The sequence below is a fragment of the Chlorocebus sabaeus genome, chromosome 21 (assembly GCF_047675955.1).
Source record: "Chlorocebus sabaeus isolate Y175 chromosome 21, mChlSab1.0.hap1, whole genome shotgun sequence".
Lineage (NCBI taxonomy): Eukaryota > Metazoa > Chordata > Mammalia > Primates > Cercopithecidae > Chlorocebus > Chlorocebus sabaeus.
In genome coordinates, this window is record NC_132924.1 from 72,678,145 (window position 1) to 72,750,233 (window position 72,089).

Consider the following 72,089-nt stretch of genomic DNA (forward strand, 5'->3'; position numbering starts at 1 on the left):
GCCAGGCAGCTTAAAGGTTTGGCTGAAGTGTTCTCAGAGTTCAGTGGAGAAAGAAGCCTGGAGATTTCAGCCCAACCTACAATATACATCTGGTCACTGTACCCCCTATTTTCTGTGGGATAGCAACACTATCATCTGTGTTGATGGATCCCCATGCCAAAGGCCCTCAGTCATACTTTCTCCAGGAAATAAATCCCTTGTCCTCTGACCAGTGGGATAGCGGAGAAGTGGAACTAGAGATCAAACTGCTTTGCAAACAGTTTCCCTCGGTTTTCCATTTTAGCTTCTTGCCCTTCTCTACTAGCTCACAGACACATGATGTTACCTATTCTTGACTATTTTGAAGGTTCTCTGCTTTAAATCTAGGGGATTCTCAAATCTCTCCACTGCTGCCTGACTAGTTTTCTTTCTCAGCTCTGTTCAGCAAGTTACCTCGGTTCACCTGTTTTCCAGCTTCCATTGACTTTGTATATGTCACAAATTGCCAGGACAATCAATACCAGTTCCTTTATCCCAATTACACTGCTTAATATTTACATCTTTCCCTGGGATTCTCTCTTGGTTATTTGAGTTGACACTCCTAGAAGTGCATTCCTGATCTACTCAATTTGTATGCAGCACACAGTGATCTGCCATAAAAGGGTTCAAGATGTGACACAAAACACAAATCACTTAAATCCTCAGGGTGGGGCCTGGAATAGTCTCTAGAGTCTCAAGTCTTTCTTCCTTAGTGTGTCAGACAGTGGCACTTTTGAGTGCCATTTGACAGTGTGTCCAAAGTGTCTGCAAACAGTGAACTGGAGAAACATCCAGCACTTACTGCTCTACTATAAGGAAAGAAATACCCTATCAACTGGACATCCATATAGCAGCCATGGAACTGCTGGATGTGAGGTCCATGGAACTGCTGCATGGTGTATGTTCCATGTGCCCAAAGAGTGTGGGGTGCAGATCAAAGTTAAAGGCAAAATCGTCTGCGTGTGTATCTGAGGGTTCTGTCCATTTTGCAATTCAGATGCATTTTAGAGTCATCGAAACTAATAACTGCGTCATAGCCCTAACAATGTTATGTGTGTTCTACAAATGAAAGATTTACCATTATTTTGAAATTCTTCATTTCAAAAAGTTTAAATGGATTTCTCATCTATTATAATTATCACAAGAAATGCTATCATTAGGTTATTAATGAAAGAAGAATCTGTAGGATTCTTTCTATGTATATAACTTCAATAGTCCCTGCAGGGAGCCGAAGGCCCATGGGATGTGACCAACTCAGCAGTCTGCTGGGGGCTACATGATCAAACAGCAAACCGTTTATCATGAATGCAGGATGTGGGCAAACTCACACCACCCTGCCACCGAAAGGTTTGCTGAAGGACATCACATCCTGGCCTCGGGCTCCTTGAAGTTATCTACTGAGAAATCTAGCGCCTATTGTGCAAAGGATGGAGTCTTGCCTGCTGTGAACCAAAGGGCTGACTGACAATTGTCCGACAATCACACTCCCGCACCCCCACCTTCCCCTCCGCCATTTTCTCCCTATCTCTTTTGCCTAATAAATACGGAGGGCTGTGTAAAGCTCAGGGCCCTTGTCCACTAGAGGCAAGGTGCCCCCTGACTCCTTCTTCCAAATATACTCTTCTGTCTCTCGTCTTTGATTCCTGTTTTTGCCCCTCTTTGTTCAGTCCACCAGGTCCGTGCAGGTTACAAGTCCCAAATTTTTGAATCGTTGTAAAATGTGTTTAAATGATTTGTTCATGTCTGTATAAGCAGATTTTTCTTGATGGTGACTATTAAGAATTTGAAAATGTTGAAATTAAAAAGTCTTGATAAGGAGCTGTGTGTAGCCCTTTCAAGCATAAAACCCAATTTTTAAACAGATATAAGCTCAAGTTTCTCATTAAAGGTTTCAACAATTCTTTTTTGCAAATTTTATATATATTTCCTTCTAAACTTTGTGCTGTATTACCTTGCACATGAAAACTGTTTCAAATTTTCCCCAAGCTCCATATGAAAGCACTTGAATCCCTCCAGTTTATCTCAGTGTCTTAGACTGGATCTTCGAGAAACAGAGAATTCCAGGTAGAAGGTTTATTGGAGAATGCCCTCAGGAAATACACCTAAAGGAAGTGAGGATGGAGGCAAGACTGGACAGAGGGAGAAGCTGACTCACACTGCAGTTACAAGTGAGGCCTCAGCTCATCCTACTTGCAGCCCTAGAGCTGAATGAACTTCTAGAGTCGTTTTAAATTGAGGCGAGGGACTGAGCCTGTGTATTTATTCCCCCATGAGCCATTCATTATGCCTGCTGGCAGAGGGCATAACCTTGAGTGAGGCACACTTTGAAATGTCAGAAGTCTATTTCCGCAACAGCTTGGAGATGGGTAAGTCAGCCCTGGGCAGAACACCACAGAATCTGCAGCACGGACTGCATAGGAAGTGCTGCTGAGTTACCATAGGAATTGAATCAACATTCACGGGAATTGTTTACATCTGAAATACTCTGTACCTCCTGAGTATTGTTTGACACTGCGGGTAACACTGTATGCTTTCATAGCGTCTATTATCATATAATATCATAAATTAATTTATATGCTGTCACTTTTTTTGTGACTGTTATGATATAAAAATGTGAGGGGATGTTGACAGCGTAATTATTTTATCACCAGCATCTAGATCACTGACTGGCATATAGTAGCACTCAGTAAGTGTCTACTAAGTGAGTGATAAAATGAATGAATGAATGCACTATTTTTCTTTTTTCTTATTTTTTTTTTCTTTAAGCTGTCCTTCTCAGCGTCTTATTCTGCAATAAAATGTGTTTGAATGGAAATGCCACAAAGCCGCTCTCAATAACTCCCTTGGACCTCAAAGGAGTTCAGAGATTCGTGAAAGATGATCTGATGAGGTGTCCTGTCCAGGAATTTACTGTTCACATTTTATGGAAAGTTATTTCCTTAATTTAACCTAAAATCGCCTTAAATTTTTAAAAGTGCTTTCTAAAATTACTAGTCATCTTTTAGAATCGAATTGTCAGTTCTGTAGAAAATGAAGTTCCCCATATATGTACATTTTCAATGTACTGTACTCTTTTCAACAGTAATTGTTACCTACTAGAGTAAATTTAGAACTAAGGAACATAGACTCATATATATTTTCCACCTCTTATCTCTTTCAGGATGTTGTCTTACTCTGATAATTCTCTGATTCTCTTAGTAGAGTTATAAATTTCCCTTCTGAGTCTTGATAACTTATCTGAAAACTCTGTAGCACAAAATATATCTTCTGAGTGAACCTTCTGCTGACAGCCTGTTCAGAAATTATTCCATCTACTTCTGCCGTGTCACTAGGGAGAAATGGCCACAGCAGGGTTTCTCTTCTGAGTTGTCATCAGATTAGCAGAGCTAGCTTCTTTCTTAGGTTTTAAAATATGCCTCAATTTTTCCACTGATCTCTCCTAATCATCTGATTGGTTATTACTTTCAGATCTTTTTGTTTCTTTCATAGTCCATAATACATGCTGAGCTATGGGACTTGTGACACATTTTTTGAATAATTTTGAAATAATGTAGCTTTTAGACATTCCCAGTACAGAAAACATATTTCTTCAAATTGAAGATATTTTTGTTGGCAGTTGAGTTACTTTTTCTTCTTAATTTTTCTTTGAGCCTTAATCTTCTTGACTGTACATCTAAAATTATCACTTATGTATCATTCTCCTTGGCTCCTTTCAATGCAATTAATGATCTTTCATATGTACTCCTTTTGTTGCTATTATTTTCAGGGCCTTTTGTTTCAAAAATAATCAGCCACATTGCCACTGTTGAAACAGTTTAATTTAATCAAAGGTCCAGATAGTGGAGGACCATTTACAAGACTCCTTTACGGGACTTTTGGTGTTTTAATGTTGGTCTTTCTATAAATATATGAATAGAGTTCTCAGAAGGAGCAGCTAGGTTTGTCTCTGTCCTGATTTTAGTTAGATCTTCCCTTTCGTGTCTGGCAGCTCTTCTGTAATTTTTACATTCGACAATAGTAGTTTGCTTACTTCCAAATGTTAGGGAGAGTTTTCATTCTTAAAACTTGCTTAGTAATCATACTACGTAATAATTATTAACATTTATTACTACTGCATTTTGAGCATCATTCTTACTTTGTAAATCATTCCATTATTTCCTGTAGTCTTTCTTACATTCCTTACAAAACATTATTACTATCATTTTTACAAATGAGAAAACCAAAATTAGCCTGATTAAGCAATTGTCCATCATGAAACCACCAGTACATAAGGGAACTGGGCTTTTAAATCTTAGCTTATCTGTGATATTTCACTGTCTCATATACATGTCCTTTCTTAAAATGATGACTTCCTTCCTCCATTAAATCTCTTAAACCATAGTTACATTCATCTTGTAATTCTTATAACTCTGTTTAAATCCTTGAATAAGAAAATGAAGTGCAGTAATTGCTGGAATTTGCCAGTAACTTTAACCAGCACAAATCTTCTCTATGATGTGAGTGTGATTGGTGGGGGGGAGGGGTAGGAAGTGGTTCGGGAGAGAACATTCTAGGACAGAACGCTTTTTGAGAAATGTTCCTACATTACTTTTCCTGATTCCAAGCAAATTTCCCAAGGTAAATAGTTTATTCTTGAGGCTAAGATTACTGCAGTTTACTAATGTAAATTAACTTTTCAGTCAACCATCTTATGTTGTCTCTGCATGAGTTATCGATTCATTATTGCTACCACTATCACCACTGTGCTTCAAAAACAATTCTGTATTCAATGTCCATTTTCCAGCTTGCACGTATTCAAGAGTGACTCCCCCAGTGTCTTCCAAATGAAGAGATTAAGTTAACTTTTATTCATTCACAGTGTCCTGTGCAAAAAAAAAAACAAAAAAAACCTGTCAGTTCTGCTTTCAATACCCAATATTTTTGATAAAACAATGACTTCTTCGAAGTTTAAGATAAACATTAAATACAAGATTGATATAGTTTTTGTATTTGTCCCCACCCAGATCTCATGTTCTCACCCCAGTGTTGGAGGTGAGGCCTGGTGGGAGGTGATTGAATCATAGGAACAGATTTCTCATGAATAGTTTAACACCTTCTTCTTGTTACTGTCCTAGCGATAGTGAGCGAGTTCTCACAAGATCTGGTCGCCTAAAAGTGTGTGGTACCTTCCCCCTCTCTTTTTTGCTCTGTTCTTCTCTTACATGTGCTTGCCCCCGCTTCGCCTTCTGCCATGAGTAAAAGCTCCCTGAGGCCACCCCAGAAGCAGATGCCGCTATGCTTCCTATACAGCCTGCAGAACTGTGAGCCAACTAAACCTCTTTTCTTATAAGTTACCCAGTCTCAGGTATTTCTTTATAACAATGCAAGAATGGCCTAAGACAAAGGCAAAATAAATAAATCAAATGAAATGAAACAGAAAAGAAGGAGCATTGAGAATTTTGATTGGGAGTAAGGACTTTATTAGATTTATCTGGAAAATTAAATAAATGAGAATTGAAAATCATGTTAAAAAGTGAATTATGCTATCAGATAATCTACATTTATTTTAACATTATAAAATTAACACAATGTAGTGGTGGCTGAAGAATCTAGGGAAAGATAAGGGATAGCTCTGGAACCAATGTTAGAATCTTAATATAAGATTTAGAATATCATAAATTCATAGGAAAGGGTGTATTATTTCTAACAATGTGTTTGGAAAATTATTTATTTTGAAAAAATCCCAATTATCTGTTTCTGTTACATTCAAAATACATAGAAACTTGATGGAAAGCTTAAAAGTAACAACTGAAACTATAAAATACATATGAATATGTACTGTATGCAATTTGGAGATTTTCTAAGCATAAGATCATTGTAATACATCATGAAGATGATAGATTTGCCTACTACATAAAAATTTAAAATTTTTGTTTGTCAAACTCATTAATACTTTCTACACTATTTAAAAATTTATTTCCTTTTACATATAAAGAATATAAATCATTAAGCAAAATGGCCACATTTATAAATAAATATTTTATGGAAATTATATAAATAACTAATAAGCATATGGAAAAAATCCCACTCATGATATTTAGATAAATGCAAATAAAGGAATAGCAGCATGTCATAATAGCCTATAAATTGGCAGCAAAAATAGAGTATTGACTGTTGCCACTTCAAACATACAGTCCTCACAAGGTGGTAAGTATGATACCTGGCAAAAAAAATTACGCTTATGTATTTGCCAAAGAATAGTGAAAACAGGAGGAAGTAAGAACTTCTGGTTTATACAATTATTGAAGCTACATCTCCACTATTTCTTTGGATGGAACAAGGGCTCTTTCAAAATAGTTGAGTCCCATTTGTGACACAGAGAACCTGTATTCAAAATACCAAATATGAAACTTTGGAATATAGGTGGCAACAATTTACAGATACTATGTGCCTTATATATACACACACACACACACACACATACACATTTATACACATATATATGTATTATATATTTAAATATACATGTATAAAATATATAATTGATAAATCTAAAAGCAATGACTGCTTTTTAAAGATTCACTAATGTCTATGAGTGCTAATATTTCACAAAAGAATGCAAAGGTTAAAAATGTATAGTGTTGGTCAGAACTGACATAGTAAATATCTTTATTATTAGAATAAAAATTATTATACTTGAACTCATACATGATTTTTCTTTGCAATTATAATAGAAACATAATCCTACCTCATGAATTTAATTTTTCTTTCTTAGTGTCTTTTCACATTTTATTTGAGCCACAGTAATACAAAATGAATATTATGCATATATGTTTTAATTTATTATTTTCCCAGGTTGTATTTTCACTAGAATCTTTTGTTCCAAGTCATTTAATGAATTTCATAAGGATGAGTCTGTTCAAAATGAGATGTCTTGGATTATAAGCATAGTGTGCATGTGCTTGCGGAAAAAAAGAAAAAGAAGAAAGAAATATTTTTCAAAAAAACAGATGAGTAAGTTAGCATAGCCAAAGGGCAGCAACATCTGATGTGGTGACAGGCTTTGCAAGCTTCATGTATTAATGCAGTTTCCATAGCAGCCACCACCTCACATGATAGTTCAAAATAATTTGTAATTGCCAAGAACTTTTAAAGGGAAACACGCCCAACTCTGATATATTTTCAAAAATCAACTAAATGTTTCTGAATCTAGATCCTTGACACAGGTTGAACAATGAAATTTTATAGAAGACACAACCTCTAAATCTGTACTTCCTCATTTATGAAACAGGGGTAAAAACACATGCCGTGCCTGCCTCACAGGATCAGTGAGTGATGTATGTCAGCATGCTTTGGAAAGTGAAAAATGCCGTGCAAATGTAGAGTATAATTAACTTACAGAATCATCCACTATTATAACTAGAAGAAATGTTAGAGATCGCCAGGTCTCAGCCTCTCATTTCACAAATTAAGCAGAATTCATTAAATTTGTCCATAGGACCATGTCAGGAGAATGGCAAGGTCATTATGAGAGTTTGGGTCACGTATCTTTATGTCTAGGGCCCTTTGTCTCCTTCTCATTTCCCTTCCCTTCCCTTCCCTTCCCCTCCCCTCCCCTCCCCAATCCTCCCTTCCCCTCCCCTCCCCTTCCCTCCCCTTCCCTTTCTTTCCTTTCCTTTCCTTTTTCACAGTCTTGCTCTGTCACCCAGACTGGAGTACAGTGGTCCGATCTTGGCTCACTGTAACCTCCACCTCCCGGGTTCAAGTGATTCTCTTGCCTCAGTCTCCCGAGTAGCTGGGACTGCAGGCAGGTGCCACTACGCCTGGCTAATTTTTAATATTTTTTTAGTAGAGACAGGGTTTCACCACGTTAGCCAGGATGGTCTCGATCTCCTAAACTTGTGATCTGCCCGCCTCGGCCTCCCAAAGTGCTGGGATTGCAAGTGTGAGCCACCATGCCAGGCCCCTTTGTCTCCTTTCTATGCCTGTGGTCAGCTACTGTTCTGTGAGATCCACCACACCCTTTCCTCCGATCCACCACAATAGTACTCTGATTACTCCAGTCTTCAGAGGACACAGAAATGCGCCGATCAGACTCCCTATCGATGGGCCATATAGAACTTCAAGTTCATCTTTTTCACAGCTATGAGTCTTGCTATTAATCCCAAATTGGGTCCCAGGCATACTCTTCTTCTAAGCTCTCTCAGGCTTTTCCGTGTTTGAGAATAATCTCTGATATAACTAGAATTTTTAATAGGAATCTCAAGAGTCTAAAAGTGTCTAGGCATTATGTAAATCAAATAGGGGAGAAAATCTGTCTTCTGGAAGAGTTATTATCTGAGTACTCTTAATTGAAATAATGTCACATTATAGTCAATTTTAAATGTATACGGTATATTTGGGGAGGCTCTTTACTGTACAGATCTAACTTAATCATCAAATAAAGGTCTCTTCAGGGAGGCAGTGTCATCCCCATTTTGCTGATGAAAAGAACTGATTTTCAGAGATACTAATTAACCTTTCCATTGTGACATAAATATTGGAGCCAGAATTTGGAGTTAGGTCTTGTTTTTGCTCTTTTTAATTGGCTGTTTTTTCCATTATTCACTGATGTCTACACATCAGAAAGTGACTTTGATCAGTCTTGCTCACAGGTCTAGTGTCATGTGTGTATATGGACTAGAATGGAAGAATCCTGACACAGGGATTGAATTCTTAGAGATACTCCTGAGACTCATTGGAACCTGGCTTCTCTGCCCATTTCATCTGACTTTAATTGCTAACCTCAGTTCCTGTCTTCATCTTCTCTCCTAAATTTGACTCAGTTGCTTAACTCTTGGCTGTAACACTGATTCCTGGTGGCCATCTTGGTTTGATTCTACCAGTCCCTTGGACAGACCTCACCTAGCCTGTCCAGATCTGGTTGAATAAACGCCACTAAATCCCTGCCTCCAACAGCTCACCCTTGATCAAGCATTGTCTAATCCTAGTTAATAAATTCACCAAGAATAGAAGAGCCACTATAGAGTTTCTGTTATTTTTTTGTTTTTCTGGAGCCACCAGGACTTTTGAGGGAGAGACACAGATTATGTCTCTTTTTCTAGGGTTCTATATTCATAAGATGATTAAACAATAGGGTAAGTTCAGAAAGCTATCTGGATCACCTGGAGCGAGCCCCTTGCTGACTATGAAGCAGCCAAGGGGACGATTAGGAGGGACACTGAAATGCAAAAGTTAAGAGCTGAATGCACAGGCTAGTCGATATACATGTCATATGTATCACTTAAAAGACCACTATTTTTTTACTTGTTCACATTTGTTCTTCCCTCTAGTATGTTAACTCCAGAAAGAAGTGGTCTATTTCATCACTAAGGTATACCTATTACCTAGCACTGCCTAGCTTTTAGGCAATGTTCGATTATATGTGTTCTGAATGAATAAACAAATACCATTTGCAAGAAAACATATGAAAGATAATTAAAAGTAGACTTGCTGGTTTAGAAATACAGCTTTAGTTAATTGCATTCAGTTTCTGCTTCTTTATATGATGCCACCTGTCTCTTCTTATCCCTGCCCATTTGGAATTAATTCCACTTGTTTGTTGAAAAGAAAATAAAAGAGAATTGGGATTTCTGATTTAAGGAAGAGAGACTGCTAAAGATAGGGTTCAAATAAAATAATAACACCAGATATCTCAAATTATTGGCTTATCCATGGCAGAAAACTAGCAAATGAATCTATTTAACAGTAATAGTTTCAATTTAGGCAGAACATTTGAAAACTAATAAATGTCTACAGTCCCAGGAAGTAATATGGCTTTACGATAATTTATTTTAATTTGTAATTTGTGTAAATTAGAAATTGAAAGAAATTATTTCAATGTCTTTTTGTTCTTCAGGTAAAGTGAACTAAAATTAAAACGAGTACACCAACACTACTAGGTATGACAAAGTTTAAAAATTTAATAAAGCTAGGGATTCACTCCTGTAATCCCAGCACTGTGGGAGGCCAAGGGGGATGGATCACCTGAGGTCAGGAGTTCGAGACCAGGGTGACCAATACGGTGAAACCTCGTCTCTACTAAAAATACAAAGATTAGCCAAGTGTGGTTGTGGGCACCTGTAGTCCCAGGTACTTGGGAGACTGAGACAGGAGAATTGCTTGAACCCAGGAGGCAGAGGTTGCAGTGGGCCAAGATCAGGCCACTATACTCTAGCCTGGGCAACAGAGCAAGACTCTGTCTCAAAAAAAAAAAAAAAAATTTTTAATAAAGTTGAAAATAACTTAAACAGCAGTAAAGGACATATGAAGACATTCTCCCACCTCCTGATAAAATTGCTGCTAAGTCAGACTTTGTAAGATCTGGATAGGAGGTGCTGCAAGATCTCTAGGTTGGTAATTCTAGATTATTAATTCCAGTATCTGAAGCCTGTCTAGAAGATAGATACATAGAAAGAAAGATAGATGATAGATAGATGGATAGATAGATAGATAGATATTAATTCATTCCTGCTGCAAAATAAGAATAATTTGCTCTGTTTTATACTTAAAAAGCCAACAAAGAATTGGTCACCACTCTCTGTAACTATTCATATGCTAATGTTTCACACATGGTAGAAATCAATAGTGATTTATCATCACAAGCATTTTAATTTCTTGCAATTTATGAAACTTCTAATAGTAGGTAATACTCTGATATTTATAGGATCTACTACAAATATTGGCATCACTAAACTATAAAACATTATGATGACCTTGTCTACTTTGTAAATGGCTTTTTCATTATATGTCTGCATCCACAAACTACTACCACCTCCCCACCTTACCTCCCATATACTCTATCTATTCTTTTACCACTATTACCAACCCTTGTCAGGAAGATCTTGAACTAGACTACCTCTTATAAGAAGTATTAGTACTTAAAGTTTAGAAACAGAAACATATTCTTGAGATTATAAACTTCATCATTTTATATGTAATGTTTCTGGGTCCTAGAAGACATCAGATCACCCAGCTGGTTTCGTGGCAAAGTTCTGACAACTAGTTCTCAATCTAATTCTTTTTTATTCTAATTTTTAAATTAATTACCTTCATACAAATCGGTTTTCAATTTGTTCACTCTTGTTAGCATTTACTCTTTCTACGAAGAATATATCAAGAATGCCAATGTTGAACAAAGTTCACAAATAAATCATACTGTGTCTAGTTAGCCTGATGCCATCTTGCCCAAAAGTATAATCACTGAAAGAAATCTCATCAACCCTGTCAATCAACAAAGACAGGAATAGTTATTTAAATAAACTTGGCATATCTTGGCAAATCACTCAAATGTTATGAATACATCCAAGAATGCTTTGGCAGAGACAGCAGGATTTAAATCCTCAGCCATTTCAAAGTATATTGCAAACAGTAATCATCTGATATTCAAATTTCTTGAACTTTAAATAGTCTTATCTAATGCTGTTGCCTGGACTCCATTCTTCACGCTATCAAACTACATTCTTAAGGCAATAACATATCCCAAGGATGAAACAGATGCTCGTCAGTCTCTGAATCTCATAAGTGTCCATTAAATGTCAATAGTTGACTAAACCATTAAACAGGAAGAGTAGTGGTAAAGGAGTATGAGCCCTGGAGTTGACCTGAATCCTGTTTCCCTTTTACTAGCTTTATAAATTGGACAAGTAATTTTTTGATCCTTAGTTGCTTTATCTTTAAAACACAGCTAATTATACCATAGAGGATTGTTGCAAGGATTAAATGAGCTATTGCAGGCAAAATGCTTAGCTAACACCTGGCACAGAGGGAGCACTCAATAGATGTTAGCTATTGTACTGAATTTATTATTTTCTTCATAGATGTGAAATGAACTACAGATTCTGAGCACAGTTTTACAAGCACAACTTGAGTCTGAGTTCTAGCTACTGCCCAGTTGTGTGACCTTGGCCAAGTAAGTTAACATTCCTGTTTCTGTTTCCCCATATTGAAAATAATCTCATATACCTTATGGTGTGTTGTGAGGTTTAGATGAGTCAGTATGTATAAAGTGCTAAGAACAGTAATTGACCTAAACCTAGCACGTTGTAAACATTTGTTGTTATTCTGGATCTTATGTATTAAAAAAGTAGTCAGAAATATTCCATTCAGGCCGGGCGCGGTGGCTCACGTCTGTAATCCCAGCACTTTGGGAGGCCGAGGTGGGCGGATCACAAGGTCAGGAGATCGAGACCACGGTGAAACCCCGTCTCTATTAAAAAATACAAAAAAATTTAGCCGGGCGCGGTGGTGGGCGCCTGTAGTCCCAGCTGCTCGGGAGGCTGAGGCAGGAGAATGGCGTGAACCCGGGAGGCGGAGCTTGCAGTGAGCCGAAATCGCGCCACTGCACTCCAGCCTGGGCGACAGAGCGAGACTCCATCTCAAAAAAAAAAAAAAAAAAAAAAAAAGAGATATTCCATTCCACAGACTTGAATGAGAAATACAAAGTTTTGACAGCCATTTTTAGTATTCTTTGAATCAAAATATTTTATAATCTTCCTGTACCCAATAGGTGTGATTCTCTTTGACAGGAAATGGTATGAGATGAGAATATCTATAAATCGCACATTTTTTCAAAGTGGACTGTTAAATTACTGTTTTGACTTTTCCAGCACTGTGTTAGATTAGTGGAATCCCAACCCAAGTCCTCCATTGATTTGTGAGTTTGTAAGTAGAAGAGAATTAATTAAATTATGAAAGAGTAGAGATGTCACAATTTGTATTGTATAAGCAACAATTCTGTTAGGCAGAATGTATCAGGCATCTTGCTTAACAAATCCTTACAACAAAGGTTAAGATACTCTGGGTCACTAAAAGCCACAGGGAGCTGTTGATGTAATGAGGATTGGAATAAGAATGAGAAAAGAAAACAACATCCCTCAGAAGTCTAGTTTTCACCTTGCCCTTAACCTTTCCTGCCAGGATACCTTGACTTTTTTCTGTTTCTTAGGCTATATCAGATAAAACATGCATGTGTGTATAAGAGTGTATACAAGGAACAAATAATTTTACAAATATCTAAAAGGAAAGTTTAAAAGGAAAAAATATAACCCTGCTCTTTTTGTTAACAAAATATTTTTTTATTCTCTTTGTTTTCCCATTTGCCTATGTGTAGTTTGTTATAATATTAAAATTAAAGTGTATATACAACATTGTATCGTGGTTTTTATTCTTAAAATATCAAATTTTTATGTAATGTAATTTGACAAATACCAATAATGCCATTCTTTGCCTTTGTGTAAACCACAACTATTTTCAGTTATTTTATGAATTTTCTGATGTAACTATTTCTGAAAGGGAGGGGAGCTACTTATTTAAATATATGGAGTCCCTAACACCTTGGAGATTATTCAACTTTTCCTTTAAGAGTGACAGGGAAGCTGAGACCTTATGTTCACAGTGTATTACAGGCAGGCAAGAGAGAAAAAAAATTGAAAGAAAGAAAACAAGACCAACAATAAGGGAATAGGAATTATAAATATTTTCTACTGACATTGCTGCCCAGGATGTCTTACCCAAAATATTTTCCTCCTAGTCCAAAGTAACAGGAACTTTACTTTGCCTTTCAAAGTAGAGGCAAAACATGCTTATTGTCTAGAGTAACTAGCAATTAGTTACACAGTCCACACCCATCCTACTCCACTGCCTGTGTGTTTCTCTGCCACGTGGTGACTTAACATTAGGGTTGCCTAATTCACATCATTTTTTTTTCTAGAGCGGTGTAGTAAAGGAATCATTACGTCTATGGTGAATCAAGAAACTATATCTGTCTATATCTCTATCTATCTATATTATTTATATACATAAAATTTCTACAAACTACTATTCCAAGAAAAGAGAATCTGTCATGGAATACTAAACCCCATTTGGCAACACAGTGTTACCTGTGGACAACGATGAATTAGTGCTGATTGGGATGTGAGCATGAGTTTAATTCTCTTGAGGATTCCTTTCATTCCATGGTTGCTTTTTTTTTTTTTTTTTTTTTTTTTGAGACAGAGTCTCGCTCTGTCACCCAGGCTGGAGTGCAGTGGCATGTTCTCGGCTCACTGCAACCTCTGCCTCCCGAGTTCAAGCAATTCTCTTGCCTCAGCCTCCTGAGTAGGTGGGATTACAGGCATGCACCGTCACGCCCAGCTAATTTTTGTATTTTTAGTACAGACGGGGTTTCACCATGTTGGCCAGGCTGGTCTCAAAATCCTGACCTTGTGATCCGCCCACCTCGGCCTCCCAAAGGGTTGGGATTACAAGTGTGAGCCACCGTGACCGGCTTATTCCATAGTTGTTCTAACCTTGTCTGGGTGGTCAGCTTTCTAAAAGAAAATAAACATCACAGGTTCTTTCATACTTCTATAATAAGTGGATAGTTACTAGACCTAGGCTTTCAAAGATCTCAGGATGAATGCGACTCAAGGCATCCTTTTGGGATACCCAGAGCTGCCCAGCCCAGTAACAGGGAAAGCTTCTCAGAAGTAAGAGCATCTCAGCTGCCATCTGAAAGATACCTTCCAGGTCAGTTTATCATTGGATCTGGAGTGTGACTACCTTCGAGAACACACAGGTCTGTTGCTTCTTCTCAACAGGGAAGTCATAGTAGAATTTGTGCAGGCTCTGTGGAAACAGCAACTTCTGCTACTTTCTTTGAGTCAAAGGGTCCACAGCACTTTGATCTTCTCCAAGGACTTTTCAAGGCATCTTTTCCCTTTCTCTTTCTTGACATAAGTTTTAGAAGTTTCTGTAGTAGACAGATAGTTCTCCTTCTCCTTGCAAGGTAAGACCCATGGGTTCTTTCCAGCAGGAAGAAGAGATCAGAGACTCTACTGGAGGGAGATCATCAAATATCAAGATATTCTAAGAATGACCGGGTAGTGACTTTCTCCTGCAGACAGCATTTCCTCTCCAACAGCTTGGAATATTGACATACCTTCTGGGAGTCAGTATAGTGCAGGAAGCACAAAAGTCCTCTTTCTTTATCACTGTATAGAGCTCTACATCTTTAACGCCCAATTTCCCTACATCATGGTATAATAATCTCCCCTGTTCTCTACTGGGAGATGTGAGGACACTTACGTTTTGCTGGATGGAGAATTTAAAATTGATAATGAAAGTAAAAATATACATGAGGTCAAATACTAACAGTAATAAATTACATCAAAGGAAATACTTATTATTTACAGTCAGGCATATTCTGTAGAGAGTTTTCACTATGGAGAAGTAATTTTATCAAACTTGTATATCCATTCTTTTATGAATAAAGAGAGTAGTGAGTAAAATTGAGAGAAGCCTCAAAGAATGCAAAACTATAGCAACAGGTTGTCAAGTAATTATCATTGAATATTTTATGCTGTGTGATCCAGATGCAGCCAAATATTCCAATATAGGTATGTGTGTGCACACACATGCTCATGAATAGAATGAGACATGCACACACTCTGATCAGCTCCTTGAGACAATCTGTGATAGACCCTGACCCAAGATACTGAGTGAAGTGAGTAATTATCTCCTACTACATATGTTTCCAGGGCAGTCTTTAAACTATTTGTAGATTAGATACTGTTTACTATGGCTACGCTACTCTTAAAGACAGAGAGCAAGCGATATGCTAACCTGGAATATGTGCCCACAGACTCCAAATTGTCTATCATTTAATTCTGTTTGTTATAGCTAAAATGATTTGGAGAAATAACTGAGATCTCTAAACTTTCACTCCCCAAATTTGCCATGGCCTTAGATGAAAAGGAAAATGGCTATATATTGAAAGATAAGACCATGACATAAAAGGTTTAAAATGTCCATCTGACCTATTTCTACTATTCTGTGTTAGCTAGAGTTCTTCAGAGAAACTGAACATAGTATGTATATACAAAGAGAGAGAGAGAGAGGTTTATACAAAGACTTATTAGAAGGATTGTCTTATGCAATTATGGAGGCTGGGAAGTCCCATAATCTGCTCCCTACAACCTGGAAAACTGGGGAAGCTGGTGGTATAATCCAGTCCTAGTCAAAAGACTAGAACTGCCCCACCTGAGAACTAGGGTAGCTAATGCTAATGGTGTAAATTCTGGTTGAGTCCTAAAGTCCTAAAACCAGAAGCACCAATGCCCAAGGGCAGGAGAACATGAATGTCCTAGCTCAAACAGAGAAAATGAATTAACCTATCCTATACCACTTTGTTCTATTTTAGTTTTCAATAGATTGCATGATGCCCACCCACATTGGTAGGGACAATCTTCCTTACTCAGTCTACTGGTATAAATGCTAATCTCTTTTGGAAGCATCCTCACAGATACACCCCAAAATGATGTTTTATCAGCTATCTAGGAATCCTTTAGCCCAATCAAGTTGAGACATTATCACCGCACTTTGCAAATCATACAAAGTGGGTACAGCAGAAGATCCCAGCCCCAGGATATATTCAAACAAAATTGATGAGAAATAAATAAACAGTTTAATTAAGTGGTTTTTAAAAAAGTAATCTTGAACACAGGGAGTGTTGGGTAGACAAATAACAGAAACTCATCAAAAATTTTATTTCAGCAAGAAAAAAGTTAATAATTTAGAGTTTAAAAATTTAAAAGACAAATTGATACACTGCTTTAAATTAAAGTTATTTTAATTTCAGAACTGAATATGACAGATCCAATCTCTTTAGATAATTTACATGAGCCAATGTCCAAAGAAGTGGAATAACTTATTCAAGATAACACTGCACATATAGCTAAATCTTAAACTCATCCCTTTGGACTTCTTGTCAGTGTCCTTTCTATTACCTTCTAGTGACAATGAAAAAACAGCAGTTTATTATGACTTGTGGAAAGAATCTTATGAAGTCTTGGGTGCAATAAACCTGTAACACACTTTCATATTTGTCTATCTTGTGACTGGATCCAAATACTAACCAACATGTGCTTTCTGATGCCTCCAAAAAGTCTCTTTAGAAGACAATATACTTCCGAACATGATATTATCACCAGACAATAACAAAGGCCTAAGTAGCTTTTTCTCACCAAGATTTTGCAACAGATGTGACTAAGTGGCTAATCTAAACATGCAAAAAACTCTGCAGCAGAAAATCGTAGTACGTAATTTTCTAGTGAATGTTTCATGAAGAGGGAATATGAAAAATTAAAAAGATAATTAGGATAGACATTGAAGAAAGATGGTTTGACATAAACGTTGTATTTACATCTTTGAGATGTACTGTTTTCATATTTCTATATAACATGATTGATAACAGTAAAGTGACATCGCAGTCCATGGTGAATACAGAATACCCCCTGATGAAAATTTCTTCTGTTTAAACTAGATTGGTTTTAGTCATATATCTAATTTATTCTGTGTTATGGCATGGGGAAAGGGCTACAGCTGTGCTACTAGTGTTTGGTTCTATTATTGGGCAGCAATTTTTTCAAATAACTAAAGATTTTTATTCCTTATTAAAGAATTAAATATGAGAGTTATATTTAAAACACGTATAGTTTCATGTTTTATTTTTTAGAATAGGTTTATGTTACATTTATACTGCAAATTTCCTATGCTTTTTTTTTTCCTGAATGCACTTCCCTAAACAAAGAAACTATTCATTTTACTTCCTATACTTCCTATAGGAAGTCATTCTGCAGACGAGGAGATGGGAAAATCCAAGGACCTTGGGGTCAATTTCACTCAGGCAGCTGTTTACTTGAATTCACCTGGAAAATATGAGCCATAATTTATGGAGATTTAAGAATTAATACCAAAAATATATCAAATGCTAATGACAAATTCAGAGCTGGAAATGAAACACAAAACCAAGAACTGGTGCTTAGCAGAATTTGGTATGAAGCAGAAAGAGAAAAGTAAAACTAGCAGATCAGGGGTTCCAGAAAGGTGGATGCATATGAGGTCCCTAGCCCCAGTACCCTCACAGAAACAACAATTTAGCAACTATTCATAGAGAAGAATGCCTTTGTGAGTATCCCAAAGGTGAGCACCCCGGTGGAGTGAAAAAAACTGCATTAAAAAAGGTAAAAATAAACCTTATTTGTCAAAAGCAACCCTTACCCAATCCAGCACAACACAGAGCTAAGAAAGATCCTGTTGACCTGTGATTTCTTCAGTGGAGTAAAGAGAGATCATGGTGGATGTTGAACTTCCCCAGCATTTCAGGGCATTGCTCTAGAGACCCACTTGTGCCTCACCTCATATCACACACTGGGGAAATTGGCATGGCTAGACCACCTGGGAACAATTAGGAATAAAGAAAAGATGCAGGGGCTCTCAGCAACCAGTGCATACAGATCTCAGAGGCAGTCCCACAGCCCTACCAGCAGCCTTGCCTGACTGTGGCCCTAACCAACAACTCCATCAAACTAAAAAGCCAGGTCAGCCGGCTCCACCCAACTATGGAGCTCAGACAGCAGGCTCACATAACCTTAAAGCCCAGGCAACCAGCCACACCCACCTGTGAAGCCCTGCCAGACAACCATGCTCAAAAGTAAAACTTTGGCAACAGGCTCCATCTAACCAAGAATTTGTCAGGCCCTGTTTCAACTTTGAACCTAGACCTCACTCACAGGCCTCACTTGCCCACAGAGACTGCCATCTGGCCCACCTAGAATCCTAAGCTAGGCTGACTGGTGAAAGTCTTTCCCTGCTAAGAATAGGCTGTAAAGACTGGAAGAGATAACCACTTCTTCAAATGTGCAGACATAAATCTAAGAATATAAGGATCATGAGAAATTAGGGAAACTTGATAACACCATAGGAAACTAAAAAAGCCTCAGTAATTGACCCCAAATAAATGATGACCTAGGAAGTGCCTTACAAATAAAAAAAAATTGTCTTAAAGAAGCTTAGTGAACAGTACAATAGACAGAAAAGCAATACATAAACAAAATGAGAAGTTCAAAAAGAAATGAAAACTATAAAACCAAAGAAACAGAAATCCTGGAGGTGAAGAATACAATAACTAAACAGAAAAATTTAACAGAGGGCTTCAACAAATGACCCAATTAAGCAGAAGAAAGAAGTAGTTAACCTGAATACAGGTCATTTAAATTATGTAGTCAGAGGAGCTAAAAGGATAAAGAATGAAAAAGACCGAAGAACCCCTATGGGACACATGAGACACCATAAGTAGGTCAATATACACATTATGAGAGTCTCAGAAGGAGAAAAGAAAGAGAACGGGAGAAAAAAAGTATTTTCAAGGTTATGAAGAAATTGTAATTTTTGTGCACTGTTGGTGAGAATGTGAAATGATATAGCCACTAGGGAAAACCAGTATGTACGTCCCTCAAAGAAATAAAAATAAAACTTCCATATGATCCAGCAATCCCACTTCTAGGTATGCATCCAAAAGAATCGAAATCAGGAACTCGAAACGATATCTGTACTCCCGTGTTCCTTCCAGCATTATTCACAATAGTTAAGGTATGGAGTTGTTATTATTATAAATGGATATAAAGTTACAGTTATACAGTATGAGTAAGTTCCAGAATTCTGCTGTACAACATAATGCCTGTAGTTAACAATAAGGTATTGTGCACTTTAAAACTTAGTACAAGGATAGAGCTCATGTCAAATGTTCTCATCACAAGTTTTAAAAAAGAAACAAAAAATAAAGTGGCACATGGAAACTTTTGGATGTGATGAATATATTGATTACCTTGATTGTGGCAAGGTAACACTGGTATATGCATATGTTCAAACTCACCAAATTGTACACACTATGTGCTGTTTTGTGCACCAAATATACCTTAATAAAGTTGAGGAAAATTAAACTTATTTTTTAAAAAAGATTAGATCAGGTCAGGTACAATTGCCCTAACTGGGAGATGATTTGTCCACAAGCCATTTTTAACATCTCATGACTCAACATACAACAACAGCTAAGATTGGCTTAATGGTGCACCACACACTCCTTTGGATGGTCACAGAATTGGAAGGAACAAGAATGAACTATGAATGTGAAAATCCATCAACAATTTATAAAATATCCTTTAAATTCTGTTGTTGATTTTATAACTATTTTACTTTTTATTTTATTTATAAGAGAAAATTTGGGGCTGGGCACGGTGGCTCACGCTTGTAATCCCAGCACTTTGGGAGGCCGAGGCGGGTGGATCACGAGGTCAGGAGATCGAGACCGTCCTGGCTAACACGGTGAAACCCCGTCTCTACTAAAAATACAAAAAAAAAATGAGCTGGGCATGGTGGCGGCGCCTGTAGTCCCAGCTACTCGGGAGTCTGAGGCAGGAGAATGGTGTGAACTAGGGAGGCGGAGCTTGCAGTGAGCCGAGATCGCGCCACTGCACTCCAGCCTGGGCGACAGAGCAAGACTCTGTCTCAAAAAAAAAAAAAAAAAGAGAAAATTTGGTCAATATATGAGGAACGTTCCTCAATATTTGACTATGGCTTCATCATAGCATATGTTAGTCTGCTAGTATCAGGAAATTTGTGTGACACCTGCAAACTAATCAGAGTTTCTAGGTTAAAGGCTGTGTCAGACACTCCGGATAAAGTTCTTTCTCTGGATTACACTGGAAATCTCAGGACCTGTATATTCTAACATCTTGTTCAGTAGGGAAAAATGGTATGGGTGGTGGGGGGAGGCCATTGAGCACAACTAGTCGCACACAACTAGAGCTAGGTTTCCAAATTAAAATTGCAATTTTAGGATGTTTTCCACTTGACTAAAAATTATAACCTTTAGAAAGTTATTTCTTTTTCAGAGTCAAATCTTCCTCCCTGAGAGTTCCATTCCATTCTCTTGAAGTTTTTCTGGAACCACGCAGAGTAGCTTCACTTGCTTTGAGAGATAACTCTTTAATATTTGACAGTTTTTACCATTGCTTTCAGTGTCTTCTGTTCTTCAAATAAGACACATATAACAATAAGGCTAAACTAACTGGCTTCAACAGGAAGGTCTTAGAAATGATGCCAAAATTTTTATTGCCTTAATGTAGACACAATTATCCATTCTGAGCAGAGATGACAAAATTGCATCTTTGACAGAGCAAACTTCTTTACAAGGGGACCACTTGTGGGCAAATTTTGGGATGTATGTACCCTTGTATATTTTTATTTGGCTTTTATTGTATTTTCAAATGGACTTTATTACTCAAAAAGACTAAGAATAATTGACTTGTTGAAGGCTTTATTATAAACATATTGCACAGTTCTCCTTGGACACATTATAAGAACATGTGGGTATGTCTGTGACTCATCAGTGATTATCAGTGGGCAAATGTGAACAACTACTGTGATATCTTCAGCAAAGTCTTGCAGCCTCACATAAATAAATGAAAGGAAAAACTGGGGAAGGAAAGAAGAGAAAGCAAAGGAAAAAAGGAGGGAAGGGGCCGGGCATGGTGGCTCAAGCCTGTAATCCCAGCACTTTGGGAGGCCGAGACGAGAGGATCACGAGGTCAGGAGATCGAGACCATCCTGCCTAACATGGTGAAACCCTGTCTCTACTAAACAATACCAAAAAACTAGCCAGGCGAGGTGGCAGGCGCCTGTAGTCCCAGTTACTGGGGAGGCTGAGGCAGGAGAATGGCGTAAACCCAGGAGGCAGAGCTTGCAGTGAGCTGAGATCCAGCCACTGCACTCCAGCCTGGGCAACAGAGCGAGACTCAGTCTCAAAAGAAAAAAAAAAGGAGGGAGGGAGGTAAGGGAGGAAGGGAGGGAGGAAGGGAGGGAGGGGAAACATGAAGGAAAATAGAAAGAGAAACAAAAAATGATTAAAGACTTTCACAAGGCTGGGTGCAGTGACTCAAGCCTATAATCCCGGCATTTTAGGAAGCTGAGGTAAGTGGGTTGCTTGAGTCCAGGAGTTGGAGACTAGTCTGGGTAACATGGTGAAACCCTGTATCTAACAACAACAACCCCCTCTCCCCCGCCAACACACACACGAAAAATTTCCCAGGCATAGTGACATGCACCTGAAGTTCCAGCTACTGGAGAGGCTGCAGTGGGAGGATCACTTGGGCCCAGGAAGCAAAAGTTGCAGTGAGTCAAGATTGTGTTACAACTGATATGGTTTGGCTGTGTCCCCACCCAAATCTCATCTTGAATTATAAATCCCACAGTTCCCACATGTTGTGGGAGGAACTGGTGGGAGGTGATTGAACTATGGGGACAGGCCTTTCCTGCACAGTTCTTGTGATAGTAAATGAGTCTCAAGAGATCTGATGGTTTTAAAAATGAGAGTTTCCCTGCACAAGCTGTCTCTGCCTGCTACCATCATGTAAGATTTGACTTGCTCCCACTTGCCTTCCACCATGATTGTGAGGCCTTTCCAGTTATGTGGAACTGTAAGTCCAATAAACCTCTTTCTTTTGTAAATTGCCCAGTCTCAGGTATGTCTTTATTAGCAGCCTGAAAATTGACTCATATAGTAAATTGGTACCAGTAGAGTGAGGCGCTGCTGTAGATACCAGAAAATGTGGCAGTGACTTTGGACCTGGGTAACAGGCAGGGGTTGCAACAGTTTGGAGGGCTCAGAAGAAGACAGGAAAGTGTGGGAAAGTTTGGAACTTCCTAGAGACTTATTGAATGGCTTTGCCCAAAATGCTGAGAACCATATGGACAATAAAGTCCAGACTGAGGTGGCCTCAAATGGAAATGAGGACCTTGTTGGGAACTGAAGCAAAGGTGACTCTTGTTATGTTTTAGCAAAGAGACTGGAGGCATTTTGCCCCTGCTCTAGACATTTGTGGAACTTTGAACTTGAGAGAGATGATTTAGGGTATCTGGCAGAAGAAATTTCTAAGGAGCAAAACATTTGAGAGGTGCCTTGGGTGCTGTTAAAGGCATTGAGTTTTATAAGGGAAGCAGAGCACAAAAGTTTGGAAAATTTGCAGCCTGACAATGTGATAGAAAAAAAAAAATCCCATTTTCTGAGGAGAAAGTCAAGTAGAAATTTGCATAAGTAAGGGGGAGACAAATGTTAATCCCCAAGACAATGGGAAAAATGTCTCCAGAGCATGTCAGCAGTCTTCATGGCAGCCCCTCTCACCACAAGCCTGGAGGCCTAGGAGGAAAAAGTGGTTTTTATGGGTGAAGCCCAGGGTCCCCATGCTGTGTGCAGCCTAGGCGCTTGGTACCCTGTGTCCCAGTCACTCCAGCCATGGCTGAAAGGGGCCAATGTAAAGCTTGGGCTGTAGCTTCAGAGGGTACAAACCCCAAGTGTTGATAGCTTCCACATGGTGTTGAGCCTGCCAGTGCTCATAAGTCAAGAATTGGGGTTTGTGAACCTCTGCCTACATTTCAGAGGATGTATGGAAAGATACAGATGTCCACGCAGAAGTTTGCTGCAGGGGAAGCAAACTCATGAAGAATCTCTGCTAGGTCAGTGTGGAAGGAAAATGTGGGGTCAGGGCCCTCAGACACATTCCCTACTGGGGTGCTGCCAAGTAGAGCTGCGAGAAGAGGGCCACCATCCTTCTGATCCCAGAATAGTACATCCACTGACAACTTGCACCATGCACCTGGAAAAGCTACAGACACTCAACAGCAGCCCATGAAAGCAGCCAGGAGGGAGGCTGTACCCTGCAAAGCCAAAGGGGCAGAGCTGCCCAAGACCATGGGAACCCACCTCTTGCATCAGCATGACCTGGATGTGAGACATGGAGTCAAAGGAGATGATTTTGGAGCTTTAAGATTTGACTGCCTCACTGGATTTCAAACTTGCATGAAGCCTGTAGCCCCTTTGTTTTTGCCAATTTCTCCCACTTGGAATGGCTGTATTTACCCAATGCCTATACCTCTGTTGTATCTAGTAAGTAACTAACTTGCTTTTAATTTTACAGACATATAAGTGGAATGGACTTGTCTTGTCTTAGATGAGACATTGGACTGTGGACTTTTGAGCTAATGCTGAAATGAGTTAAGACTTTGGGGAACTGTTGGGAAGACATGATTGGTTTTGAAATGTGAGGACGTGAGATTTGGGGCGGGGGGCCCAGGGCAGAATGATACAGTTTCACTGTGTCCCCACCCAAATCTCAACTGGAATTATAATTTCCACAATTCCCATGTGTTGTGGGAGGAACCTGGTGGGACGTGATTGAATTATGGGAGTGGGTCTTTCCTGCACTGTTCTCATGATAGTGAATGAGTCTCATGAGATCTGATGGTTTTAAAAATAAGAGTTTCCCTGCCTAAACTTTCTATTTGCCTGCTGCCATCAAGTAAGATGTGACTTACTCCCTCTTGCCTTCCACCACGATTGTGAGGCCTCCTCAGCCATGTGAAATTTTGTAAGTCCAATAAACCTCTTTCTTTTGTAAATTGCTCAGTCTCAGATATGTCTTTATCAGCAGCGTAGAAACAGACTAATACAACCACACTCCAGCCTGAGTGACAGAGCAAGATCCTAATTAAAAACAAACAAACAAACAAAAACACCCACCTGCCACAGGTGAAAAGGACATTATTCCACATCTCTTCACTTCACATAAATAAGAAGTGTGAGAAAAACTAAGTATGTTTGTTATTTATCTTGGCTTTTTGATTGTTTGTATTAATTGAAGGGTGCAAATCCCTGACACCAGTCTTTTACATTGACAAATATAGTAGGCAATATACATAAAAAGAAAGCATTTTAACCATCATCTGCTCCTGAGGTAGCCCATTTGGTTCATTATAGATGAACCTAACCAGCAGGAGTTAGGCCCTAGGAAAAGCTTCTGAATCCCAAACTTGCTGAAGCCTGACTTATGACTGAAAACTAATATAATCATTTAAATTATAAACCCATCATTTTGAAGGCAAAATTAAGCACAATTTCTCATGATTCAGTTCCTTATAGTGAGAGGTCCAAATTTCTTCACTAGATTTGCCTTTCTTATTTATGTCAGGAATAAAACCCCAATTGTGTGCTAATCTCTCTTGTAAATATCTATTAGGTCCATTTGTTCTACAGTGAAAATTAGGTCTGATGTTTCTTTGTTGATTTTCTGTTTGGATCATCTGTACGATACTGAAAGTAGGATGTTGAAGTCTCCAGCTATTTTTGTATTGCAGCCTATCTCTCTCTGTCACACTAATAATATTTGCTTTCTGGCCAAGCACGGTGGCTCACTCCTGTAATCCCAGCACTTTGGGAGGCCCAGGCAGGTGGATCATGAGGTCAGGAGATTGAAACCATCCTGGCTAACACAGTGAAATCCTGTCTCTACTAAAAATTACAAAAAATTACCCGGGTGTGGTGGCAGGCACCTGTAGTCCCAGCTACTCGGGAGGCACAGGCAGGAGAATGGTGTGAACAAGGGAGGCAGAGCTTGCAGTGAGCTGAGATTGCACCACTGCACTCCAGCCTGGGTGACAGAGCGAGACTCTGTCTCAAAATAATAATAATAATAATAATAATAATAATAATAATAATAACAACAATAACAATACTACTTGCTTTCTATATGTGGTTGCTCCAGTGTTGGGTGTATATATACTTAAAATTGTTATATTCTTGTTGAATTGACCCCTTTATTTAATGACCTCCTTTGTCTTTTTTTATAGTTTTTGTCTTAAAATCTATTTTGTCTGATTTCCACTCCTGCTATTTTTTCCTTTCCATTGGCATAGAAAATCGTTTTTTTCAACCCTTTATTTTCATTCTATGTGTTTCTTTACAGGTGATGTGTTTCTTGTCGGCAACAGATCATTGAGTCTTGCTTTTTTATCCAACCATTTTGTGTCTTTTGATTGGAGAGTTTAGCCCGCTTACATTCAATGTTATTATTGATAAGTAAGGACTCACTGTTGCCATTTTGTTATTTGTTTTCTGGGTGTTTTTTTGGTTTTCTCTTCCTTTTTTCCTTTGTTCTGGTCTTCATTTTAGTGAAAGTGATTTTCTCTAGTGTTCTGTTTTAATTTCCTGCTTTTTATTTTTTGTGTATCTGTTAAAAGATGTATTTTATTCAAAATTACCATGAAGCTTGCAAATTATATCTATAACCCTTTATTTTAAATTGATGACAACTGAACTGTAATTGCATAAAAAACCTAACTCACTAAGAAGAAAAGAGAAAAACAAAAAACTCAACACTTCAATTTCATCTAACTGCTTTTTAATTCTCCTTATGTCTTTTTTATTTATGTCTTATTCTACTGCCTATATCTTGAAAAGTTGTTGTAGTTATTCTTTTTGATCAATTTGTCTTTTAATCTTTCTACTCAAGATATGAGTAGTTTACATACCACAATTATAGTATTATGATATTCATGTATTTATTATTACCAGTGAATTTTATACCTTCAGATGATTTCTTCTTGCTCATTAACATTCTTTTCTTTCATATTGAAGAACTTCCTTTAGCATTTCTTGTAGGACAGGTATGTAGTGTTGATGAAATCCCTCAGCTTTTTTTTTTTTGTCTGGGAATGTCTTTATTTCTCCTTGATGCTTGGAGGTTACTTTCACTGGATATACTATTCTAGGATAAAAGGTATTTTCCTTCAGTTCTTTAAATATGTTATGCTACTCTCTCCTGGCCTGTAAGGTTTCCACTGAGAAGTCTGCTGTCAGACATATGGGAAATCCATTATATATTTTTATATATATATATATATATATATTTTTTTTTTTTTCTCTTGCTGCTTTTAGAATCCTTTCTTTATTCTTGGCTTTTGGGAGTTTGATTATTAAATGCCTTGAGGTAGTCTTCTTCAGGTTAAATCTGCTTGGTGTTCCATAACCTTCTTGTATTCAGATATTAATATCTTTCTCTAGGTTTGGGAAGTTCACGGTTATTGTCCCTTTGAATAAACTTTCTACCCCATCCCTCTCTCTACCTCCTCTTTAAGGTCAATAACTCTTAGATTTACCACTTTGAGGCTATTTTCTAGACTTTGTTAAGCATGCTTCATTTTTTTTACCCTTTTTCGTCTCCTCTGTGTATTTTCAAATAGCTGTTTTTCAGCTAATTATTTCTTCTCCTTGAACAATTCTGATATTAAGAGAATTCTGATGCATTTAGTATGCCCATTGCAGTTTTCAACTCCAGAATTTCTATATGATTCTTTTTAATTATTTCAATCTATTTGTTAAATTTATCTGATAGGATTCTGAATTCCTTCTCTGTGTTATCTTTAATTTCATTGAGTTTCCTATTTTGAATTTTCTGTCTGAAAGGGATTGGTCCTGGTGCCTTTTTTAGTTCATTTGGTGAAGTCATGTTTCCCTGGATGGTCTTGTGGATGTTCATCCGTTTTCTGGGAAATGAGGGGTTCAGTATTTATTGTAGACTTTGCAATCTGGGCTTGTTTGTACCCATTCTTCCTGGTAAGGCTTTCCAGATATTTGAAGGGATGTGGGTGTTGTGATCTAAGTTTTTGGTCACGGTAGCCATATCTGCATTAGGGGGCACCCCAAGCCCAGTAATGGTGTGGCCCTTGCAGACTCATAGAGGTATCACCTTGGTGGTCTTGTGTAAAAATCCAGAAGAATTCTCTGGATTACCAGACAGACTTGTTATTGTATCTTTCCTTACTTTCTCCAAAGTACACAGAATTTCTTTCTCTCTGTGCTGAGCTGTCTGGAGCTGGAGGAGGGATGACACAAGCACTCTTGTGGCCACCACCTCTGGGACTGTGCTGGGTCAGATCTGAGGCCAGAACAGCACTGGGTCTCACCTAAGGCCCACAGTAACCAATGCCTGGCTACTACCTATGTTTACTCAAGGCCACAGGGCTCTACAATCAGCTGGGGTAAAGTGAGCCAGTTATGTGTTCTCTCCTTCAGAGCAGTGAGTTTTCCACAGTCCCAGGTGGGTCTAGAGATGCTATTTGGGAGCCAGGGCCTATAGTCAGAAACCTGCGGAAACTATCTGGTGCTCTATTCTACTGCAGCTGAGCTGGCACTCAAACCACAAGACAAAGTCCTTCCCACTCTTCCTTCCCCTTTCCACAAGCAGAGCAGTCTCTCCCCATGACTACCAGTGCCTAATGTCCACAGTGAATACAGCCAGGCTGCTGCCAATGTTCACTCAAGGACCAAGGGCTCTTCAGTCAGCTTGTGGTGAATGCTCCCAGGCCTGGGACTTTCCCTTTAAGGGAGTGGGCTCCTCTCTGGCCTAGAGCAGATTCAAAAATGCTGTCCAAGTGCCAAGGCCTGGAATTAGGGACTTCAAGATCCCACATGATTCTCTACCCCACTGTAGCCAAGCTGGTGCTCAAGCGGCAGGACATCATCCCCTTACTCTTCTCTCTCCTTTCCTCAAGTAGAAGGAGTTCCTCCCTCTCTGTAGCCACCACAGCTAGGAATGTGCTGAGCGACACCTGAAGCCAGCACATTTCTGAGTGTTACCCAAGTCCCACGGCATGTACTGCCTGGGTACAGCTGCTGATTATTCAGGGCCCAAGGGCTGTTAATCAACAAATGATGAATCCTGCCAGAACTGGGTCCTTCACTTCAAGGCAGTGGGTTCTGTTCTGGCTCAGGGTGTATATAGAAAGGTCAACTGGGATCTAGGGCCTGGAACGGGAGCTTCAGCACTCTGCCTGGTGCCCTATCCTGTGTTGCTGAGCTGGCATCCAAGTTGAAATATAAAGTCCTCTTTATTCTTTCTTCTCCTCTCCTCAAATGGAAGGAAGGAGTCTCTGCTGGAGCTGCAAGCTGTGCTGCCTGGGGTTGGCAGAGGGGTGGCCCAAGCACTTCCTTGGCTGCCCTAGCTGGTGTCTCTCCAGGTCATGTGTTGCCCACCACCCAAGTCCACTGGCTCCAAGCCTAGCACAATGCTAGGACTGCCCAGGAATTGCAGTCTTTGTGGCTTATACTGCCTTTCAAATTTATTTAGGACCTAAGAGCACTTTAGCCCACAGTGGCAAGGCTTGCTGGAACTCAGTATCTGTCTACTGGCATGGATGATTTCCCTCTGGCTAAAGTTGATTTAAATACTCCCTCTGTGGCACCAGCTGAATTCTAATCCTGTTGCTTTCCACTGTGACAGGACAGCACTAAGTTCCAATGCAAAGTCCTACAATCCCTGTTCTCTCCCCACTGAAATGCACAGATTCTCTCCATGCCATGCAGCCACAGCCAGAGGCAGGCATTATCAATTCAAGGCTGTCTTTCCTACCCTCTTTTGTGCCTCTTTCAGTGATACAAAGTTAAAACCAGGTACTATGATGAGTCTCATGATTTTTGGTCCTTATGAGGGTAATTTTTCTGTGAAGATCAGTGGAGGCTTCTATTCAGCCATCTTGCTCCATCTCCTCTCTTCCCTAACTTTTACTAGTATAAAAACATAGGTCAGCTATTACAGTTTGATTTAATGATTGAATGTCTTTATATAGGCTTATTAAATTGTTAACAAATATTTAATGAACATTTATTATGTGAAAGAAACATGGCTGCAAATTATGTCTTCTCACTACCAATAAGAAAAGAGAAAGTTCCTGTAATTCTAATATTAATCCTAAGTATCATAGTTAATAAAATAAATATAATTAAAAATAATCCTCAAATCAATTTTTATTGCTGACTGCTCAAGTTCCTACTACTATTCCTCTTGATTTTTCCCAATGATCAAGTTGCTAATATTAGAGCCCTTTTCCTATTCTTTTATCTTGCTTCAAAATATATTCCATAATATTTATTTTTATTATAAAATTTTAAGGTAGGAAAATCTAGAATCTTGATATCTGAAGGGCTTTTGCTTTTGAGCATGTATTAACTTATTCTTGCACTGCTATAAATAAATGCCTAAAACTGGGTAATTTATAAAGAAAAGAGGTTTAAGTGGTTCATAGTTCTATAGGCTGCATAGAAAGCATGATGCTGGCACCTGCTTGCGGATGCCTCAGGAAAATTACAATAATTGCAGAAGGTGAAAGAAAAGAAGGTACATCTTATATGGCCAAAGCAGGAGGAAGAGAGAAAAGGGCAGTACCAAACACCTTTAAACAACCAGATCTCATGAGAACTCTGTCATGAGAACAGCACCAAAAGAGGAAATCCACCCCAACGATTCAATGACCTCCCACCAGGCCCCACCTTCAACACGGGGAACTACAACTGAACATAAAATTTGGGTGGGGGCACAGATCCAAACCATATTAAGCATTTCAAAAAAGTAATAATCTTATGTTTTACAGCAATTTTAATAAATACTGTATTATGATTCTTCAAGTAGCATATGCTCATGGAAAAACAAAAATGAAAGAAATTAATACAGAGAAAAGTAAAAGGCTTCACCTACCCAATTCCTTTCTCTCCAGTTGTATTTACTGCTAAATCTTCCATATGTACCCTTCAAGAAAAATTCAATTCATTTCTCTCCAATTATATCTACTGCTAACTCTTCCATATGTACCCTTCAAGAAAATGGCTGTGAACATACAAAGACATGCATAGGAATACATATATATACTTTATTTTCATCATGGTCACCACATAGATATCTTTTTCATTAACTGGCTTTTACAAAAAGTAGTTTACTTAACCATTCTCCCACAAATGAACAGTTGTTTTCATGTTTTGTTAAAACCAACAATACTGCAGTAAACATCCTTGTATCTTTGAACAATTGTGTAAATTCATCCATGTGATAAATTCCTAGTGGTGGATTTTCTGGGCCAAATTTTGTGTGCATGTTGAAATTTGGTAGGTATTGCTAAATCAGTATCTAAAAAGGTTGAAACATCATATTTCTACCATGACTGTAAAGTGTCAGTTTATCCACACTCTCATAAGCATTGTATAAAAAAGGATTCTGCACTCTTTTGACATTCTTTTTCCCTCATACATGCCTCTACATTTCTTCATCAAAGGTTAAATAACTGAAATCAATGTTCACATGTTTGAGGAGTAAATGAAAGTAACCCCAATGCTTTCCTTTAATGTTAATCTTTTAGAGAGAAAATGTAAGGGGAGGGAGGAAAAACACCCTATTGCATTTACTATGAATAGGTCAGAAAATATTCAAGGCACATAGAATGTGAAAACAAAATCTAAAAAAAATGAGTTTGTCTTTTGTTCCACAAATGTACTGTAATATGCACTAGTTAAAATAAAATCTGTCTTGCAGAGCACTGAATTTTTCAGCAGCAATAATTATCTCTGTTTATTTCATTTTCTACTTTGGGAAAAGCTTATGATGCATGCAGAGTATACATATGAGTTTCACAGATGTGGTCTAAATTACTCATATGCTAAGCCCTTTTATCTGGCTACTGCTGGGTCAATTGCCTAACATAGAACAGAACAGAGTGACATGAGTTTGCAAAGAATTTGAAATTGAATTTGAGCTTACAGTCTGGTTTTGCCATCAAATACACTATTTAATGTAGTGAAGCTCTACTTAAAGAACAAGGGTTATTGTTTACTACTTTTTATTCTGTGTTCTAGCCAAAGAAAATAAACTGAAAAAAAAAAAAAAGTTCTAGTAGACATTAAGCTCAATTAATCAAGGTAATTTACTTAATCTCATTATCTAAATAATAAAAGAATGCTAACACAGATACACACACACACACACACGAACACACAGTTGTACCTACATAAAAAGAGAAGAGCAACAATAAAAGAAGCTTTAAAGTTATTTATAAAAATGCGGTTATTGGTGTGTGGGTATTCTATACAAGAATGTTTAAGATACAAGAAAGCTTCAGAATTCAAGTAATAATTTTGTTCAAAACTTTTTCAGTGTAGCTGACATATCAATAACTAATTCTATTATTTTGGTCGTATAACTATTACATTAACTTATAACTACTAAATAGCTATAAATTTCCTTATTTTATATGTAAAAATAATTTTTTAAATATATATATTACTCTGCCCCTGTGGATCTGCATGGTACAGTCCCCTACCTGCTTTCAAAGGCTCATGTTGAGTGTCTGCAGTTTTTCCAGGCACACAGTGTAAGCTGGTGGTGGATCTACCACTCTGGGGCCTGTAGAACAGTGGCCCTTTTCTCACAGGTTCACTAGGCAATGCTCCGATGGGCTCTTCTACATTGTCCTACCAGAGGTTCTCCACAAGGGCTCCACCCCTGCAGCAGACATCTGCCTGGACATCCAGGTATTTCCATACATCCTCTGAAATCTAGGCAGAGGTTCCCAAACCTCCATTATTGCCTTCTGCATAGCGGCGGGTCCAAAATCACATGGAAGCTGCCAAGACTTGGGGCTTACACCCACTGAAGCAATTACCTGAGCTGTACCTTAGCCCCCTTTTAGCCATGGCTGGAACTGGAGCTGCTGGGACTCAGGGTGCCATGTCCCAAGGCAGCACAGAGCAGTAGGGCCTTGGGCCTCACCCATGAAACCATTTTTCCCTCCTAGGCCTCCATGTCTGTAATGGGAGGGGCTGCTATGAAGATCTCTGAAATGCCCCAGAAACATTTTCCCCATTGTCTTGGCTATTAACATGTGGCTACTCATTACTTATGTAAATTTCTGTAGCCAGCTTGAATTTTTCCACAGAAAATTTATTTTTCTTTTCTACTACATGGTCAGGCTACAAATTTTCCAAATTTTTATGCTCTGCTTCCCTTTTAAATGAAAGTTCCAATCCCAAATCATCTCTTTGTGAACACATACAAATGTACACTTTCATAAAAATCCAGGTCACATCTTGAATGCTTTGCTGCTTAGCAATTTATTTTGCCAGATACCCTAAATCATCTGCCAGTCTTTTTGCCAAAGCATAACAAGTGTGACCTTTGTTCCAGTTCCCAATATGTTCCTCATCTCAGTCTCAGACCACCTCAACCTGGGCTTCATTGTCCATATCAATATCAGCATTTTTATCAAAACCATTCAATACATCTCTAGGAAGTTCCAAACTTTTCCACATCTTCCTATCTTCTTCCAAGCCCTCCAGACTGTTCCAACGTCTGCCTGTTAGCCAGTTTCAAAGTGGCTTCCACATTTTCAGGTTGTCTTTATAGCAGTGCCCCACTCTTGCTACCAATCTTCAGTATTAGCCAGTTTTCATGCTACTATTAAGATATTACCAGAAACTGGATAGTTTATAAACAAAAGAGGTTTGATTGACTCACAGCTCCACATGGCTGGAGAGACCTCAGTAAACTTACAATCATGGTAGAAGGTGAAGGGGACACAAGGCGTGTTGTACATGGTGATGGGAAAGAGAGAGAGAGAGAGAGAGAGAGGAAGTGCCACATGTTAAAACCATCAGATCTCATGAGAATTCACTCACTATAAGGAGAACAGCAGAGGGAAACCACCCCCACGATCCAGTCACTTCCCAACAGATCCCTCCCTCAACACGTGGTGATTACAATTCAAGATGAGATTTGGGTGGGGACACAGGGCCAAACCATATCATCATGGTTATACATGCTATAGATAGAATAGGAAGAAAAATAGCAAAAACATAATGCTCCTACTCTTTATATCCTAGTGCCTTTAAGAATGTAATGCAATGAATGGCTGGATGCATATTACACTATGAGGTACGTTTGAGGATAGAAATCATGTGTGCAGAACAGAAAAAGCAAAGAAATAATGATCTCTGATGATTTCATGGAACATTAATTTAAGCCATAATTCCAACTGGAGTCTATCACAGCTTCTAAACTTTTTTCACTTGAGTACATAAACTCTTTTTGTGTTTAAGCTTGTGTATTTGAGTCTCCAAAAGTTGTAATCAAACCTCAAAGTTCCTGATATCCATTTTTCAAACTGTGTCTCACATTTAATTTCATCCAGATGATACTCCTGTTGTCTCCCAGTGATCCCTGACTACTTTGTTCTTACGTGATCTCTAGGTGCTCCGAACAACTAAAGGATCTATCTACTACATTCATTAGTAGTTTTCACATGCTCTCGTGCATTGTTAGTTATCTTTCAATGTGCAGATTTTAGCTATACTATATATAGCTTTAACTATACTGTAAATAAGGATAGGTGAAATGTCTATTCTTGGTATTCCTTAGGGAAAAATATAGTACCCTATGGTAAATATTTGATAAACAAGTAAATGAACAACTATTTCTTTATTACTTGATTTAGTACCATATAGTAGGTGGATATTGATCTAAGAAGAATTCTCTCTGGAGTTTCTGCTTACAATTTTCTGCTCATAATTTATCCCAGATAGTCTGGGTAAGATTGGTCTAATCTAATCAGTATCCTTTCAATTCATTCAAATAAAGTATTAGCATGTACTTTACAGTAAGCAGAGAATACAATATTAGCATGTATTTCACAGCAAAGAGGGATCCCCTTCAGAGATATTGCAAATCAAAAGGGGAAGCTCATATGTAATGAATATTCACAATAAAGGATAAAAATATTATGTTAGATAGAGTCAGAAAACAGTGGGAAAAGAGAGCTGGGAACTACATTGAGTGTAAGGTGAGTAAAGACCTCCTTGAAGATGTGATGTTTAAGCTGAAGTTCAATAGTGCGTGTTTTTATTATTGTGATTCTGATCTGATTTTACACAACACAAGATGCAACACAGTTCGTGTGGCTGCAGAAATCCAAGAACCACAAGCATGTCCATAGGCAATGTTTATTATTCTGAGCATAAATGCAAGAAAGAAAGGAAAAGAAAAAGACACTAATGGGATGCAAGAGAAGCTAAGTTGAAGTTTTATAGATCAAGAAGGAGGAAAAGGGCAGGAACAGGAGATAAAGGAGGCAGGGGAGGAGAAAAGAAGAGGTAGAGAAAGAGAAGAACAGGAGAAGATAAAAAAGAAAGAAGAGGAGGAGGAGTTTAGGAAGATACCTCTAAAATAGTCTCGATACAAACTGGACTAAAGACAAAGTTCAAACACGGCAGCCTCTGATCTCTTACAGATTCTTTATTGTCTAGATGTGTTTATTAATAAATTACTAAACAAAGAAGGTCACATAAAAGCTTTATTGAGATATAATTGACATACAATAACTTGCGCACATGTAAATATACAATTTGATTAGTTTTGACACACTACATATATATGTATTTAAAATATCACAACAATGAAGTTAATGAGCATATATGTCATTCTCAAAAGTTTCTTAGTATTCCACTGAAGTCCTTCATCCATGACACCAGGCAATTAATAATCTTTCTGTAGATTCGTTTGTATTTTCTAGAATTTTATGTAAACAGAATCATACCGTACACACTATTGTCTCTGGGAAAACACTGTCATATTTTTCACTTGGAATAATTATTCTGAAATTAATCCAAGTTGTTGCAGTGTCCATAGTTCCTTTTTTTTATTGCTAAGTAATATTCAATTCTGTAAATACCATATAATTTGTTTATCCATTCACTTATTGATGGACCTTTGGGTTGTTTCCAATTTGAGACAATTACAAATCAAGCTACTTTGAACATTCATATACAAGTATTTGTATAGACAGACATAAGCTTTCACTTCTCTTGGACTGAATACCTAAGAGTAGAATTATTGAATCTTACAGTAGGTGTAAGTGTAATATTTTGAAGAAACTGACAAACTGTTTTGCAAAGTGGTTATACTATTTTACATTCCCTCCCAGCAATATACATGTGTTCCACTTCCTTCACACTCTCCCCAGTACTTGGTTGGTCAAACTTTTCCATTGTAAACACTCGAATAAATACCTAGTGTATCTCATTGTTGTTTTAACCTATATTTCCCTAATGGCTAATGAAATTGAGCATATTTTCATGTGTGTATTTACCCTCCTTGGTGAAGTGTCCTTTCAAATCTTTTGACTATTTTTACTGAGTTGTTTTTCTTACTATTGAGTTTTGAGAGCTCTCTATATATTCTGAATACAAGATGTTTATCAGATACATGATTCTTAACAGAGTACATTTCAACAAATATTTGTCTGCTTCAAATGTAAAAAGGAATATGTAAGCTGTTTTATGTTTATTTAAAGTAATATAAAACACAAGGAAACAACACAATAAATTTAGGAGTATTTATTAGAAATAAACATTTCTATATAAATAAATATAAATATATAAGCACATATATAAATATATAAATAAATACATCAAAAGAAAAGTAAATGAGCCAGTGAATTACGTTTATCATTAGAATAACAAATATATTAGACAGGAAGTGAGAAGTTGCTGCAGTAAAAGCTACCACACACTCTTTCCTTCATCTGGCCTTTGTCTCCTCTTACTCCTATGACTGATGGTGGATAGTGGCCTACAGTTCACATCATTAGCTATTAATGACTTGGTTAAAATTTCCTGTTGTTCAATCCACAGGGCCCTCTACAAATCCATTTTAAGCTCCTATTAAAGACTACACAGGAAAAAGATTTACTATTTATGGAGCAACCTTGAACATAGTTTCTGGCAGGCATCTTCAGAGGCAAGCGCTGCGTCAGCTGAGGTTCCACAATTTCAGTCCTTAAGCTCACTAGCTAGTCTAGATGATAACTCCTCAACAAGCATTTGATAAACATGCATAGGTCAAGGCTATTCAAATCATTTAAATAGAAAACCAAGAAAAAACATGACTGGAGAGGAGTTTGTTTCCTCACTGAAGGACAAAACAATTATTTAAGAAACATCAATAATATGGTTCCAAAGGGCAATGTATTAATTCAGATGGTTTTACAATCTTTTCCTTCCTAAGATAAAAATTGAAAGGGCAAGGAAAGTTTTTATTAGAAAAGAAATTCAAGTTGGCACTGTGATGTACATCACAATAATAAGGTCTATAAAATTACATATCTGCGTAAGGGAATTGATAATTCCGTAAAGTTATATGTGAAAAATGTGGATAAAGAGACCTAACATTGACTAATTAGTCCGAGGTTCTCATTATTAAAATTAAGAGGTTCCAGAGCTGAATTTTATGGTTTTATGACTCTAGTTTACACTCAACTTTGCATGTTTATGCAAAATAATGGGCACATATCAAAGAAACAAATGAAAGGCACATAAGACAATTTTACGGTGCCATTCACTCCTTCAGTGTTACAGTTACCACTAGTGCTCAGTATGTTCAGTTCTGTCTGGCATTCCTCTAGCCAAGATTCTGCTTTGCAGTCCTCTCTTTTTAGTTTTGACCATGTAAATAAAAAAAATAAATAAATTTTTCTAACTCCTGAATTATCTGTATTTCCTTTTTATTAATATTCTGATAACAAAAAAATTTGCAGTGTCATTCTGATATTATCATCTGTCCAAGTGGATGAGTAAATAAACTGAATGTACATTTCTAAAAAATAATATCATTTTTTAGAATACCCTGAAATTGCATTCTTAGAGCAGTCTCAACAACAGCAATAAATCATGATTAAAAGAGCACATTCTGTCACACAATCCAAATACAGTTCACTCTTCAGAAAAGGGTGACAGTTAATTTCACAGAAATACATTTAACCTGCTTTTTGGTTTGTTGTTGTTGTTTGAACTAAGAAAATGTGCTTTCATTTTTGACATCAGAATTTTCTAATATAAAAGCTGGAAGCAAAGTTGGAGTTGGTTAATCCAGCAATTGAATCACAAAAGTCAGAATATGGAATTTAAATAAGAAATTAAGACACATAGAAATGAAACAGTATTGTTCAATATTATGAAATCATATTTCTTTACATGGAAAAACTGAAGCAAATATAAATCAATTTTGGAAGATACTGTATTAGACTTTGGGCCCAAGCACTGACCCCCATCTTTATAAATGAGAGCACTACATAATACATATCTTTGCTTACTCTACAAATTAAGCCCTTTTGTAATATGCTCCAAGAACAGCTAATCTCACACGGCAAGTTATTTCATAGGAAACAGTGTGTTCTAGAAAAACAGAGTGTTCTGCTCCTTTTCAATAAAATCACCTTTTTATCTAGCAATAACTTCTATGAAGTTAAAAACTGTTACACGGCCGGGCGCGGTGGCTCAAGCCTGTAATCCCAGCACTTTGGGAGGCCGAGACGGGTGGATCACAAGGTCAGGAGATCGAGACCATCCTGGCTGGCATGGTGAAACCCCGTCTCTACTAAAAAAATACAAAAAACTAGCCGGGCGCCGTGGCGGGCGCCTGTGGTCCCAGCTACTCGGGAGGCTGAGGCGGGAGAATGGCGTGAACCCGGGAGGCGGAGCTTGCAGTGAGCTGAGATCCGGCCACAGCACTCCAACCTGGGCGACAGAGCGAGACTCCGTCTCAAAAAAAAAAAAAAAAAAAAAAAAAAACTGTTACACATACCCAATTTGTGGTATGTATATCCACATATTTATAGTCTTACCCGAAGATAAAAGTTTTATAAGTATATTTTGTTAAGGGAAGAGCAAGTTTGCTGCTTATAGTAACACCCTGTACACAGTTCATAAATATTTGTTCAAAGGATGACTCATTAAGAAACAAATTCCAGTGAAATGATGAAAATCTAAATTAACTTTTAACGTATTTGTGCCAGGATCAAACAAGCACATAAACTGAAGTTTAAATGGCCTCTGAAGGCTTAGTCATTAAATAATAGAGTGGCGTTAGTGAGTGAATAAATATGATAAAACACATGTCAGCTCTGAAATATGAGAGCGTGAAGACTGTTATATCACAACGGAACACTAGGTTTCTGGTAGAGTAGTTGGGAAAGTTTGCTCCTGAATGATCAAGTCTTGGCATACAATGGTTACCCCAAACTTGTCCATCTTTCTTATACCTTCTATCTTTTGCTTTGTCTACTCCAGTACAATATATTTATACAGTAATTTTATTGTGCCCAATTTTGTTGTTCTCCTGACTATACGTGAATAAAAATAGCTAATGTATCACTTTAAAATGTTTTAAAATTCACTCTTTAGCCTTTGGCTAAATAAGTAAGAGCTATTTATTGCGACTTTTTAAGTGAGAAAGAATGTCAGTTTATGTCAAGGATAGTCGTGTGGACCCCACCTCTTTTGTTTTTTAAGGAAATGATTTTCCCAGTGTCCAGTGAACATTAACAAGGAACTTCCTGGGTTCTGCCTGTGGTATTACTCTGTATCCGGCTTTTCTTTCTTTCCCACTACTATTCAGAGTCAGATTTCCAAAACTATCTGTGTTCAGACAGCTTTCTCATGTTATTAAATGCTTTACCTGTAAAAGCATCCAATAATTTTTCCCAAAAATCTTCATTTCCAGCCTCACTAGTCTCCTTAACTGACCTGCATCTCACATGCATTTGCCATTATTTCTAGACTGATAGAAATGTAAATGTTTATGTACTCTGTCTAAAAAAAATATTTGAACATTACTTCCAGCCTAACCAGAAATAGTTTACTCCAGGAACTCACACAAATTGAGAGCTTTTTAAAAAAAAAAAAAAAAAAAAAAAAAATTGTACCTTTCTGAAGTTTAAACTGTAGCTTAACACAGCAGTTCTCCAGCTGCAATCTGGGGATCTTGGCTGTGTCTGAGACCCTTTTAGGGTGCCTGCCAGTAAAAGTCTCAAAGTCAAAGATCCATTCAAAGTTTAGATGCTTCAGAGAGATCAATTAATTTTATGTTGCAAAGTATGAAATGTTCATTGAAATGGATTCAGTTTCTACATTGCAATTAACCTTTAAGAAGGTTTTTTGACAGAGTTATTCACAGATATGTCATAAACAATATAATCCAAACATTCAAAGTATACAATTCAATAATTTTTAATATATTCACAGACATGTACAACCATGTCCATAGTCAATTTGAGAACATTTTCATTACCACAAAGGTAAATCCTATATACTTCAGCTATTATTCCCCATTGGCCCATCCTCTCGGCCATATTATTCCCTCAGCCATAAATAACCCATAATCTATAAAACTTTATATCTCAATGGATTTGCCTATTCTGGACATTTCATATAAATGGAACTATATAATATGTGACCTTTTGTGTCTGGCTTTTTTCACTTTACTAATGTTTTCAAGATTGATCCATGTTGCAGCATGTATCACTGCTTCATTCCCTCTAATGATCAAGTAATATTCCATTGTGTAGGTTTACCATAATGTGTTTATCTGCAAGTTTAAATAAACTAGCTTAACTAAACAAATTATTTTTCTAAAGTATAAAATTATAAGTAGTACCTTAATTAATTTAATGCTATTGAATTGTTTGCTTAACATATGGGAATATAGTCATTGCCCTCCTTTTTTTTTTTTTTTTTTTTTTTTTTGAGATAGAGACTCACTCTGTCACCCAGACTGTAGTGCAATGGCAAGATCTTAGCTCACTGCAAGCTCCGCCTCTCAGGTTCAAGCAATTCTCCTACCTCAGCCTCCCAAGTAGCTGGGATTACAGGTGCGTGCCACCATGCCTGGCTATTTTTTTGTATTTTTAATATAGACAAGGTTTCACCACATTGGCCAGGCTGGTCTTGAACTCCTGATCTCAGGTGATCCACCTGCCTTGGTCTCCCAAAGTGCTGGGATTATAGGCATGAGTCCCCATGCCTGGCCCATTGCCTTCCTATCTGCAGCTTCACTTTCCAGTTTCAGCCTGAAAATAAGTGAGTACAGTACAATAAGATATTTTGAGAGACAAAGAACACATTTACATACTTTTTATGACAGTATATTGTGTTAGTTGTCCTATTTTATTATTAATTGTTGTTGTTAGTCTCTTACTGTGCCTAATTTATAAACTAAACTTTATTATACGTCTGTATAAGAAAGAATGTAGCATATATAGGGTTCTGTACTACCTGCAGTTTCAGGCATCCACTGGAGGTCTTGGAACACATCCCTCCTGGATAAGACTGGATTACTGTAGAGTGCACTGATAGCAACCTCTCCTTTAACAAAATAAGTATTTTGCTGCACTTAGTTTTCAGGGAAATTATACCTCTTTATAGCCATAAAACTTTCTTTATACATACAACTTTTAAATTTCCCAATATTCAGTTAAAATAAAACAAAATTCACTGTATAGCCACATTGTATTTTGTTACCAAGTTCAGTGAACTAAAATAAATACTAAAGATTCCATTATAGTATGGCTTGTAATTATAGATTCAGATGTCTTATTTTGAATTTATGATTGCAAAAGCATAATATGCAGTAATGTATACTCATCTATATATAGACTACCATGTGGTTTTTATATCTCTCTTTGGCATAATAATTAGATTTGATGTGTTTCCTCTTTTATAAATTCCTCAGAGGTCATTAGGTGGAATACAGTTGGCATTTTGCTAGACAGGAAGTAGCTTCAGCAAATAAGTTTTGGAGACTCAGTCTTCTAAAATTCTTATCAGATTGGGGCAAACAAGGAGGAATAAAGCACTTTGGTTTATTAATTAACAAATTAAGATTGTGGTTAAAAATTAACATTGTGTTTCCAGAAAATAGCAGAAAATGCATATATGATTATGAGCACTGGAAAAGGGAAGATAAGTCTTAATAAAATCCATTTCAGCAGAACTTAACATGAAAAAGGGAGGGAAAGGGGTCAGGTGCTGTGACTCAGGCCTGGAATCCCAGCACTTTGGAAAGCCAACGGGCAAGGACTGCTTGAGCCCAGGAGTTCAAGACCAGCCCGGGTAATATAGTGAGACCCTGTCTCTAATTTTTAAAAGTGGGGAAGGGGAAAGAATGAAGAGCAAATGAAACTAACACAGCAAAAAAAAAAAAAAGAAAAAAAAAAGAAGACATCTCAAAATAAATAGTGTGAAGTAAGATATAGAAATAAAACAACTATACAAACTTCATACTAAAATAAGAAAGGGCTGAATTATCTCCTTAAAATACAAGATTGTCATCTTGGATTATCAAAAAACAAACACACTTAAAGCAAATGATATTGAAAAGTTGAAAATACTGGAATGGGTCAAAAGATGCTCTGCAAATTCAAACAAAATGAAAGTAGGAGTGGTAATGTTTATGTCAGATAACAAGATGGAAGATGAAAAGAAGCAGCAAGGTTAGATGACAGTATATAATTTAAAAGTATGGTTTGAGGCAACTCTCCTAAACACATTCACCAAACAACATAGAAGGTAAAAGTAAGTTATTAAAATTTATCCAAGAAGTTGAAGAGCTGAAATCCATAGAGGAGACTGAAAAGGTGATTAAAGATGTACCATTAAAAAAACAGCTGGACCAATGGTGCAAAATAACTTCTAACAAAAATATAATAATAATATATTTTAAATTAACCAGGTCATTCAATGAATGGAAACATCCCACTTTAACTTTATTATAATACCCTGATCTAGATAAAAGCAGTACGAACAAAAAAGGCTATGGAGTAAATTTTGCTATTGACTAAATATTGTTTAATTTAAACAGTCTAAATTAAACTTTAGTAAATTTAGGAGAAAAATAATCAGCTCACAGTGATGACAAAAAGTATTGTTTTTCATTTCATCTAAGATGCCACTGATGATAAAACACATCCTGATTTTGGAGATATTAAAGTGTCTCTTTTCTCGAGTTCACAGCATCTCAGCATCGAACACACACAATCAATTTAGCACGGAACTAAAGAGCACGCAGGACCTAGGAAAGGAAAGCTGGTTGGACTCCTTCTTGCCCATAATTCTGTATGTACAACCTCACTAGAGGAAGTTGGAGGTGAGGCATTTTATCACTGGCTTTCAAGAGGGTTAAGGCCAGGAAAGGAGAGCAACTTCACCTAGTGACAGTAATATGGAAGTGACTTACTGGCCAAGATGTAGGAGATATATTTTAAAATAATGTTTTTCAACATTTTGTTTTTCCTCTTTATTACCTTTTTAGATATTTGTCTAGTCATGTTCCATGCAATTTTATTAACGTAAGTATGTTATGTACTTTTTGATGTACTGTATATGTATATCTGTGATTTATACATAAAAAATGCAGTTTTTTCCCTCCCCCAAGAGCCAGTTTTTGCCCCCTTGGGAAGATATCATTCTCATAGAGAATGCATGTTTTAAAGTTATATCACTGAATATTAGTATTTTGTGATGAAACTTACATTCCTTTTGCCCTAATTTGTGAAATTTCAGTGGGTCACCACAATTTGTTTTAATCCTTACGAGAAAAAGACTCAATACCATATTTGTGAAGCTACTGTGGAGAAATCGTTTAGATTAAGCAATTAAGTAGAATGAGTCAGTTGGAGTTTTTCTGGCGTGAAGTCAACTGCTGGGATGTTTTCCCATCTTTCCCATTACTGGAACCTGAAAAAAAAAATTCTCGTGCCTTCAGAAATAATCCGCATATAATTTGTAAGTCATTAGTATTGCAAACATTCCATGCTCTTGTCATATATCTTGTTTAGAATAGAGTCAGTATATCACATAATCATAGTCAATCAAAGAGGAAATTCTACCATAAAGCTGGGACTACATGACATTAGCATGTTTAAACAAATTTATTTAAATGCTCTTCACAGCTATATTTATCTTACTACATGCTTTAAAAATAAAATTAAGAAAAATAGTTTATAAAACTTGTCACATATGCACACACATACAGAGAGTAAAATGTTTCCTCCTCCCTTATTAAATCATTCTACCCTTCTTTGAAGTAACTCTTGATCTCAGTTCTCTATAGACTATGTGCTTTACTCAGCAGAGGAGCGAGTTCTTTGCCATGGATTTGGTTGGGCAGGGAAGAATCACGAGGCATGCATCTCTGTCCAGCTCTGCTCACCTTGTTCACTGATAGTGTCTCTTGCCCAGGTCAGAAGTTCAAGACCAACCTGAGCAGAGACCAGTCTCAGAAACAAAAAGTAAAATAGTATCTCTTTCCTGCCTACCCAAGGTAAAAATGCACAGCTTTATGCCTCCGTGATGTATTTCCTCAGGCTTTTAAAGAAACCAGAAATAAGCTGGGTATGCTTATTTTATTTACTTGTGCTTATTACGTCTCTATTCACGCCTATTATATTTGACACATTGCTTATTTATTTTCACCCATAGCAGTAGAAAAAAGAATGCTCACATTCCATGCCCTAAACTTTAAAGGGAGGAAATGAGAAATGCAAATAAATGATTTCATCAGTTTTTCAAACTGCCATCTGATAGAATCAAAGCAAGTAGTCAACCATGTGTGGTAGAACCAGGGATTCGGCAAATATGGTTGGAATCTCACACTTACTCGCTGTAAGACCTTGACAAATTTTGCTTAATCTTTCTGAGCCTTTGACTCCACTTCTCTACAATGAAGATAATAACAGTACCAGTCTCATGGGGTAGCTGTGAGGATTGCAGAGCCAGAAAAGTGCCCAGAAGAAATGTCCAGCACATTGAAAGCACTCAAAAGTGCTTGTTATTGGTAACAATAATATTATTCTATTTCTTTTGTTTTTTTTAAAATTATCCCCAACAGTACCTAGCACAGTGCCTTGTACACAAATATACAATAAATTGAATGTACTAATGAATTAATGAAAATAATTATGATATGACTCTATACAACTCCTTAAAATGTGTACAACTATATTAAATACTTTCTCTTTCCTTCTTCATCTAATTTTCTCCTTGAAAGACAAAGACAGGATTTTCACTGTCCCTGGAAATAAAGAGATGAGATTTCAGAATTTTCCTCCAACTGTCAATTGACTGTGTGGCGCTGAGAATCTCAGTTTAATGGTGATTATCAAGAACGTCAGGAACTCAGATGTCTATTCATTTGCTCAACTATTTAAAATAATAATCTTGAGGTGAGGATGGAGAAAATTAGTCAACAGTATAGATTTCTGTAATGTCGTTCTACAATTTAAATTTTTAGAAACCTCATAATCCAGGAAATTAATTAATTGGTTAGTTTTATGTCTCCTTGAAAATAATCTATAGTGTCTAAAACGATGCTTCTCAAACAATAATGTTAAATGAATGATGAGACAATCTTGTAAAATGTAGATTCTAATTTAGCAGTTCCGGTATGGGGCCTGCGATTTATGTAGAGTGTATGTGATGCTGATGCTGCTGTCTGTAAACCAGCTTAAAAAGCAGGAATCTAAGATATTGCGGCCGGGCTTGGTGGCTCACGTCTGTAATCCCAGCACTTTGGAAGGCTGAAGTGAGTGGATCATGAGGTCCGGAGTTGGAGACCAGCCTGGCCATCATAGTGAAATCCTGTCTCTACTAAAAATACAAAAAAGTTTAGCCGAATGTGGTGGCACACACCTGTAGTCCCAGCTACTCAGGAGGCTGAGGCAGGAGAATCGTGTGAACCCAGGAAGCGGAGGTTGCAGTGAGCCAAGACCATGCCATTGTACTCCAGCCTGGTGAACAGAGTGAGACTCTGTCCCCCCACGCCAAAAAAATCTACGTTGCTTGAGATGAGGGATAAATATAACTGTTTTGAGCCAAAACAAAGGAGATAAGTTACAATTTTAAAAAATGTTATTTTATCAGCCAGTTGATCTTCCAGGCAAATTTTAAGTTATTCTTAATATCTATCAATAAGTATTAAAAAATAACAAATAATGCCTCACAAATGAAGATTGTAACAGATAAGTAGAGATAAGTCAACATAAATTAAGTGACAACGAAGTACGATTGGCAAGGTTTTTGTTTAGCTTTCTGTTTCTGTAATGAGCCTGGGGCTGGGGGGAAGCCATACTTGAAAAAAAAACTACCCAAGTGTCAGCTTTTAACCAAAAACGCAGAAAAAAAAGGGGTTAATATTTAAAGTCACAATAATAGAAGGGAAACTTTAAAAATGGAAAATATTTGCAATGTACATTAAAGATTAAACTTTTAAATATACAACAAGGTCTTACATATAAAAAGATTCAGTTTAAAAATGAGAAAATGTTTGAACTGTTGAACAGGCAAACCAGAGGTGAATAAGCACACATAAGTTTTAAAAATATAACTATACTAGTAATTAAATAATTACGCATATAAAATATGATGCCACTCTTCAACTGCCAAATTCTGAGACTAAAATTTTCCTTCCCAATGCTGTCAAAGATACCATGAAGTTGACACTCTTCCACAATGTACCTTACTTAGGTAATTTGAAAAAACAATTTCATAATCTGTATCAAGGACCTTAAAGTACTCATATACCATGTGTCTATTCAAGAGCTTACAAGATTCGCTATTTAAAAGTAGAGACTTTCCTTCATTAGTCCTGCCTAGTTGTAAAACGACTAATTCTTAGCCTTGGGATCTGATGTATTCTTTTACATCCATGTTCTGTTTGGTTTTACTAAAAGCAAAATAACATTCTCAAAGACTTATTTCTTAAAGAGTTGTAATATCAGATGACTCAATATGTTCTGTGTCACATCCTCTCAATCCATTTTTGCTTTGGCCATTGCTTCATTAACCAGCTGCATAAAGATGTCACTTGACACCATCTTGCCTCCACTTCACTATGTATGCCTTCCTTTCTGACCTTGGAGCTTCTGTGCCATCACTATGTGGGACATCTATATAAATCCATTCAGTTTATTTTTTTTTATGCTTGTGCAAACCAGAATATGTGTAGGGCAGCCCTAGGTCAATGGGACACAGAGCAAAACTATTGCACTAAAGCTGCTGATCTACCACTGCAACTGTGGAATTCCCAATCTGCCAGCAACAGAAACCAAAGCCAGGTCTTATATATAGAAACATTGCTTATAGAGTCCAGCCATTTTATGTCAGGTTGATCAGTTTGGACTACATTCATGCTGCAGGTGACAGCAATTTTCTCTTGCCAGAATTGAAATTACCTTTGGATATCAAGTTGCCTTTCCTGTTCACAGTGTCTCTTGACACAACACAATTCAAATGCTTTTAGAGTACATGGGACCCTCTGTAATATAAACTCAGATCAAATGATCCATTCTAAGAAAGAAGGTAGGACACTAAATGCCTGACCAGGGATTTGCTGGTCCTCTCATACAGTGTGTCATCTTGGAAGAAGCTGGCTTAAGAGAACATTCAAACACCAACCAGAGCATCTAAAGCAGCATTTTGGGGCATCTTCTAGGATGAGATGTATGCACTGAACTAATGCACTGTGTCCCCTGTAGCTAGACTACTTGAGTGCAAGAAACAAATGATGGAAGCAGGATTGGCCCCTGTGCCTTTGCTCCCAGTAACCCTTTTGCAGAATTTCTACTTCCTCACCTTATAAATTGAGTTTCTGTTGGATTAGAAGACTCAGCTCCTGAGTGGGACTGGGGAAGGGAAGCAACAAGGGGAAGCATCTACCTGTGTACACAGCAAGGGTTCCATTAACATAGAGGCTGGTCAGGATTCTCTTATACCAATGGAACAGCAGGTAAAGAAAGGAGTTACAATATTGTTGGGCATGATCTGGAATACCATAAGGAGGGGTTGTTGTAACACAATGTGGGCAGAGAGGAATATGTCCAGGTCCCAGAAGTTCATTGGAGCATCTTGATGTTTTCATGCCTATTGATGAATGTTACAGGCAATTGCAGAAAATGCAAACTAGCAACGTTAAAGCAACTTAGGGCTCCAAACTCTCAGGAAACAAGCGACTAGACCAAAGTTCTGGCCAATGATGAGAAAAGTAAAGAATCAGTGATAGAGGAAGAAGGAAATAAATCATTTATTTTATGGGACTAGCAATCATTTACTTTAGGACTAGTTGCAGTAGTGGAGGAAGTATATTATTACATTAACCTTTGTATATTATTAAGTCACTGTCCCTGAAAATTTTAAAAAAATAAACATCATAAAGGGTGAACTATGTTCCCAACTATGTTGGTCAGCCAACATGATTATTCATGCATATAGTTATAGTGAGGGAGATTGAGAGTCATTAACTAGTTACACATATTTAAAGTAAGTTAGGTAAAGACAGGCAAGGCATATTTATACAGATTAATAAATAGACAAGAGATTCCAGAAATAAATTTAAAATTATATCAGTTTACTATATGATGGAGGCATTTCACATAATTAGGGAAAAGATAAATTTTTCAACAAGTGATGTTAAGGTAACCACATAGGATCCTTCCTTCCTGCATTTGTTATTTTTTAAATGCTGAAGGAATCAAAGATGTAAATATAAGGTAAATGATAAAAATATTAGAAGAAAATATGAAATAATTTATCAACTCAACTACACATGAATAAAACATAATTACAGGGTACAGGCATCACAAATGCAGTCAGGCTTAAAGACAAAATTGTGAGACAAAACTTGTAAAACAGATGATTATAAGAATAATTAAAATTAATAGGAAAGAAGTCAATGACCCAATTAAAATAAGCAAAGGATAGTAACCAATTATTCATCAACAAAAGAAATATGAATTTTTTCAAGATGTTCAGCCTTACTTATTTTTTAAAAAATACATAAATTTTAATTCATTTTGGCAGATAACAAAGAGTTTGAAAATGTACTATGTTGGCAAGGGTGTGGGGAAGGAGCTGTTCTCATACTCTCTTGGTGAGATATAAACTCACATAACCTTTACAGAAGGCAATTTGGCAATGCCTACCAAAATTTAAATTGTATCTGCTCTGCCCCTTTATGGTATTGTTTAAAAAAACAAAATAGTTAAAGAACCTAAATGCCCATCAACAAATTGTAGTGCATTTCTACAATGGCAGCTCTACATAAACTGATTTTAAACCATTTCCAGGATATATTGTTAAATTTAAAAAGAAAACAAGTTTAAGAACCAAATATTTATAATCTGGGAATAAAAATAAACATATATGTATTGTAATATATGTGTGTACCTGCTTGTACATGCACCTATTATCTACAGAGAAATATATGTGGCCTGTCATTATGTTTGCCTCTGGGTGGGGAATGAAATGAAGACCAGGGAGAAACGAGTACTTTTCACTATCAACCCTTCTGTATTTTCTGAATTTTGTATCATCTGTGTTTATTAATTATGCAAAGATTGGTTACATAAAAGCTAATTATTTTCATTATTACTATGATTTACAGATACTAATTTAAATCATACTTCAATACTTAACATTCCATCCTGTAAATATATAATTTAATAATTTTTCTATTGTTGAATGTGAGTTTTTTCCTAAATTTTTATTATAGATTTTGCATGCCTATATGTAGTTATTTTTTTCTATGCCTGTTCTAGCCAAGCTGATCTGCTCACTGTTATGATCTACATATTCATATCCCGCATCTTCTTTTTTACATTAACTCATGTGACAAGCCTTCCCAGCCTCTTCTCAATGGCTTTAAGCCCAGTCCATCTTTTACAGCCTTTTTTCTTTTTCTCTAACTACCCTTGACCATAAAAATATTTCCCTTCATTTATTTTTTATATATTTATTACCTTTATGTGCCTATGTTGTTTCCATTTATAACATAGAAATATCAACATCAACTTCAGAGTATTTGTGAACATTAAACGAATCTAATGTCAAGAAAAATGTTGTATCAGTGAGAAACACTACAAAAATATAACTAACACTATATATATGGCACTAATATTTTATTTTAATTATTATGTTATTTTTTGTTGTGTCAGTGTCACTGCTATACTAGTCATCATTTTATGTACTTTCTGTCTACATATATATTGCCCATTTACTAGATGATTACTGTTTTAAAGGAGTATTCGTTGTTCATCTGTGTGTCTTCCACCACCACATATTGCTGGCACCTTTCACATAGAGATCCTCAATAATGTTGATAGGCAATCAATGCTGTTACATGGCTGATTCTAATATTTGGATTTGGAGTTACAAACTATAAAGAATTTTAAAATTAAGAGATCAGAGTGCAAATGATAGTAAATGACTTATTTATATTCTTCCTTGAGAGAAATGCTCAACCAAAGGACACTTTCCTTTTCCCTTGTACTCCCCAACCCACCACCAATTCATATAAATACACATTTTGAAGGAAGCTGGTAAGCCCACTATAAAAAACAATTTAGATTGCAACTCCGCTATGAGACCGATAAGCCTCTCAGACAGTTAATCACAGTCTCTCTAACTTATTTCCATGCCACTTATTTCACCTATAGACTTTGCTTCACCTATTGTCCTGTGTATCATTGCCTACCTGGCTTTTTTGTCTATTTTGTGGTGGCTCTTTAAGGCAATGACCGTGATTTTTCATCCTCTTATTCTCAGTCCCTATCACAGTTCCTGACACATGGTACATGTGTCTATTAATGGCCTCTGAATTGTAATGAATTAATTACAATTAATTTGAAGAAATTATTTATATGCTTCCTGTTTGCCAAAACAAAATGTCTTGGGAAGCAAATTTGATTAGAGGAAAATATATATGCATGTAAGTTTTATGTAATTTTTCTCACAATAATATTTTGGTATACTTAGCAATAACAAAGGATACCAAAAGGTACTATTTTACCATCAAGTATAGAGTTGAAGAGAAAAAGAATTGCATAGAATATTCTAAATATAGTTCAGTGAGTATCTGTTTGTTATGCCATTACTACCTACTAGTTACTGTTTGACCATGATCAGCAAATTAGTAGATTGTACTCCTGATGATACTTTTATTTTCTGTGTAATAGTGTATTAACTCAGCTGACATTGGCTGCCTTGATAAGAATTAGTTAGAACATCAGAACATTGTTTATCAAGCATGGCAAATATTTGCCTTAACTGCTTCGTTTTCTTCTCTTAAAAAAAAAAAGAAAAGAAAGACAGAATGTACTAAGAAGACCTAGTAAAGAGAGGGCATTCAGTTGAGTTATTACTCAGTTGAGTTATTCAGAAGTATTCCAAGCCCCAGTCTCTCGATTTTCAGATCACTGTTGGACTTTAATATTTATCAAGCTTCTTAGTAAAGACACTAAGATTCAGATAAGATAATTGTGTTTTTGTATGTATTTTATTAAAATATATTTATTAATAAAATATACGTGCATATTTTATGTATTTGTATATAAATATATAGTCTAGATTATAGATGTTGACTGCAAAGTAGTACATTTTTTTGACCTAGAAATAAAAACATAATCAGAGGGCTAGATTATGCTAACAGGAATATTAACTTTGGCACATACTAGAAATTAGCCCTCAATTCTAAGTTCACAATCAATTAAACACCACATTGAATGCTTAAAGGCAGGTGTGGGCAAAGTAAAAAAAGAAAAATTACTTTGATGTGCTGATTTTTTCCTCTCTGTTCTTCTAGGCTCTGCTTTAAAATTCTCAATGGATTATATCTCCTAGGCTTACCAATTCTCTGGCTTATTATTGGTTCTAGTCAAAGAATAAAAAGAAAAAAGAAAGAAAAGAAAAGGCACCAGCAGGAGATGAGAGGAAGAGAAGAAATCGACATCAGAGCATTTATTCCCTTAATCTCCTCCATTCAGGCATACTGCTTGGCTCTGGATGCACTTTTTGCTATGGTCTAATTTTTGTCAGGAAGTTTTGTTTCCATAGCTACATGTCCCACCAGGACTGACAATATCATGGGACTTTTAGCTTGAAGGTAGTGGACTGATCATTCATACCAAAATTTCTGGCTCCTATTCAAAACTGACATTATAGATTTTCAGTTTAAAACTGATATTGTAAAAAGTTTATAAAACAGATGTTAATACATAGCTGTATTAAGAGAGTAAAGAGGATAAAAGATCCTCACATTCAAGGCGAAGCAGTGAACAAAGCCTCCCACAAGTGCTAGACATAAACTAATGGCATCACCAACAAGTATCTGCACTAAAAGGCCATGGTGTCAGCAGGTGGCCATAATCAAAGACACATGGTGAACACATGACTAAGAATAAGCCACCAACTGAGAAATGCCAGAAAGGGAAGCAACAAATGCAAGAAACAAAGAATTTATACTCAATAACATACAGCTAATATATAAATACAAAACGAATTTGGAGTAAATATAGTTACTATCTTCAAAGAGATAAGAGAAATACACTCACGATGCAGAAGTATATAATTATGGAACAAAAATTGACTGTTGTGGACATAGAACTTGGAGATCATAAAACTACCATTTTGTTTGAAATAAGAATAATGGAAACTCATCATAGTTAAGTCAAATAACAAATTGAACCTAACTGAAGAACAAAATAGTGATCTGCAAGATTAAGGAATTCTACCTGGTGGCGGTACAGAGACAGAGCTGATTCTTATTATTCACATATTTCATATTTGGAAATTCATCTACTCACTAAAATTTATTTGTAATTCTAAAATCAATACTCACAGCACACTTGCTGTCATTCACGGGCATGCGGAGTGTGGTGAAAAATTTGAGTTGACAGATGCACATGTCCCAAGCTAGGTCAAACTAAGGTGATGCTGTCCTTCTTATTTCAGCTTTCATACAAAGACAAGGACAGAATGGAGGAGTAGGGGGCAGTACACTGCAGTGCAAGAAGCTCTGGCTCTAGGGTAAGTTGGAAGGAGTTTGGGTCCCAACTTTGGCACTTGTTGATGGGGTGACCTTAGACAAGTCATTGAATACTTCTGAGTCTCATTTTCTCTTTGGTAAAGTAAAGAAAATAAAATCTTCCAGGATAAATTGTTTTTTAGGGTTTAAGTTTATAATCTAAGTGAGATTGCACCCTAGCAGCAATGGCTCAGTATTCCCTAATTCAATGTCACCAAAGACTTTCTAGAACACAACGACTGTGCATAATGCGTACCAACTCTAGAAATTATCGAAGAGAAGTTAAGAAGCATGAGGCATAAATCTAGAAGTTTAAACAAGTACATGGAATACCAGATGAGGTCATAGAAAATACACTTAGAAATAATAGGAAATGCTACTATAATGGGTACTAATTTCTCAGAACTTTAGAAATATGATTCCACATATTGTAAAAACTCATATAATGCCAAGCAAAGTCAAAACAATTAAACAAGCAACAAATAAAATCTCACACCTGAACACATTGTAGCTTTCACACATTAAGGCTACAGTGAAATTTCTGAAGTCATAAGAGAAAAAGGATAACACAATAAAGTGTAAATGATTCACATATTTTGAACCACATAATGTGATTGCAAATCAAAATTTATCTGGGAAATGAAAAGATGCTTCCAGCTTCTGCATGGAAAATAGATGCGAGTGAGGAGGGACAAAAATTGAAGTGACTTCATGAGTTTTTCTCTTTTTGGCAGTCTAGGAAATGATTTCAGGGTTGCTAAATTCAGTGTGGGAGGAGACCAAGAGAGATTCCTGCCCTTCACAAATTCAAAGGAGGTGCCTGCAGACCTGCAGTCAGTCACACATTTCTGGATCCTTCTCCAACATCTCCAGCCCACACTCACCACTCTCTCGGCCAAATTCCTGAATCTATTCTGTATTTCTTCTTCTCATTTATCCCCCACAGTGTCATCTTGTTGAACTCACATTAACAACTCTGTAAAATAGATGTCTATTAGAAAGAAAGAGGAACAGTGAAAACGGAAGATGGCATCTGTGAAAGAGAAAGAAGGAAAAAGAAAAAATCAATTCGGGTCAACATATAAGTCATCCTACTTGCTATACAGTTGTGAAGACCTATCCCTTTTATTTTTTCTCTAAGTAATAACATTCCAAAAGTTTATGCAGTAAAGAGAAAATATATGTTCTTGCAAAGGAGTTCAAACAAATATTAAAATTTGTATTCATCAAAGCAAAGGCAATTCTCTTGGCAAGCATGGAAACATTAATTGTGCTTCTTAAGAAACCTTTTTACTTCCTTTTGCTCTCCTTTGGAGTTCACTCAATATATAACTGACAGATTACTCTTTGCAAATATTACTAATTTGGGGCCACTTCCCTGTACAAGAAATTAAATTTATTGACAAGTATTTCCAGTATGGACTTTATGCTTTTATTCCTGGATTATTGTTTAGTCTTATCATACCTTAACAATAATCTAACCTTACTTGCAAGTAATTTTATTTCTTATAGCTCCCCTAAACAATATCCACTTTAGTCAGAATCTTAACTTCATCCCTTATTTTATTTATGTGTACAGGCATAGGATAATGTTGCATTATCTCCTCAGAATGATTTTTTCCTTCCTGCCGCTAAAGTCTGAACCATTGCAAGAACTCTTCCTTGTTAGTGATTGTAGATTCTTGGTGTCATGGAGTAAATGAAAAAAAAAAAAAAAAAAAAGACAATGATAGACCTGGCTTCTAGAATTTCAGTAATTTAATTGATCTCATGATTATTGAGGTTACCATCAATAGAGCAAACAATGAAATGACCCAACTGCTTTTCAAGTTCACTCTTATTAGCAATATAAGATGAATTTTTTCCCATTGTCATCAAAATTGAGCCCTCTGTAATTGCCTCTATAATCCTTCATCTATAACAGAGTCAGCACTGGTCATCAAAACATTTACCCTTAGAGTTTCTGTATGCCACATGATCGTCAAGGCACTGGAGATTCATTCATTATCAGGACATACACCATCCCTGCCCTTCTGGAGCTAAAATAGTGGAAAGACAGAGAATTAATACATAACCAAGATAATTTTCAGGTGATGAGTTATATCAAATAAACAGGATGCTATGGCAGAAAGTAAATTGGATAGAAGAGAGGCAACTACAGATTGAGTCATCAGGGAAGGTTTTCTGGGTTGTACAACACGAGTTAAGGCCTGGCAAAAGAAGACATAGCATTTCTAGAACTTGAGAAAAAAGATTCCAAGTAGTGGTATCAAGAAGAACACAAACCTTGAGTTCAGAAGTACATTGATGTATCTGGGTAATACGAGAGGTTCCAGTGTGGTTGCAGCATGGTGTGGAAGGAAGAAAATGGTTTGAATTGAGGTGAGAAAGGAGACAGGGCTGAATTATGCATAGCATAGTGGACCATGCTATGGAATTTAGATTTTATCCTAAGTAACATGAGAGGCCACTGGAAAATTTTACCAGGAGGTTGGCTCTAATTGTCATGTCGAGCTTGCTCTGTTTCCTCCCTGGAGAAGAGAGAAGACAGCATACCTATTCTACTTTCTCCTCCTTCAGAGGTAGGTTCTGGAAAAAACATTATGAGTTTTGGAATAAATAAAGCAGCTTTTCATAACTACTAATGATGAGCAAAGCATTTCTAGATGGATCCATGTTCTCTAGACATCTTAGCATTAAGGATATTACCTGCAAAGTATTCCACATCTTAACATCAGTAGATCAAATGACTACCAAACATTTTTAAATTCTATATACAAACGGGGCAGAACTGAACAAAAAGTCTTCTAAGACAAGAGAAAACTCAAGTTCCTACCAAATGGGCCAGCTAATTGAATAAGGAAGTAGTAGGAGTGAAATAATGTTTAATTACAAAGGTACTAAGCAGTGCAATGTTGCCTTTAAGTGGAGAACACAGCATAGCTTCCCCAATTTTGATTTACTCCCTTTCATCTAGATGCCCTTTGCTTTCCAAAGTCTAAGTTGAACTCTACTTCTTTTATGAAGGTTTATCTTATGTTGAGCAAACACTATCATAAAGCATAATCTTGTATTACTTTTATAATGTATCTAATTTTATTTTTATCTCCCCACTAAAATGAAATTTCATTTAGAATAAGGACAAGAAGAGTGATGGCCAGCCAAGAAGGAATTTGGTAAATATTTGAGAGATCTGTTTGACATGAGTTGGTTGGACATATATTTTTAAATTAATTTGACTCACATTTTTAAAATATGAAAATATTCCAGTTTTAAGTCAATTATTTTTGTTCGTAGTACTACTGCTGAGAACTATGGCCATTACAAAAACCTAAGAATTAAAATGGAGAATTTTGACTATTTATTTTTGGCTTTAGACTGTGTCTGCCTTTGCAATGTACTGCTTCCAAACACAGATAGTATTCAATAAGAGTAAGATTGCATTCAGTCTGTTCAAATATGTTCAGAAAATTACAGAATCCTAGAAAGTAATAAGTAAGAAATACTGAATGACTGTATTTGGCAAGATATTGAGCACAAGGAATGAGAAGGTTCTAACTAGAAAATATATCAGATATGTAAGTCTTCATGTGAATGGAAGCAGAGATGGATTAAGGGCTGAGAAAAGTAGGTTCTACCATGAGTGGTTATTGAGCTCACCTGCACGTAATGAAAGCAGACCCAAATGAACTTTCTTGATGGAGCTCATAGTGGACATTTGACAATTTTTTGGTTCTCTAGCATCCGCACTCCTACTTCCTATTCACAGCTTCTCTGCCTGTTGTCAAACCCCAGTTTGTAGAACCTTGATAAGAGGTACTGCCCAGCCCCATAAATACCAAGGGGGTGATATTTCTCACTCCATACCAACAGAGCCAGGAGAAAGCACATACTTTGGGATTAGTCAGTTTGACTTTGGGGCTCCTCAGACCATGAATCTTGATGATCTTAGTAGTAAAGTTACGCTTATACTCCCTGAAGTGGCAGTCTAAGCCAGCCTCTTACTGCTGCTTGAATCTTGTCATGCTCTTACTAGCTAGCCTTCTACAGCCCATTTGATCTTTGCTTGTTTACCAAACCAAATCATCTAGCCTGTCATAAATTTTTTGAACCTCCAATGTCCTTCTGATGAAATTATTATTATTAATGTTTTGCTTAGGATAGTCAGAGTTTGGTTCTAATACTTGAAACCAAGAAATATGACTAATATCAACATAAGAAATAGTTAATCTTTTTTTTTCTCAATGTCCAATCTCCCTCCAACCCAATCCCAATTCCCCCTTCAGTGGAGTTTTCCTATATGTTTCCAATGTTTACTGTTTCCTGACTCCTAGACCCAAGCACTCACATGCCTTAATCTTCTTTTTCTTCCAACTTAGAACCTACTCTTAGACTACAAAATGATAAGGCGAAGACTGAAGCCTAAATTAGAGCAGCTATTCTTAAACTAAGTATCCTTGAGGTCTGATACATCTATGTTAAAAGTGTGGTTTCGGAGACATTAAGTAAAGCATGAGGAAAGCCCAAGAATTTGCATTTTTTTTGGCAAGCTAATCAAAGGCCTTCTAAATAGAGTCAAGGAACTAGTGTTCCATTTGCGGAATGTACTTGTCTCCATTTGACTTTGAAGGAAAAGATCTGACAACCAGCATTTGGATGGCTTTCTGTCTATTTTCTATTTCATTCCTATTGACCTCACAGATGGAGTTATTGATCAATATGTGACTTCTTTGGCCTTCAATGTACAGTTTGCTATTATTTGTGTGTGCCTTCTTGTGCATTTTGTGTTACCTTTTAAATCCTATTTATTTCATTAAAGTCTCTATCCTCTTATAATCAATTTTAGAGCATTTTGCAAAGGTCAGTCTAGTCACTGCTTTACTGAGACAACATAAATCCCACTGTTCAAAGGAATCCTTTCTCTAAGCTTGGAGAATGGTAAACATCTGTCATCAGCAACCATTTGCCAAAGAGTCTTGTTATTAGCTGAAAAATAAATGTTTACTGCTTCAAAATCTCAGAACATAAATGTGCATTTCCTTTTACGCTATCAAAAATATTGACTACTGAGGATGAAGCACTTTCAAAGCAAATTGAATTAAATTAAAACTTTCCTCTGAGGCCGGGCACAGTGGCTCACTCCCAGCACTTTGGGAGTCCAAGGCGGGCAGATCATAAGGTCAGGAGACCATCCTGGCTAACACGGTGAAACCCCATCTCTAAAAAAAATATAGAAAAATTAGCTGGGCGTGGTGGTGGGCGCCTGTAGTCCCAGCTACTTGGGAGGCTGAGGCAGGAGAATGGTGTGAACCCGGGAGGCAGAGCTTGTAGCAAGCAGAGATTGCACCACTGCACTCCAGCCTGGGCGGCAGAGCAAGACTCTGTGCCAAAAAAAAAAAAAAAATTTATCTGAAATAATCTTGTTTTTGCTATTCTGAGTAGAATTTCTGTGTAGAAGATGAAAAATTCAAAACATTTTTACTAAGATTCATATAGTTGTATTATTAGTTATATAATAAAAATGATCCTGGTTGGAAGGTAGAAATACAAGCCTTAATTCTAAAGTCTTTTTTAAATCTTACAATTTATACTTTTTCCGTCTATTGGGTAAATATAATCCTACCTGGACTGTTTGTACAACTACATGAAAGTGTTCATTTAAGCTTAGTAAGCTATTAAAACCCTCCACAAACAGCAAATACCTGTAAACACTATATAAATATTGTCACAGAAAGAACACACCATTCAGTATAAATAGTGTTAAGGAGTAAGAATAACAATAATAATGGCTTATATCATTTTATGTGTTTATTACTATTCTAAGCATTTGCATGGTGTATATGTGTGTGTAGAGAAAGAGAGAGGCACTAATTTAATACTCAAAAACATCTATGTTGTTGGATAAAATGAAACCCATATTATTGTCCCCCATTTTTCAGATGAGAAAGTTGAAGCACAGAGAAGATAAGTAACCTATCAAAGGTCTCAAAGATTCTTCACAGGCATTTTGCATGAATGCAGCAAGAACAAAAGATTTTCTTAAGTTAACATACTAATGTTCACAAATATTTTGGAATTGACTGTGGCATCTTGGTAGTGCCATGAGATGGTTTTTTTTCCCTTATAAAGCTCAAGAAAATATATGCATTTTTTTTTTTTAACTCAGAGGAGTTTGCACTATTCTCACTTTCCTTCCACATCCTATAATTCTAAGATGATTGCCTGCCTTTACGCAGATAGCAAAAATAGCCAACTGGAATGCCATGTAATCGCTGGAATTTTAATTGGCTGGGAAAGAGGAGTATAAAATAGTATTATAGTCAGAGCCAGCCTAGATTTTAAAGCAGTGACTATTTAAGTTTGTGATTTATGAGACTCCTCTGCAACGTGTGCTCCTTCTTCAGAATTCTTCACTAGAGAACTACAGCCCTATATCCTTTCTTAGGTAGTCTAAAATTCCCATCAGTAATATCACTTCTATATTATATCATTTTTTAAATTAAATTTATTCTGGTAATAGATATGAAAGTCATCAAGTTTGTTGTGTAATACTATAAATTATTGATGAACATTAACCATGAAATTACACCACCAATAATTTTGTGCCAAATTGGATACTATTTCTCACTAGATGATAATACACATTTAGCAAAGTTTTAACAATAGTTAATGTTATAAAATTCGATGTACTCGTGTCATATGTTCCTTAAAATTAGAAAAAGGCTGCCACAACTGAATGAGTTCCAAGAATACTAAAGTTCAATGGAGGATCTTTTGAGTTCCAAGCAGTAGGTACAAAGTGTCTAAAATGGGGACAGAAGAGAGCCCTACCACCTTTCCCTTTATTGAAAACTCATCTACAAGGATGTCTCTATATGCATTGTAAGTTTATACTTGCTAAACATGGAGAACCTGGTCTCAAGTTTATGAGACCCAATAGGTCATTCCTAAAGGGTAATAAAACAGGAAGTGGATGGAGTAGGGCAGCTACATGAAGGTCTACAAGCAAGAGATGCCAACCTCCTCTGGGTGCTGAAATGAAGACCTCTGGTCCTTGACTCCCTCAGCACAGGGAAGTCAATGTGAGGGAGTAGGACCAAATCCAGGAGAAAGAGCTACACTGAAATGGGATGGGTCCCAAACCCAGGAAATTTGACAATGCTAGGAAAGTCAAATAATTGCCACTTTGGGATAGCTATATATGAGGCATTTAATTTGTGCCATTTTCTTTGCTAAGAACTTAGTTCTCATGGACTATCTTTCCATGTGGAAGCATTTTAATTGGAGTAGCCAACCCAGTCTCTCCTTTCACTTATTGGACAAGAATGAATGACCCAATTAGTGAGTTTGTGAGCAGGAAATAACCTTGCTCAGCCCAAGCACATGGTATCTCTCATACTATTTCATACTGCTATTTAGTCTCTTCTCAACCATGTAGTAAATAATCTACTTCTACAGAGGATGCCTGAGGTATTTGACTCTGATCATGACTAGAAGTGTACATTTATTTCCAGAGAAAAAATATTAGAAAGCCTATGATGGCCACACATTGAGGTCATGTCAGGCAATTCAGTCTTTATCAGTAAATTTTCCATTTGTCCTTTCTGTCTTCTTTTTCACTTTGTCCTTTATTTGAGAGATGAAAGAGATGTGATTTATTTACTCCCTAAACTCCAACATGTGTCAATTCCTTTAATTCTGGTAATATTAGTAGGACTAGTGGTAGTAGTTTTCTATTGCTGCAATAACAAATTAACACAAACTCAGCACCTTTAAACCATGCAAAGTTATTATCACATAGTTTCTATAGATCAGAAGCTCTATAGGTCAGAGCATGTTTGGATTCTTTGCTCAGCCTCTAAGCAGGCTGAAATGGATGGGTCTGCAGGTCTCCCTTGAGGCTGAGGGTCCTCTACCAAGATAACTAATTGTTGCCAGAATTTATTCCTTCTTTTGATTCCTATGCAGCCCTCTCCATCTTCAAGTCAGCAACAGCACACAGAACCTTACTCATGACCCGAATCTCTCGAACTTGCTCTTCTTCCTTCCTCTTCTACTTTGAAGGTCTCATATGAGTAGAATGGGTGAAGCTAGACAATTCAGTATAATCTCCCAATCTTAAACTCAACATATTAGTAACCTTAATTACATCCTGAAAGTTTCTTATGTCATGTAAAGTAACACATTCATGGCTGTAACATAAGGGAGCAATGATCATAAGGACCAGGATTCTGCTTACCACAGTTACAGAATAACATTTACATTTAAGAAATAAGAAAGTTGAGATTCAGAAAAGAAAACTCACCAGAAATCACACAGATAGTAAATGACAAAGCTAAAATTAAAGGACAAAGGCATTTGAGTCTAGGCTCAGTGTTTCCCATGACCCTGAAATTCTTTCTTCCATGCTCATTGTTCACTTTGGATAATTGATGCAGTTTTTTTCTAATCAAACGCAGCTTGTGGATGACATTTTTCTATGTAACAGGGAAGAGAAAGACATGCTTACTGTACTTCATAGCCCCCCTCTCTTTTCTTCATGTTGATTTTTCTGTTAGGTCCCATCACACAAACTTTCCCCCTTCCTCACAAAGGAGAAAGGGTTAGGGAAAGAATAAAGGATAAATTTAAAAAACAAGGAAATATGAGGCAGAGGTACAACAGGGGAGAGTGAGGGAGAGAGACAGCAGAAAAAGCTAAGAGAAGAAAAGGATCAGGCAGAAATAATACTGAAGTACTCAGAACTAAAGACTCAGTGTATAAACTGGTTTATATCCTGAGGGATTAGTTTAAAATGTGTCCTAGTACTGGTTGTTCTAACATGACTTCATGACTTGGGTTAACCACACCATTTCTTTTGTTGAGTTCTGATCAGGCAGAAAACAACTTCCTACAAATATCCTGTTGGTATTCCAAAGCAGAGCCTGCACATGTTGACTCCAAATAAAACATACAATTTAGAATCAAACTCCTTTAATATGGAAACAACTTGAGGCCGGAATTTCAGCTTGAGGTCAGTTCATCTCACTCTGCCCTACTTAACAGTGAACCATTTTTTTTTTTTTTTTTGAGACGGAGTCTTGCTCTGTCGCCCAGGCTGGAGTGCAGTGGCCGGATCTCAGCTCACCGCAAGCTCCGTCTCCCGGGTTCACGCCATTCTCCTGCCTCAGCCTCCCCGGTAGCTGGGACTACAGGCGCCCGCCACCTCACCCGGCTAGTTTTTTGTATTTTTTAGTAGAGACGGGGTTTCACCGTGTTAACCAGGATGGTCTTGATCTCCTGACCTCGTGATCCGCCTGTCTCGGCCTCCCAAAGTGCTGGGATTACAGACTTCAGCCACCGCGCCCGGCCCGTTAACCATTTTTTTAATAAAAACATAATGTTACCTTTGCCAGCAGATCCCTGTCAATTTCTTTCAGTACTTACCATGTTTATACAAAATTAGTTCTGTCAGGAATACAAAAATATATTTTAAAAACCATAGTCATTGTCTTTGTAGATTAAATCTTGCCATTAGGTAGGATGGTAAATATGTAATGCCAATGTAATATGGTTAAAGGTGATAATAGAAGATGCCATGAATTTTTTTTTTTTTTTTTGAGACAGGATCTCATTCTGTCACCCAGGCTGGAATCCAGTGCCGTGATCACAGGTCACTGCAATCTCAAACTCCTGGGACCAAGTGACCTTTCCACCTCACCCTCCCGAGTGGTTGGGACTATAGGCATGTGCCACCATGCCCAGCTCATTTTTGTATTTTGGGGGACACCATGATTCTTTTGGTTCCCATTGCCTTTTCAGATCATTACTCCTCTAGCCTCCAATAAATCCTCTTTCTTCAAGGTGCAGACTGTACCAATATATTAGGTCTACCCTCAGTTCTTCCTAGATACAATTCTAAATGATCCCTAAAATACTCATTTCTTTTTTCTTCTCAGGGAATTATCCAAGTATCTTAATCCATTCAGGTCACTACAAAATACCATAAACTAACTGGGTGGCTCATATGCAACAGAAATGTATTCCTCATAGCTCTGGAAGCTGAGAAATCCAAGATCCAGGTGCCAGCAAATTCAGAGTCCAGTGAGGGCCCCTTACCTGGTTCATCATGGTGCCTTCTTGCTGTATCTTTACATGGTGTAAGGGGCAAGGCAGAGAGGACCTCTTTTGTAACTGCAGTAATCCCCAGTCATGAGGGCTTCACCCTCAAGACCTAATCACCTCCGCAAAGTTCGAACTTCTTAATATCATTGCCTTGGGAGTTTGGATTTTAACGTGTAAATTTGGGAGAGAACAAAAGCATTTGGACCATAACACCAAGTTTTTATGTTCTTCCTGAGTACCCTCACCCTACCACTATCTCCTTCATTCTCCCAGGTACTTAATCCTCCTCTTCCCCACATAAACATAATTTCAATTTGTACACTTCCCTACTTAGTCTTAGTAGAAAATGTGTTTCTCATCTCCAGGTTAAAACTAATTCTTCCTCCTGCTCTTTGGATTTTATTTATTTTCATTCCTTAAAAACTGTGATTCATCATCAACCTATGGTTTCCCCTTTGTACAGCATTCAAACACTTTCAAGACCCATCTATGTTAAATATACACAGCTTGTTCGTGATCCCATGTTATGTCTTAGTTAACCTCTCATATCTCTCATAGATTTTATAATATACCTTTTTAATGAAGTAGTATGTTATCATAACTACCTCAGCTAAAATTTGATCTAAAACCTAAGGTCATGTTGCTAATCATCCTTCACTGAAACTCTGCAGCAGATATGACTCTACACCTAGAGACACACACATAAAAAAGAAGGAACATTTCTTAATTACTTTCAATCAAATTAAATACAACTGTAAGTCTCTATTCATCCGAGATGTTGAGAAAGTTAATATTTGCTTTCCTAAGGACCCTCTACTTTCTAGGTTCGTGGTGAATCAGGAAGGTTTACGAGGCACCTGGAAAGCAAGACCTTGACTTGTGTAATCATCTGTTTGTTACCAGTCTCTGACCTCCTCTCCTGCTGCTTCCCTGCCCATGCTTTGCAGCGGTCTCACCAACTACTGTTAATTGTGTCTAAGCCTTCACAGATCCTGTCTTCTCTACAGGGATTGTCCTTCCTTTCTTGTATCTCTCTTATTTATCCTTCAGAATTCAACGAAACTATTTGCTCTTTTCCCAAGCTCTTTAATTTTTTTAGCATGATTTACATATTCTTTAATCATTGTCATTGCAGACTATACAAACCTTGTGTAATTATTACCAGATTCTTTTGTTAGAACAGGGAATATATTAGATTACCAAGGAACTTATACTCTAAGGAAGAATTTAAGGAGAAAATAAGCAATTGAAATAATGTACATGAAGTTGAGTAGAAGAAGTAATAATATCAAAGTTCTACTTGTAGATATCTTTTACCTCCTTGGGTATTTGTATTCTTAGGTATTTCATTTTCTTTGTGGCTGCTATAAAGTGGGAGTGTGTTCTTGATTTCACTCTCACCCTGAACGTTATTGGTGCATAGAAATGCTACTGGTTTTTGTAAATTGATATTGTATCCTGTAAGTATACTATAGTCATGTGTTTATTCTAGGAGACTTTGGCAGATTCATTAGGATTTTCTAGGTATAGAATCATATTATCAGCGCAGAGAGATAGTTTGAATTTTTCTTTTCCTATTTGTATGTCCTTTCTTTTTTTCCTCTTGCCTGATTGCTATGCTAGAGTTTCCAGTACTATGTTGGATAAGAGTGGTGAGAGTAGGCAGTTTTGTCTTGTTCCATTTCTCAGGGCAAATGCTTTCCATTTTTCCCCATTTATTACATTGTTGGCTGTGGGTTTGTAATAGACGCTGTTATTATTTTCAGGTATGTTCCTTTGATGCTTAGTCTGTTGAAAGTTTTTATTGTGAAGGGATGTTGGATTTTATCAAAAGCTTTTTCTGTGTCTGTTGAGATGATCATATGATTTTTGCTTTTAATTCTATTTATGTGGAGAATCACATTTATTGGTTTGTGTATGTTGAAACAGCCTTGCATCCCAGGACTAAAGCCTACTTAATTGTGATGTACTTACTTTTTGATATGCTGATGGATTCAGTTTACCAATATTTTCTTGAAGATTTTTGCATCTATGTTCATCAAGGATATTAGCCTGAAGTTTTCTTTTTTTCATTGTGTCTCTGCCAGATTTTGCTATCAGGTAGATGCTGGCTTCATAGAATAAGTTAGGGAGGAGCCCCTTTTTCCTCGATTTTTTAAAAAATAGTTTCTATAGGATTGGTGCCAATTTTTCTTTGTACATCTGGTAAAATTTGGCTGTAAATCCATCTGGTCCAGAGCTTTATTTGGTTCGTAAGTTCTTATTGGCCTGTTCAGAGTTTCAGTCTCTTCCTGATTCAATCCTGAGAGATTGTGTGCCTGCAGGAATTTATCCTTTTCCTCCAGATTTACTAATTTGTGTGCATAGGGATGCTTATAGGAGTCTCTGAGAATCTTTTGTATTTCTGTGGTATCAGTTGTAATATTGCCTTTGTCATTTCTAACTGTGCTTGTTTAGATCTCTTTCTTTTTCTTCGTTAATCTAGCTGGCAGCCTATCAATCGTATGTTTTCAAAGAACCAACACTTGATTTCATTGATCTTTTGTATGAAGCTTTTGCATCTCAATTTTCTTAATTTCTTCTCTAGTTTTTGTTATTTCTTCTTTTTCTCTTTCTTTCTTTTTCTTTCTCTTTCTTTCTCCTTCCTTCCTTCCTTCCTTCCTTCCTTCCTTCCTTCCTTCCTTCCTTCCTTCCTTCCTTCCTTCCTTTCCTTCCCTCCCTCCCTCCCTCTTTCTCTCTTTCTCTCTTTCTCTCTCTCTCTCTCTCTCTCTCTCTTTCTTTCTTTCCTTCCTTCCTTCCTTCCTTCCTTCCTTCCTTCCTTCCTTCCTTCCTTCTTTCTTTCTTTCAGACGGAGACTCCCTCTGTCGCCCAAGCTGGAGTGCAGTGGCGCAGTCTCCACTCAATGAAAGCTTAGCCTCCCGGGTTCATTCCCTTCTCCCACCTCAGCCTCCCGAGTAGCTGGGACTACAGGTGCCAGCGACCATGCCCGGCTAATTTTTTGTATTTTTAGTAGATACAGGGTTTCACCTCATTAGACAGGATGCCTGACATCTGACCTCGTGATCTGCCCACGTCAGCCTCCCAAAGTGCTGGGATTACAGGCTAAGCCACTGCACCCGGCCCCAGTTTTTGTTGTTTATTTTCTTCTGCTAGCTTTGGGGTTGGTTTTTTCTTTTTTTCCCTAGTTCCTTTAGGTGCAAAGTTACATTGTTCATTTGAGATATTTCTAACTTCTTGATGAAGGCAGTTAGGGTTATAAACTTTTAACACTGCTTTGGGGGCATCCCAGAGATTTTGTTAAGTTCTATGCATATTTTCATTAGTTTCAAAGTCTTTTTTATATCTGCCTTAATGCTAATATTCACCCAGGAGTTATTCAGGTGTAAGTTGTTTCATTTCCATGTATTCATGTTGACATTGTTTAGTGCATTATTTGTCACATAGGATAATCTAAATATATTACATGTGCTCTCTTGTATCATTCTCATCACAAATCTGTGAGAAAGAAACTCAGGCTCAAAGAGATTTAAGTTGTCAAAGGGCTTACAGCTAATACACAGTGGAGCCTTTGACCTAAAGGATTCTAATTTCAGAACACATTCTGTTAACCAATATACTATACTATTTAAGCTATGCTTACTAGCATTTCTTCAAAGGTGAGCAACAACTAAAATCTCAGAGCTAAAAATAGATTGTCCAGACAAAGGTCAGAGATAAATAGGAACAGTAGAAATTGAGAAGTGGTGAGAAATAGGCTGTAGGGAATAAGGAGTGGCAAGATAATAATGAGACTGAAAATTCCACAAGAAGTTTGAAATTCAGAATAATAGCAGTGGGCGCCAGTTAGAAGGCTGTTGACATAGTCTGATCAAAGATGGGCAAATGAAGTAAAGGAAAGTAAATAGACTTGAGGTAAAATCAGCTGCACTTGGTGAAACAGAATATTGAATTTGAGAATGAGAGTGAGCAAAGAAGTCTCCCAGGTTTCTAGTTAAAGTAATTGTTGGAAGGTGATGCCTTTCACCAAGATGGAAAACCTGACCGCCGGGCGCGGGGGCTCAAGCCTGTAATCCCAGCACTTTGGGAGGTCCAGACGGGCGGATCACGAGGTCAGGAGATCAAGACCATCCTGGCTAACACGGTGAAACCCCGTCTCTACTGAAAAATACAAAAAACTAGCCGGGCGAGGTGGCGGGCGCCTGTAGTCCCAGCTACTGGGGAGGCTGAGGCAGGAGAATGGCGTGAACCCGGGAGGCGGAGCTTGCAGTGAGCTGAGATCCGGCCACTGCACTTAAAAAAAAAAAAAAAAAAAAAAAAAACCCCGAAAAGATGAGCCCATCTGTAACAAAAGAAGATAGTTTCCATTGTTGACATGTTGAGCCTAAATGTGGCTTTTCCAAATATCCAGAAAGCAAGATGCCTATTTAAGATACAATCAGTATGAAGGTATAATCTATATTCAGGAGTCCTCATTACATGGACTGAAACTGATTCTACACAATTATGCGATACTGGCTCGGAATGAGGAGAGCTTTGTACAGAATCCTGAGGAAAAACAACATCTAAGAAATATGCAGAGAAAGAGAACTAACAGCAGAGACAAAGCAGTGACTAGACAGAAAAACCAAGAGGTTATTGTGGCAAGGAAATGGTCTCAGGGAAGCCAGAAAAAGAGTGTTTCAAGACGAGAGTAATGACCACAAAACCTAATGTTGGGATAAAGACAAGTAAGATAAAAATCTAAGAAGTATTCATTGTGTTTGGCAACAAGACAGGCATAGATTCGGTGGATCAGTGAAGTAGCGGAGGAGACTGGCATGCTTCACCCAGATCTCTACAGGGCCCAACCATCCATCCGCAGCTGCTCTGAATATCTGTTATTAGTCCTCAGCTGTGTCCCTCAGTGAGAACTGCCTTCAGCCAACAGAAGACTTCCTTGCCTAGAGTTATACCCTCCCCTGAGGATGGCCTGTGACCAAATACTTGCTGATGTGAGAATACAAAGACCTCTTCTCTCAATTGGAGAATGAGAATCTCAATTGGAGATTGAAGTCTGAAAAGCCATCTCAGTTTCATAGCTCTTATAGCTTTAGCTGAGATTACAATTGTACCTGCAGTATGAGTCAGTTTCTGCCTCTGCCCAATTCTACCTTCATCACTTTCTTACAAGTGAATCTTCCAAGGATAATTTCCAGTAAACTTTCTGCTCACAATTTCTCATATCAGAGTCAATTTCAGGAAATTTAATCTAAGCTAGCTGGTACCAGAAGTAGCCCTACAAAGTAGACTCTAAATTGGGTTTTGGAGGTGGATCTCTCACTGGCAAGCTGGCAATGAGGACCCCATTACTGGTAGTAGTTGTAGTATGGATAGCTCCTGCCATGCTATGATGGTACAATTGTTAAAACTTTCACTGATGGTGAGCTGGGACAGAATACCAGTAGAAAAGGATATGCTGACTAATGGAATATTTCTGACACTAGACAGGAATGAGTTAAAATATATTCTGAACTTGGGTGGCTACAGCTGATTATCATTGAAGAAAGATAAAGATGGGCTTGAGGTGAGAAATCACCAATTAAAGACAAAATATGAGAGTCAGAGGGACTCCTTGGCAAGTTTTATGAAAATCCTAATCTCCTAAAGCCAGAGGGAGGAGAGGATCAGGCTCATGATTTATTTATGAGAGTAGAGGAACTTCAAAGAGCTTAAATTTTCAGCTCTGAAATTTTTTCTGTATACTGATAGAGTCCTAATAGGAAAAGCAGAGACCCTGGAAGGGATAAATGGTTTTGAATATCTTGAACTCCCAGAGTTCCATGAAACCATTGTGCCTGAAGATGTGGCACATTCCCTCTTATTAAAAGATAGTGGCTGTCCCCCTTGCTTGAAGATGATGCAGAGGTGTCAAATACATCAGCAGCTCACAAAGCAGTGTTTGCCCTCTTTAAACTCTAGTCCTACTTCCCTGGCAGGTGATTATACTAAGGGTTAAATCCAAGCACTGAACAAAGGAGAAGCCAGGTCCTGATGGGGAAAGAACCTAGAAAACTGCAGTTCTATTCAGGATCACTTACAATTTCCCTAGGGGATCATAGCCATTTGCTCAGGTAACTATGTATTATGGAAAGATTTTCCAGATTTTCTGAAGGGTTGTCGGGGTAAGAATGGATTTTGAAACTGGAGACACAAAGCGCCAGGATTCTCTCGCTTTCCTGGTTAGTATGGGTGCCTATAGGAGGAAAGGTAATAAATAAATTCCTGGACAGGTCTGCCTCACAGTTGGTCCACTGGGTCCACAGACCCACCTGTGGACCTATTTCTCTGCTCCCTGTATTTGTTTTTGAAATGGACATACTTGATGATGGGCCCAACCCCTTATTTTGTTTGCTTGACATGTGAGCTGAAAGTTATCTTGATGGACTAGTGTGAATTGCCTTCAGCCCCTACCTTCAGCCCTGATAATAACTTTATTTAATTTTAAAAAATTGTCTCAGGAGGAACACCACCCCCAGAAATTTCAACAAGGCAGAGGTGATTATCCATGTAATATACCCATTTAATTTGCAAAAATCAGATCAATCGTTGTGGTTGCTAGTGGGTTGCCATAAACTTAATCAAATGGTAGTCTCAATTGCAGCTGTCAGCAAGGTATTTGCTGTGACAGATTAACATAGCCTCTGGCACATACTATGTAGCCATTAACCTGGAAAATGCCTTCTTTCCCACTCATATGAGAAGTAGGATGAGGAGCGGTTTGAATTTATGTGTAATGGACAACACACAATGGTCTTGTTTCAGGACACTGTTAGCTCTCTGCTTGTCTATCAGAGTCTGAAGGAACTTTAACTATCTGGACATTTCACAAAGGTATTATTTTAATCTCATGGGATGAGCAAGCAGTAAACAGTATGTCAGAAACTTAATAGATTCATACACACCATCAGGTGGTAGATACACACTACGATGTGTTAGCAAACTGTCAAATCAGTAAAGGTTTTTAGGGATCCAGTAATCTTGGGTGTGTGAGGACAAATAAAGGGCAACTGATTGCATCTTGCATCCCCCACAACTAAAAACAAAACAAAATCACCATGCTGAGTAGGTATTTTAGAGCTCTACTACTGGAAATACTGATTAACCTATTTACCACAGAGAGTGACATGAAAAATTGCCATATTTGAGTGGAGACAAGAACAGGAAAGAGTTTTCCAGGAAAGAACAAGTTTAGGCTATGGTGCAAACAACCCTGTCACTCAGGCCATACAACCTGGGAGTCTAGTGCTAGAGTTATCTGCAGTGGAATCAAACACTGTATGGATTTTACAGCAAGCCTAATAAATGGGCCATCAAGTAACCACATGGCTAGTGTTTTCCTCATGAGCATTATTCAGTCTAAATCACCAAGTCATAAAGGGCTCAAAAAAGCCCAGCAGCAATCCATTGCCAGGTGGAATTGGTACATCTGGAGTTGAGCATGACAGATCCAGAGAGCTGGAATACACAGGTAAACTGCATGACATGGGGCCGAGCTCCCCAGTCATCTGCCAGGGTTGAACAGCTTGTTTTCCTCTGCTCATGACTGCTGCCTCACAGGAAACCCCCATGGCAACTACTGAGAAAGGAAAAGGACAAACAGGATTAATAGATGGGTAAATTATTATGGTGGGTTCAAGCCAGAAGTGGATGCTTCTACACTATAATCTATCTCAAGTCTGACCCTGTAAGTCATCGGTGATATAAACCAAAAATGAAATTGTAAACCCCAAAACCAAGTGAATGGATGAATGGACCCCTCCTTTCAGCAAGGGCATTCCAAAGTTAACCTGAAAAACTAGTTTGGGCCATGATGAGAAGGAGGAGCCAGACATGCCTCATTATACCCACTTCCCTTTTGTAATTACTGATAGAAGAGACTCTTTAGGTCTGATAAAAAAACATTTACAATCTATTGTCTCTGAAACCTGCTGCCTGGAGGCCTCACCTGAGTGATAAAGTCTTGGTCTCCACAACGCCTTATCATAATCCAGATATTCCTTTCTATTGATAATAACTCTTTCAACCAATTCCCAATCAGGAAATCTTTGACTCTACCTATGACCTGGAAGCCTCCACTTCCAGTTGCCCTGCCTTTTGGAACTAAACCAATGTACATCTCATACGTATTGATTGATGCATTATGCCTCCCTAAGATGTATAAAACCAAGTGGTGGCCCGGCCATCTTTGGCACATGTTCTTAGGACCTCCTGAGGGATGTGCCACAGGCCAGTGATCATTCATATTAGACTCAGAATAAATCTCTTCAACTATTTAGAGAGTCTGACTTTTTTCATCAACAGTGAGAGGAAAACTTCTGGATGGGCAGAGCTCCCAGTGATGGACCTGGTCAGCCACTTTGTATGGAATGAGAAACAGCTTGAGGTAAGTGGCACAATCCTGAGATTGAGTGGCTCCTTAAATGTTGCATTCTAGGTGCCTCTCTTGCCTCAGTCTACTCCCAGTCCTGTCTGAGATCAAGGCATCCACTGCTCCTATGATATCCTGCCCAACTCAGAAGAAATCAGCTTGGTAGAGATAAACTGGCCTCTTTAAAAAATAAAAGAGAGAGAGAGAGAGAGAAAGGGGTCTTTCTGTGTTGCCCAGGCTGGAGTGCACTGACTGTTCACACATGTGATCTACCACTGATCAGCAGAGGAGTTCTGACCTGTTCCATTTCCAACATGAGCTGGTTCACCCCTCCTTAGTTAACCTCGTGGTTGCCTGTTCCTGGGAGGTCCCCATAGTGATACTGAACTTAACCTGGACACCCAATTGGCATATCACACTACAGCCCAGAACTCAGGAACCCAAGCTATGCTCCTGGCCTCAGCCTCCCAAGCAGCTGGGACTCCAGGTGTGGACTACCACACCTGGCAGATTGGCTTCTTAAAAGCATAGCTGAGGGCCAACTTAGAAAGGATATGAGAATGGGCGTCACCCTCCAGGGTGTCACATACAGCCTAAATCAACAATCATCATATGGAGCTTTGTTTCCCAGAGGTAGAATTCAAGGGCTTGGGAACTGAAAGATTAAAGTTGGAGTGGCGCTGATAACCATTACTCCCAGTGATCCACTTGGAGGGAACTGTGTTTTGTCCTATATGTTTTAGATTCTACATGTCTGGAAATTCTGGTTCCTATAACAGTACCATTGAATTTTAGACTACTACTGCTACTCAGTCTTCCAGAATCCTTGTGCCAAGAAACCAGCAGGAAAGCAAAGGAGGCACCACCCTGGATAAGGTAATTGATATGGTCTTCAGGAGGAGGAAGGGCAGCTGCTACCAAATGAGGGCAGGATGGGATATGTTTGGGTTTCTTTGGTGCTGCCATGCCCAGTTTTAATCGTATGTAGGAAAATACATCTGCCATAGCCAGAGAATAGCAACCCTGGAGCTCCAACTGCTCAAGAATGATGGTGTGTGTGCAACACCTAATGAGGCAAACTTCCTAGATCAGCGGAAGTGTGAGCTGAGGGAGAGGGAACCTCGAATGGATGGTACAGGAAGATGGTATCCATTACAGTTTTGAAATCAGCTGCAGCAACAGAGGCTGTAGTTCATCCAACTGACACTTCTTTTCATAATTTCCCAGGAAACAAGACTAATTAGGATCCCAGAAAGTTTTGCCCTGGTAGGAAGATAGTATTTAGGAAGGAGGTGGCTCTGAACCTCTCAAAGTTTAGTTATAGTGCATACTATGTTGCTCATCCAGACCCTCTCTGTAGAGCCAATTACCTCATTCCTTCTCTGGGAATT